Source organism: Papilio machaon, chromosome 8 (genome assembly GCF_912999745.1).
Source record: "Papilio machaon chromosome 8, ilPapMach1.1, whole genome shotgun sequence".
Classification (NCBI taxonomy): domain Eukaryota; kingdom Metazoa; phylum Arthropoda; class Insecta; order Lepidoptera; family Papilionidae; genus Papilio; species Papilio machaon.
The window spans coordinates 3402066-3474154 of record NC_059993.1 but is presented as its reverse complement, the minus strand read 5'-3'; the positions used below and the strand labels follow the sequence as shown (position 1 = coordinate 3474154).

At 32.7% G+C, this 72089-nt stretch overlaps 7 protein-coding genes across 7 annotated transcripts; 5 read left to right on the top strand and 2 right to left on the bottom strand.

Moving 5' to 3' along the window:
* The first annotated feature begins 11384 nt into the window (after positions 1 to 11384).
* LOC123721194 lies at positions 11385 to 16583 on the top strand. The gene has a single exon (XM_045679063.1). It carries the CDS (start codon positions 11385 to 11387, stop codon positions 16581 to 16583), a length of 5199 nt encoding a protein of 1732 aa, XP_045535019.1.
* A 1848-nt stretch (positions 16584 to 18431) lies between these two features.
* Positions 18432 to 19625, top strand: LOC106720706 (ommochrome-binding protein). The gene is made up of 2 exons (XM_045679019.1): positions 18432 to 18468; positions 18807 to 19625. The coding sequence occupies exon 2, from the start codon at positions 18807 to 18809 to the stop codon at positions 19623 to 19625; it is 819 nt and encodes a 272-aa protein (XP_045534975.1). The 5' UTR covers positions 18432 to 18468.
* A 1061-nt stretch (positions 19626 to 20686) lies between these two features.
* On the bottom strand, positions 20687 to 22921 carry LOC106720661 (cytochrome b5-related protein). The gene is made up of 5 exons (XM_014515389.2): positions 22601 to 22921; positions 22024 to 22427; positions 21761 to 21946; positions 21358 to 21588; positions 20687 to 21094 (listed from the first exon to the last, which is right to left on the bottom strand). Exons 1-5 carry the CDS (start codon positions 22850 to 22852, stop codon positions 20809 to 20811), a joined length of 1359 nt encoding a protein of 452 aa, XP_014370875.1. The 5' UTR covers positions 22853 to 22921; the 3' UTR covers positions 20687 to 20808.
* A 498-nt stretch (positions 22922 to 23419) lies between these two features.
* Positions 23420 to 25816, top strand: LOC106720700 (cytochrome b5-related protein). The gene is made up of 5 exons (XM_014515448.2): positions 23420 to 23789; positions 23978 to 24381; positions 24546 to 24734; positions 24911 to 25141; positions 25523 to 25816. Exons 1-5 carry the CDS (start codon positions 23535 to 23537, stop codon positions 25797 to 25799), a joined length of 1356 nt encoding a protein of 451 aa, XP_014370934.2. The 5' UTR covers positions 23420 to 23534; the 3' UTR covers positions 25800 to 25816.
* A 12458-nt stretch (positions 25817 to 38274) lies between these two features.
* LOC106707408 (aldehyde dehydrogenase 1A1) lies at positions 38275 to 42450 on the top strand. Its single transcript, XM_045678839.1, has 11 exons — positions 38275 to 38407; positions 38569 to 38673; positions 39080 to 39347; positions 39532 to 39648; positions 39887 to 40074; positions 40796 to 40898; positions 41102 to 41286; positions 41454 to 41618; positions 41815 to 41972; positions 42045 to 42119; positions 42320 to 42450. Exons 1-11 carry the CDS (start codon positions 38381 to 38383, stop codon positions 42387 to 42389), a joined length of 1461 nt encoding a protein of 486 aa, XP_045534795.1. The 5' UTR covers positions 38275 to 38380; the 3' UTR covers positions 42390 to 42450.
* A 5166-nt stretch (positions 42451 to 47616) lies between these two features.
* On the top strand, positions 47617 to 51863 carry LOC106720750 (aldehyde dehydrogenase 1A1). Its single transcript, XM_014515512.2, has 11 exons — positions 47617 to 47728; positions 47876 to 47980; positions 48407 to 48674; positions 48832 to 48948; positions 49190 to 49377; positions 50214 to 50316; positions 50525 to 50709; positions 50881 to 51045; positions 51250 to 51407; positions 51480 to 51554; positions 51743 to 51863. Exons 1-11 carry the CDS (start codon positions 47702 to 47704, stop codon positions 51810 to 51812), a joined length of 1461 nt encoding a protein of 486 aa, XP_014370998.2. The 5' UTR covers positions 47617 to 47701; the 3' UTR covers positions 51813 to 51863.
* A 6366-nt stretch (positions 51864 to 58229) lies between these two features.
* Positions 58230 to 68421, bottom strand: LOC106720667 (myrosinase 1). Its single transcript, XM_045678923.1, has 10 exons — positions 68327 to 68421; positions 67901 to 68037; positions 66298 to 66466; positions 64855 to 65125; positions 63961 to 64096; positions 63492 to 63589; positions 63093 to 63224; positions 62660 to 62833; positions 60947 to 61191; positions 58230 to 58491 (listed from the first exon to the last, which is right to left on the bottom strand). The coding sequence occupies exons 1-10, from the start codon at positions 68368 to 68370 to the stop codon at positions 58335 to 58337; spliced, it is 1563 nt and encodes a 520-aa protein (XP_045534879.1). The 5' UTR covers positions 68371 to 68421; the 3' UTR covers positions 58230 to 58334.
* Between the last annotated feature and the right edge of the window lie 3668 nt (positions 68422 to 72089).

The window sequence follows — 72089 nt, the reverse complement described above, 5'->3', positions numbered from 1 at the left end:
GACTTTTCGGTAAGCATTAGGACATGATTTAATTTTGTATTTTGTAATGGTATGCACATTTCTTTTCTATCGCAAATGGTCATCTTTATATATTTGATACTAGCTTTTACCCGCGACTCCGTCAGCGCGGAATAAAAAAATAGAAAACGGGGTATAAATTATCCTATGTCCGTTTCCTGGTTCTAAGCTACCTGCCCACCAATTTTCAGCTAAATCAGTTCGACCGATCTTGAGTTATAAATAGAGTAACTAACACGAATTTATTTTATATATATAAATTTGATATTACCATTCTTTAGAATTGTAACAATTTCGTTGATAAAATTCGGTATGAGTTGGTTTTTGATGTTGTTTAAAAGAATTCATTCACTCTTTCATATCAAAACCATCGAACTGAAATAAACAAAAAAAACAATTAAAAAAAATGTTTTTCGCCTACGGCATAGCTATGTAATATCTGTACAAAGCAATATGCTTGTCCAGTGGAGTGCTATAAAATTTTGTTGTGAGTTTTACGGCCATTACCAATAGTAATTTTTATATTTCATTCTCCGCTCCACATGGCAAGTTAATTGAACGTCAATGGTCCAAGGAATGGGGTATTAGTAGCTTGTGTGTGAATCGGCCACGGTAAATTAAATTTCGGACGATAAACGAGTATTTTCGCTACGTTCCATAAAATCTTGCAAGAATTTATGTCCGAATCAATGTTTTTATTATTGACACGAAGAATATTATGACAGACTATTAGAGAGAAGGCATAAACACAGGTCATGACCTTTATTTCACATTGCTTTGATGATGATGATGTTCTGATTAAGCGCTTTTAATAGATACGTCACCGATGTTTGTTGGTTCATGTGAATATTAATAAAAATCTTTTATAAAAGATTTTTTTAAACGTTTTGAATCTTACATCCAATTTGTTTATGACAAAGGGACACTTATAATAAAATGAAGTTTTCATACGTAGCCTATCTCGTGAAGCTGTTGCGGTATAGCATCAATTGACTTTTAAAAGCTTTTTATGAAAACTTCAGAGAATACTTTATGCCCGGAATAATGAAATTATAAAGTTGATAGTAGATAGTAAGTAAATATCGTAGAGAAAAGAGTAAATAATGTTTCTGACATATAGTTCTTTGAAATAAAAAATATGTGTAGAAACTGTAAATACACGAATACATGAGTAAAATATGCTATAAAGGCGTCAAGTACGCCTGTTCGAGTCTTATGGAAATTTTAAATTATCTTTATATAGGTACCTTATTTTCTAAATGTTAAAACACGATCATAGAAAAGCACATAAAGATGTGAAATAAAGTCAAGACAGACGTTATAGACAATAAAATGCTTCAATATCGATAGTTAACTACGTGAGAGTATTTTTTATTTGTTTTTTTTTTACAATCGCTCTTTGCCTGCTACAATCGATGTCTAGGGTGTTTCTATACAAATAAAAAGTATAACAGTCAGTTAATTTAAAGATTCACTTACAAAAATAAAACTATTGCATGGCCAAGAGAAACAGTAGTTGTAAATATGCCACAGATAAACAAAAAAAAAAACAAATTTCACTCAAAAATACAAAAATTTCTTCAACATAGTTCATAAATAATTTTTAACAAAAGTTTAAAAATGAATGCATTTTTTTTAAATCTCTAATATGACGTATAAAACTGTGACTGATGACAGATGACAGCACGATGTTGGCACTAGCGCCACCTACTTAGAGCTTTCAGTATTTCTCCTCATTGTTATAGGCATTGAATTCCGCGTATATTAAAGCTGTCTTCAAATCTCATTTCTTCCTAAAAATGTCCAGTGGTTTAAAACTCAATCAAAAGTTGTGTTGGAATTCTTTATTTATAGCTTATTTAGTTAATGAACAGGGATTCATTGTTTTCGTCGGTGCCATAAAAACTTGTCGGAGTTTTAAATTAAGTAAGGAAATCGCTGTGATTTAACTTTGGTTTGATTGTTTTACGTTGAAAATTAAAAAGAAGAACCGCTAACAAAGCGTAGGGCCTCAATTTCTTGATATTTACTATTATTTTATTTCCTAGTCTATTATTGTTTTTTTTTTTATTACCAATACAATTTGACAGTAAAAATAATACACATAATTAGCGCTATATGTTGTAGTGGTTTGTCATATTCCTAGTGGTATTATATTCCTAGTCTATTTAAATGTCACATTAGGGGTTCCAATAAACAAAAGATCACAACATAGTATATAACATATTATTAAAAAAAACAATACAGTCTATTAATGTATAAAGAAACATAAATATCTATTTCATAAAATCGTTTACGGTTTCATGAGAGACGTTTTTTGCTTTAAAAAGCGGAAATGAATTCTCCCTTGCAAAATTTCTTATGTAAAATAACAGTCAATTTCTAAAACGACCGAAATTGCCGTAATGCCGGCATAAATTAGGGACCTCGCACATTTTTATTGCAGCAATTTCAACTTAACGCATAAGCAAATGTTTAGAATTATTACCCGAATTGAATTTTCTTATGCGACGATGGTTTCTTAAAACCTCTGTAGTAAAAAATGTAAAAATAACTTGCAGAGTATATAAGATTTTAATTAAGTTAACAAGTGAAGTTTTATGACTTTTGTGAATTTATTTTATTTATTTTAATAAAAATTTAAGTTACGTTTTAATCTTACTGTCTTACTTCTTACTAATATTATAAATGCGAATGTTTAGATGGATGGATGGATGCATGTTTGTTAGAAGGTAGCTCCAAAACGGCTGCATGGATCTGCCTGAAATTTGGCATAGATGTAGAATATATTCTGGAAGAACACATAGGCTACTAATTAAGGTTTTTTTCATTCCGTACGAATGAAGTCGCGGGCGACAGCTAGTTTATTAAACAACTTCCATATAATTAAAAATTTCTGTATCATTTTGGCGAGAATAAAAGACAGAGGTCATCTATTTTTAAAATTGACACAGAATTATTGAGCAAACTAAAATTAAATACAAACAATAATTCAATACTGCAACATATTGCTATTATAAAACGATAGGGGCTTGAAATGAAAACAATGAATATTTATTACTTCAAATTCAAATGTAAATCGCGTTATTTTCGAAAAGTACATGTTCCTAATAAATTACGTTAATTAATAGTTTGTGTTTAAATACGTACGTAAATAACGTCAGCAAAAGCTTTACACGCTTAGAAATCCAAATAGTACTGAATTATTCAAAGGATTGAATATTTTAAACCATCTTTATTATATTTTTGTATTTTAAACCATATTTAGTTCTTTCTCAAATCTAAAAGTAGTCAAATAGTGTAAATCAATGTTTCTGAGCAAGCCTAAGTCATGGAAAAAGCGTGATTTAATTTTATAAAACTACCATTTTGAACGGACAAGCATAGTACAAATAAAGAAAAGGCTTTTCCTCTTAACGTCCACCCTGGATACACATGGATACTAATGTATAACTATACTAGGATACTAATATACAAATGATAATACAAATAGACGTTAGGCTCAACAATACATGGTCGTATCTAATCAACAATAGAGCGGCATATTAGTCACAAACAGAAGTCATCAATATCAATCAGTAATTCATCAATCATTGGCAAAAACATCGGTTGCGTTGTTATGTTAAGCGCTCGTGTTCTATTTAGGCCTTGTTTACAAGATGTTCATTTTATTTAACACTAGCTGTCGCCCGCGACTCCATCGGCGCGCATTTAAATAAAAACTTAACAAGTATTCTGTGTGTTCTTCTAAACTATTTTCTACATCTATGTCAAATTTCATCGAAATTAGTTTAGCCGTTCTGGAGATACCTTCAAACAAACATCCATCCATCCATCTAAATATTCGCATTTATAATATCACTATGAAGTATGATTGTTTGTATCCATATGTATTTAATGTATACAAGCAATTGCTCGCGACTTAGACCGCGCGGAATTTAAAAAAAAAACAATTAATATCGTATGTGTTCTTCCAGACTTTGTTGTACACCTGTGTCAAATTTCATCCAGATCAGTTGAGCTGTTCCGGTGATACCTTCAAACAAACATCCATCTAACCTTTCGCATTTATAATATTAGTAATATTTGTGTGCTTTTCTATTTTAAATTTATAAAAACGTATATTAGGCAAATATTTAAATCAATTTGAATTGTTTAATATATAAATGATTTATAATGTTTTTGTATTTAATAATACCTTATTAGCATCATCGATAATCAATTATAATTAAAATGATAGACGAATAAGTGTAATTAACCAATGAAACCGTTAGTTGCGAACCGTACACTGATTGATTTGATCGGAACATTAAAATTAATGAAAACAACTAAATATGTTTACTGCATTATTTAATTGTCGTTATTTTTATCATTCTTATTACGATTCATATCAAAGACATATTCCCTAAATAAAGAAAACTAAATCGTAATTAACCATAATAATACGATACGAAGTACGAAAGTCTTTTGGACTTCAAATGTATTCAATATTATTTAAATCATAAATATTATAGCTGAGTTATCAGAAGTTTGTGATTATTTTATTATACAGCTTCACCACCTTTTTATTGTATTCTAGTTTGGCCTACTTTCTAACTTTGTATTAGTTCCTTAACTAGAGGGCTATTTAAGAACAACTTTACGTTTTAGAATCCGCGTGGGTTATTTAATCAAGATATATTGTGTTTTAATCTAGTTTAACGAAATGTTATATGTAAAATGTCCTAAATTCATTTAAATTAAAATATGTTTCAATTTTCATGAGAAGCTCATAATTTTACAATCGTGCTAATATGATTAAAGAGATTGGATCAAACAGGGAAAAGGTAGGGACAGGTGGAAAAGGTTGGAGGAGGCCGAAAGGGATTCAAATATTGGAGTAAAAAACAAGAAAGAAGAAAGGGAAGTTGTAAAAAGGTAAACGTATGAAATAATTTTGCTTGAACTGTTTGGTCGCCCGATTTAAAAGAAGCGAAGAAGTCGTTCTACACTTCTTCGTCTCTTTGACATCACGTTTGCAAAAATCGTAAACACGCCGGTCAATTTTCAAATACCAATTTCGCATTGAGATACGAAAATCTTAAGAGAATTGCACTTAAATGTACTTCACTTAAGCAGTTCGCTTCGATACGCTTCGATTAATCAACAATTCAATTCTCAGCTTGGGTCACAATTTCCGACCAGTTCCAAACCAGACGCCTGATCAATCAATGGAGTGCAGATGAAGGAAGCTTAATGTCTTTCCGAGCGTACAATTTTCAGCTTTCCACTCTCAAAGTAATACGTAGTCGGGCGTTCTTTGAGGGCGATATTTTATAACGATACGATCTTTATAAGTTGAGATTTAATGTTAGAAAAGTACTAGATTTGTCACAAATAATTTAGTTTACATTTTTTATTTTATTTTGAATAAATATTAATAAAGTCCATTAAGGATACATGCACTTTTAGATATTAAAGGTCGTGGTATTATAAAAGCAATATTGAAAAACCATATTTTTAAAAATAACAAAAAATTATTAGCTATGGATGTGGAAATAAATGAGGACACTAACTACATTTTCTCTGATATACCATTTTTCTAGAGTAAAAAAAAATGAGTTTTGCTGTCGGATTTCTCTGAAATAATGGTATTATAATAGCTGAGCTGAATATTTAATCAGATACAATTTGCAATCTTTTAGTTAACAGTAGCTTAATTAGATGTTTAATTTTATATCCATTTTAATTGGCCAAACATTATATTCCGGCTGCCAGCTATCATTTAACTTTTGAGTATTAATTTGTTCACTTGTTCCTTTTTTAAAAATGAGCAAACCAGCGCTTAAACCAATGAGTCAGGTGGGTCTTTAACTAAGGGGATGCGGCCGAAAGATAGTACGCTCTAACTTAGTAGAGTTCTATTCACTCTACTCTTGAAGGCTCCCACATCATATTTGGACAGAAAAACTGACACTAGCAACTTGTTCAAATAGCTTCTATCGAACGCGTAGTATATCAACAACAAAGTTTGCTTTATTCAAACATACTCAGAAATATGATTCTACTAGCCCTCAGTGTAGAGTATTTGATTTGCAAGGACCACGTGGCTTCTTTTATTTATTAAAAATAAATTTTAATTCAAAAGATAAATTATTATCGTGTAGATTTGAGAATTTGTTATTTATTATACTCGCTCGCGATTAAACAAAAAAAAAAACTTAATAAGTAGTCTATGTGTTCTTCCACATATACTCTGCCTCTAAGGCAAATTTCATCGAGATGCATTCAGCCGTTCTGGAGACACCTTCAAACAAACATCCATCCATCCATCCATCTTTTTAAACTTTCGCATTTATAATATAAGTATGATTAACCTGAATTCTGTCTGCAAACTTTACTAAAAGAAACAAGTGTAATAATTTTTACGATGTTAACTGATGTCATTTTACTTATCGTTTACTACAAAAATATTTGTTACATTTAATAAAATCTGTTACATTTTTGTTTCTTTACCGAAACAAAAATGTAACAGATGTTTGTATATTATTAAAATATTTTTGTAATTCGAAAAAAATGTTTAAATCTATGTAATAAATGATAATAGAGCAATAAACAAACAAACATGTTGTTTTTTTCTCTTAAATATAAAACACAACACGCTAATGCTACTAACTCCCATAGTAATTATTATATTTTTGAATGCTCGAAAACACCATGTTCGCACTCGATTTCGACATGGCTGCCATAGTATGAATTAAATAACACCCCATAATCTTTCAAATGGCATGGGTTTCATCACTGTTGAGCATTTAGCCCAGACTCCATACAAATTTGCCCATTGTCCTTTCTACGAAAACTTTTGCTTGTAACTGTCGTGTAACTTTTAAGACAATTAATAACCTTATTAATATACTAGCGGTCGCCCGCGACTTCGTCAGCGCGGGATTAAAAAATGCCCACTATATCCCCACATGTTATACATTAGTTACTTTCCCGTTGAAGTCGCATCAAAATCGGCCCAGCAGTCTCAGACAGATATTAATTTTAAAAATTGACTTTTCACTATAAGCAAGGCCCGGACAGAGTCGCCGGCGATAGCTAGTAATTCATAAAGTTATTGTAGGTAGTGTTGTGTTTTGTGTATTTTTAAATAATTCCATTCAAATTGATGAAAACAAGAAAATTAAAGTCATTAGGTATTATTCCGTTTAAAGTATATTAAACGAAAGGTCAAGTTATATCAAATGCAAGTGATAATATTGACCCGTGGGAGTAATAATGAGACCCAACTTACAGGATTTATTTGTGTCGGTGTACATCAGTGTACATTTTATTGCCTACATTAAGCTATTAACTTGAAAAGGGATCATTGCATACACCTATAGTACCTAATTTGTTCTGATTCTAATGTTCTTTTTTTAAATCTTTAAAGGTAAATAAGACGTGATTTTTTACTGAAATATATACCTCGAAGTTAGGATATCTAACTAACGATTGAAGTAATTAAACAAGTATAGCAAACAAAGTAGTAAAACAAATAAAGAGACATAAACTGTCTTATTATTTAAAACACACACATTTATAAACTGAACATTGGCAAACAATTTTTTCAAATCAAATTTTGGAACAGAATTAGGTGTGAAAGCTGTAAATCAAGTAACTTTACTAATAAACAGAAATGAGTGCGGCAACTTACTTTGAACGCCGTGAAACCTATTTTAAATTCAAAATCACTCTTTTGCAGCCAACGTGCTATTGAAAGTCGTGCAACGAAAGTGGTAACTTTTAGTTGCTGTAAATAGCTACGTACTATAATTTGCTTATGTTTATCTTTACTTATTTTTTGTTCTGATATTAACAGAAGGTTTAACGTATTTATATAAGTTTGTAATTTGTATGTATGACCATTCCAATCTTATATCTTAAGGTTTTAACAGCTGAATTGATTTAGATTTGTATATTTTCTTCAAGTGTTTTAGGTTATATGATGTGGGTTTTAGTTTTATTAAGAAGTTTCTGTGGATTTCTATAAGATGTCATCGTAGAAGTCACAGCTTTGTTTTTACGTCACCTTTGCAGTCTATTTTTTTTAGGTCTACTCTTTATTAACAATTTGATTTTGAACGCAATAAAATACATAAGTCTACGTGACGTCAGAATTTTTTGTGTCGTTTGTAAAATTTTTACATATAATGAAATATTTGACCAACGTTTCTGTCCGAGGATGTTTGTTGAATATAAAATGAATATATATTTATAAATATGCAAATTTTTATATGAACATTTTATTTTTATGCTTTCATATTATTTTAAACCAGCATAATGAGTAAGAAATGTTGTTAATGTTGTTAAGAAATGAACAATAATTGTTGCCGACATTAAAGTCAATAAAAAATTTACGTTACGCATATAAATGATTAACAGCGGAATTTAATGTCTGACTGTTACTACTGCCACCACTCCCTGTACTAATTCATATTGATCCGCATTCTTTTAACATTCAGATAGTGTTTCGGCAGTATTTGACTGCTTTCTCACCGTACATACAATACAACACAAGAAAATTTATGAACACTGTTAAAAATAAATATGAAAATTTAAATTGTTCGTGTCGAAAACTAATTTTAATTACTGGGTCCATCAACTTTTACAAAGTCCTTCAGGATGAAATCGCTAATCATAATTATAAAGTAACACCATCTGGCGCATAAAATTAAGTTCTTTGGAGAAATTTTGAAGGGTTCTAACGCAGCTGCTTCTATATCCGTTCATTGGCAGTTATTATTTAATAAACTGATGATTTTAATTTAAGTATAATCACTAACTGTTGTACTCAGAAATGTTATTGTTCAATTAGGGATAGTATTACTGTAGATTTAGCATGCAAATACTACACTGACAGATTAAGTCACCACTATCTACCTGTTCTTATCACACTCATGCAGCGTCGGCGACAGATGAAGTAATCTGAAATCAGATATCTGAAAACATTATATTTGAATCTCTTTGAATAAAATATTGTAAAGTGACCTAACAATAAATTGTCATATTTAATAGTACTGTGTAACCTAAAGACTTGACACGTCTTCGTTCTCTAAAAGTCAAAATATTTTTTCAAATATGTTTTCCCAACTAGAGTTCAGTGAAATGTCGAAAACTGAATGAGTAAACAACATCTATCACGCAGCAGGTTACCCGCCGTACACTTTTATAACTATTTATATCTCCCCTGAGTGTTTTCTATGTCACCCCGTAAGCATCTTATCAAGGAACATATTTTAAAGTTTAACGTATTGTATACTGAGGTATACAACCTGTGAACAATGTGGAAGTTCTTCAGTATTTTTTCCTGAATTTTTAAAGAACATGAATTTTTGTTGGTCAATCATGTGGAAACTGATGACATAGAGTAATATTTTTAATTCCTTTGATATAGCATCAGAACACTTTAAAAAGTGCGTTAAAAGCAGAGCAACATCTAGTATTATTTTAGATTATAACAACATAATTCAAGCGCGCAACCCAGAGGGGAAGGCAGAAATTTGTGGTGTTGATAAATTTAAAACATGATAGTAGACTAGAAATAAATAGATAAATATTAAAAATTAAGTTAATATGAGCTGTAGACCTTAGGAGCTATAGAGTCAATAACTATTTCGTTTGTTTTTAGATTATGTATATTATAACAATAGATTCCTCTACGAGTTTTATGTAACATTTTTCTAATTTCATTACTTCGAAGTCTTGCTACATTAGTTGTGTTGAAGGTTATATAATAGGATCTAATGAACTTGTCTCTTTTACCGTGGATTTCTGAGACCAAAACCTCCGTTTAAAACATGTTGTTATATAGGTATGACGATATGTTTTATACAGAGATTTTGGTCTCAGAACCCTACGGTTAATCTCATTTAAAAAATAAGACTACAGTATGTTTTGGCATGGGAAACAGATTTTTAGACAGTTGTGCATTTATTTGGCAATAAGCTAAAAGAAACAAGTTAGAATGTAACGAAGCATTATAAATTAATTTTAACATGCGACAGCTTCTTGAATTGTTTAACGAACCAAAAATAATTTAAAGAACTCAAGATTTCCTTTGCCGTGATAATAATATATTAAGCGTACTTATTATAGTTGATGAAATATAAAACATTTTTTATTAGAATTTAGTGACTAAGTATCAAACTTGTTAATTAAAAATAAATAAACAAAGAAATATTATCAAATATTTATTGAATTCCAATTGCAGGCCTCCTAGGTATCCTTCAACTACATCGTTTGCTTATTTTTTAATATAATTTAAATACTGTACGCATTTTTGTCACAACATTCAACAATAATATTTGTAAGCTTTTGTTTGCAGTGTTTTAATAGAAATAAAAAAAAGAAATGATTCGTAACAACAAACAAAGTGGGAGTGCACGTGAAGCCTTGGTGTGGCCGAACAATGGGCGGTGTTCGGAACATCACTATTCCGTGACGTCATCGGTGCGAGTGCACGCGTCGGTAACGCGACCGTTTTGACAAGTCATTACTGCCACGAGTGTAACAAGAAGATGTTCAAATGTTTAAATGTTATATATTACAATAAATCGGCGTAATCAATTGGTGACCCCGACGTGATCTACAATAATATTTCGTATCGACGGGATTCAACGCATATCTCATCTCGACGTGATCAAAATATTCCATCCAAACCGTCTCCGTACTAATAACGCAACCATCTTGAAGGAAGTTGCCGGCCAAAGGCTGCAGACATATTTCCCAGGGAAGTGCCAGTTTTTTTCCTTTATTAGTATAACATTCCTTTCTACCTCGGTCTGCGTGAATATCGTCGATAATCCGCGAGGAAAAGGTAAATTACTTATATACGTAAAAATTTAAAGTTGTATTTTTCACTAGTTTCTCGTCAAATTTATTATAAAACTAATTCAAATCGTTTTGCCGAGTGCATTTCATTATAAGCAACCTAATTCATCCAATAATTGCCACCATATAGATAAATTAATTGCATTCAAAACACTGTCATACAGTTGTAAATACATCTACCTACTTTGTTTAGCTAAATTATATTTCTTGTTAATCGTGATTTCAGAGTTTTCACTGATTAGAATATATTCTAAAACACATTCGCCACATGCCAATTCCAGGTGCAATCCGAGTTTAAGCCGTGAAGCCAGTAATCACTCAGTGAATTCGACGGCGTACTGCATCAAGCGCCGCGGGCCGACACCGGTAGTGGAACCAGAGTGCTGTCACCGCGCACCATTCATTCATTGTAAAGTACTTGCCCATTATTATTTAGTCGACCGTTTCAACGAATAGGGATATTTACAAGTATTATTCTCACTAGGCTGTGATACATTTTTTGAGCTCACACGATGAGTGAATTATCGCAACTTATTAAGCAAAGAGGTAACATCAAGGCTAGGTTAACGTTATTTCAAAAGTATTTAGCGCCTTTGATGGATTCAAAAGAAACTAGTACACTAAGGACAAATGAACTTAGTCTTAGATTAAATAAAATGCGAGATCTGTCATCGAACTTCGAAGAGGTTCAATTACAGATCGAGATGTTGGATGAAGACAGTGACAAACAATTAAAAGAACGCGAAGTGACAGAAAATTTATTCTTCTCTTTAATCGCTCAAGCTCAGTCGCTGCTGGAATTTTTGGAAAAGTCTAACAACACTGAAACTTCATCCAACATTAGCAAGGGTGGTCGTCATTTAAAGCTGCCCCCATTAAAAATCACGCCCTTCAACGGCGATCCAAACAAGTGGCTTACCTTTAGGGATTCGTATTTATCACTCATTCATAACAATGAAGACATCGACGATATTAGTAAATTTCATTACCTTAAATCTTATCTAGAGGGCGCCGCGACTTCAGTTATACAGTCGGTATCCGTATCCTCGAATAATTATTGTATCGCTTGGAACTTACTATGCGAGCGGTATAATAACAAACGACTGTTAGTCAACGAACATCTTAAATGTTTATTTTCAATCGAACCACTGCAGAAAGAAACTGACAGTGGCATTCGGAATTTAATTGACACTCTGTCTAAAAATCTTAGTGCACTTAATTCGTTAGATGAACCCACCGACAAGTGGGACACCATTATTATTTACATGGCGTCCATGAAGTTAGATAGTGTCACGGCTGGCAAGTGGGAGGAGTTTCGGAGCAATAAGGATTCGCCTACATTAGACGAGTTTTATTCTTTCTTACGTCGACAAGCAACAGTTTTGGAAACTACAAATGCTAGGAAGCCATCCATATTTGAGAAACGTCACAGTGTTCCAAAAGTTAAATCATTTACTGTTTCATGCGTAGACTCCCCCCCCAGCAAGCGATGCGGCATCTGCAAACAAGAACATAGATTATACGAATGTAACAAATTCAAATGCTTGCCTGTAGATGAACGCATTGCTAAGACTTCATTACTAAAGTTGTGTACCAATTGTCTGCGCAGTGGTCATCAGTCCTACCAGTGTAGGCTAGGTGGCTGTAGGATCTGCCGGCGAAAACATAACACATTGTTACACAAACCACAAGTACAACAAACGCCACAAAGCAACACACAATCCGTTCATACTACGCCATCTACAGCCCACAGTAAAACAAACAGCACCGAAAACTCACCCAATTCTGATCACGACTCCACAGCATCCAGGCCCTCCACCGTCGTGTCCATGACTGCTGCCTCCAACAATCAAGCTCTTCTGTCTACGGCGTTGGTCAAGGTGACGCACAAGGGCAAAACTGTCAAGATGAGGGCGTTGCTAGACTGCGGCAGCCAATCGTCGTTTATCAGCGACAGGGCCCAGCGGAAAATAGGTTCCCACAGAACAAGGGATCATCATCGAAATGTCTCCGGCCTGGGTAACACCATTTTAAATATAACGGAACACTGCACCGTACAGCTACATTCTCTGAATACCACATTTAGCGCGGCTATCAAGTGCTTCGTCATACCCCAAATCACAGACAACTTACCTCATGCAACTGTACATACAAAAGACCTGGGCATTCCTGACAACATCCATTTGGCCGACCCAATGTTTTATCAGCCAGCCGAGATCGATATTCTACTAGGCGCTGACATATTCTGGGATTTAATCGGTACAGGTAGGATCAGTTTAGGGCCGCAACGACCGGTTCTGCAGGAAACGCACCTAGGCTGGATAGTAGCTGGCCCCATGGGGGGGAAATATTACAACAGTAATAATTCAAAAGTAAGTTGTCACTTTTCACGGGATATTAGCAAACAGTTAGCCAAGTTCTGGGAACTTGAAGAAATCCCATCAAACGGTAACCACACACAAGACAATCATTGTGAAAGATTATTCACCCAAACTACTCATCGAGAAGATGACGGTAGATTTTGTGTTCAAATTCCTCTTAAGGAATCCACAGAAGTCTTGGGCGAATCATACAACATAGCTGAAAAAAGATTCCTACAACTGGAGCGAAACCTAAAGAAAAAACCTGAAGTCCAAGAGCTTTATCGAAATTTCATTCATGAATACGAACGCTTAGGGCACATGACTGAAATTCCAAAACCACCATTCGGCTGCTACCTCCCGCACCATGCAGTCATTAGGGAGTCGAGTGACACCACTAAACTTCGTGTAGTCTTTGACGCCTCTGCCAAAACTACCTCTGGAATATCGTTCAACGACATACAACATGTTGGGCCAGTGGTACAAGATGACTTATTTTCTATTTTATTGCGTTACAGACAGCACAAGTATGTAGTGTCAGCAGATGTGGAGAAAATGTACCGCCAAATTCTGGTGCATCCCAGCCAGCGTGTGCTGCAGCTCATCCTGTGGCGCGACGATCCTTCGCAGCCGCTTAAAATATTCCAGTTGAATACAGTAACCTATGGTACGGCGTCGGCACCATTTCTAAGTACAAGGTGTTTGTTGCAGCTGTCGAAGGAATGCAACGATAAGGTCATATCTCAGTCAATCAAGGAAGACTATTATGTCGACGATTATTTGTCAGGGGCTTCATCGGAGGCTGAGCTGCGCCACAAAATCCAATCAGTAACGTCCACTCTCAGTACAGCACGCCTGCCTCTGCGTAAGTTCCGAACCAATGTGCCCTCCATCTTCGATAACGATTCGAATACGTCAATGCCCAAAAATCTAGACCTTTCTTCACAATCAAGCGTGTTGGGCTTGAAGTGGGATCCACCTAAGGACATCCTATGGTTTCCAGTCAACATTCAATTGGATGAAAGGGTAACCAAGCGCACTATCTTGTCCAATTCAGCTAAGTTATTCGACCCACTGGGCCTGTTGGGGCCATGCACAATTATTCCAAAAATATTACTACAGAAATTGTGGCTCACAAAACTCGATTGGGATGATCCAGTAAGTCATGTTGTAAGAAAAGAATGGCTGGCCTTTGTAAACAATTTGAACGCCGTATCGAAAATTGAAATTCCGAGATGCGTCATCATTAGCGAACCAGAAGTCATCGAATTGCACTCATTTTCAGATGCGTCCCAGACAGCCTACGCTTCTGCAATTTACTTACGATCCATTGATGGCGCAGGTCAGGTCCTTGTCAGGTTACTTTGTGCCAAGACTAAAGTTGCTCCAGTGAAGAGCACCACAATACCTCGTCTCGAGCTTTGTGGTGCCTTGCTTTCAGCACGACTAAGCACCAAGGTGTTGACTGCACTTCGCTGTAAAGTACACAACGTTTTTCACTGGACCGACTCAACAGTGGTTTTGTGCTGGCTATCTTCTCAAGCCAATGACTTAAAGCCGTTTGTGGCAAACCGCGTTGGTGAAGTGCAAGAGTTGACTGCGTCAGCCTCCTGGAGGCACGTTCCTGGAACTCAAAATCCAGCAGACTTGGCATCCCGCGGATTGAACCCAAGGTTAATTAAATCATCTACATTGTGGTGGGAAGGGCCACCGTTTTTAAGGAAAAACCCATGTGAATGGCCTCAAATGGGAAACTTCAAGAGCATGCCCAACGAAGAAGTACCTGAAAGAAAATCATATTCCAAATTACACACTACAAATTCATTACTCACTACTAATCATACACACGTACAACCTACACCTGACATGTCCAGGTTGGTGAACTTTGAAAGACATTCAAAGTTCACTACCCTGCACAGATCCATAGCTTATGTTCTACGTTTCATAAATAATTTGCGTAAGAATCACCCCAAAACTACAGGGCATCTAACTCAGAATGAATTAAAGTCATCCCTACATACATTAATCAAATTACATCAGAAAGAATGTTTCTCAAAAGAAATTAAAATATTAAATTCTAAACAAAACTTACCGTCTAACTCCCACGTGCTATCCCTCAGTCCATTTATTGATGAGAATGGCATATTGTGCGTAGGTGGCCGTATCCAAAATTCCAATGAAACATATGAGAGAAAACATCCTATTCTATTAGACACAAACCATAACTTTACTAAATTGCTATTTACTCACAGGCATAACCAATTGTTACATGGCGGACCTCAACTGTTGCTCAGCGACCTAAGAAACAACTACTGGCCTTTAAGAGGCAGGGTACTAGCCCGGAGCACGGTAAATAATTGTAGATTGTGTAAACTCATGAAAGCTAAAGGTTTTAATCCCATAATGGGAAACCTACCTGCTTCGAGAGTCAGCCCAAGCCTTCCATTCCAGACCAGCGGAGTCGACTTCGCTGGCCCTTTTCTCATAACCGATCGCAAGGGTCGCGGTTGTAAAATAACTAAATGTTATTTATGTTTGTTCATCTGTTTTGCAACCAAGGCGCTGCACCTTGAAGTGGCGAGTGATCTTAGCACAGATGTCTTCATTTTATGTCTAAGACGGTTTATATCGCGTAGAGGTAAGCCACTGGAACTTTATTGCGATAACGGCACGAATTTTGTGGGTGCGAACAATGAAATCACAGCCTTTTTACGGTCAAGTAATGAAAGCATCTCTGGTTTTGCTGCCGATGAAGGAATTAAATTCTGGTTCTCACCGGCTTATTCTCCCCACTTCGGTGGGCTTTGGGAGGCAGGCGTTAAGTCTGCTAAATTTCACGTCACTCGCATATTGGGTGACAAACATTTAACATTTGAGGAGTTATCGACTATATTCACGCAGATTGAGGCAATCCTCAACTCCAGGCCATTAACTCCTCTCTCCTCTGATCCCAATGACCTGAATCCCCTCACTCCTGCGCACTTCCTGATCGGTAGACCACTCACATCGCTGCCTTCAGAAAACCTACTAGATGCAAATCCAAGAAGACTCGACCGATACAGATGGCTCGAAACCATGCGGCAACACTTCTGGGAACGCTGGAGGAACGAGTACCTGAGCGAGTTGCAGCAAAAAACTAAATGGCGAGTCAAGCAGCGAGGACTGCAGGAAGGCGAGTTGGTAGTCATCAAGGAAGCTAACGTCCCACCATTGAAATGGCGAATGGCCCGTGTCCACAAATTATATCCTGGATCAGACGGAATAGCAAGAGTCGCCGATGTCTACACGGCGAAGGGAATAATCCGCAGAGGTGTCCATAACCTCTGCTCCTTGCCCGATTCATCCTCATAAGAAACATCTCGAAGATCCGGAGACTTCGAGGGGGGGGAAGATGTTCGGAACATCACTATTCCGTGACGTCATCGGTGCGAGTGCACGCGTCGGTAACGCGACCGTTTTGACAAGTCATTACTGCCACGAGTGTAACAAGAAGATGTTCAAATGTTTAAATGTTATATATTACAATAAATCGGCGTAATCAGGCGGTGTGGCGTCTGTTTTTTATTACACACTGTCGGTGATAAAAATCCTTGTGTACGTAAATAAGCAAGACCGAAAATGTAAGCGAAATTATTTTCACTTAACTAAGTTATTTTATAACAAATAGGGGGATCAACTTTGTTGTTTTGTATTTTTCAAGTGTAAATTACAACATCAAAATAGTCTAATAATCATTTTTCATTTTTAGTCTTTATAATACTGTTTATATTCCATTTTCATAATTTTCTTAGTTATACTTACATCTTAAAGGAATTTTAGGTACAGGTATAGTTTTCAGATATCTTGACAGATCTTAACTTCGAGCGAGTCGTTGTGCAGGACATAATTTTAGGTGTAGAGGGACGTAGCGGGATGCGGCGAGAGGAAGGTACTGTGCTGAGCGTCGATGACCTTGGGCCGCCAAGATATTTGAAAAGAACTATTAAGAGGCAAGGAATGAAATTAATACAGAAAAATTTTCATTATTAAAACAAAGATACAAGGAATAAGTCAGGTAGCATGAATTATAATTATGGCATGTAAAAATAATTTAGGAGTTATTACTTTAGTACTCCACTTCTAACGTTAACGCTTACAAATAATATAGAAAATAACTTTATGATCCTAATATTTAATTAGGATCCTCTTCTCAATAACATTATGATATAATGTTGTAAAGTTCCATCCTAAGTAGCACTTACCCTCATTACGGACTCTCATAATTCTTGAGCGCGAACTCCTATTATAAAGCCGAGTAATTACTTTCTAAGGGTAGCAAAAACATTACCTTTTACATGTTATTTGTGTTTGTCCATCTTTGTCACTTTAATAGCATTTGTTGGGTTAATAATTCTGGATTATTTCATATGATAAAATGAAGTTACTTAAGCTTTATTCATGTTAAAAATTCTATGAATTTTGTTTTTAGTTTCCTCTCTCTTGCCGCTTCTTGCTTTTTCGAGTTAAAAGATCATATCTACTACATTGTTCTTACATGTATTGTTGGTAATTTTTATATAAAAGAATGAAAAGCATATTTATTTTATTAATATAGCTACTTGTTATTAAATATCTTGTTGACGTAATGGTCGTTTGCTTACAAACTGTAGACGCGATAACATTTATAACGCCTGGCCAATTAAGATTACGAAGTCATCTCGTGTCTCAAGAATAACAACATTTATTAGTTCAAAGATTACTGTATAAAATATTCCCCTACTTTAAAATTTTGAGGGTATAACCATGACCTCACAGAACGTCATGAGCGAACTGTGGTCTATTATAACTGATGATGCGAACTTTATAAAAAAATACATCATTTACCATAGAAGATGGAAAGTGCATATTATTTTTCAATTTCATTTGAAATGCTTTAGGCATCGTAAAATAAAAGGCGTTAGTATTAAATTCAAATGCAGATAGTTCAAATAAGAGATTTTTTTACTTTCATCAGAATAATGAGAAAGTAAAAAACAACCTAAAGTAAGTAACATTAAAAGGGAACTAATGCAAGATTACTATAGATATTTTTATTTATTCGAAGAAAAAAAACAACAAATATTTTCCTTAATATGCAAGTTTATAAGATAACAGGTTAATACCCGTGAGTCAGGTCATTATTAATAAGTTATTTTAAATGCTACTAAGTGCTTACTTTATAGTTCTTCTTCACGCGTTCAAGTATTCAGTTCGTGCAGTAAGTATCTACATTTATTACTAATTTATAATTTATGGAATATAATTCTGGAGTGTTTTTAAAATTCAACAATCGACATTTATGTGTATTGTACGTGCATTTGTTTAAATTTAGTGATTTATTAATATAAAATAACTAGTGAAACAACCAAATTCGGTAATAACAAAACGACAATGTCTACGGGTGGTGACTCACGAGACGTAGATTCGAAAATAATTAACAGATGAACAAGAAGTGCACTGGCAATAACTTTATTTTTCTCGAATTTTAAATTCTTTGATATATCTAACCGTGTTTTTAGTCGGCAATAATAATAATTACTCAATTTTTGTTCGCAGATGATGTTAGTTTATTTTGCAGTAATCGCACTGGCTACAGTGCATGCAGTTGAGGAGAAATGTGACGGCGTTACTATTAATGGATTGATGCACACCAAAGAAGTGTTAAAAACAAATCTAGATAGTCCATATCAATTTAGTATTGACTACACTACGAATACATTATTCTTCAGCTATTCAACACATATAAAAGATCAAAGATTTCAGTTGGCGTATCTAAATCTTGAAAGTAAAGAGTTTAACATTGTGTCTGGCATTAAAGATGGATTCGCATCCGCTGTTGACCAAGATAACGGTAAAGTTTACTTAGGAGCAAAAGGCGGTGTATACAGTTTTAATTTAAAAACAAAAGAAGCTAATCTATTAGGATCGACTAGTCAAAATATATGGCAAATGTTCTACAAAGACGGACTATATTACAGTACTTACCCAAAGGAAGAAGTGTATTTCTTTAAAGATGGTGTTTATAACAGAGTTGAAGAATTAAAAGATACACGAGCTATGCTGATCGCTCTAGATGATAATAAAAACATCTACTTTTCTAATTCATCAGGTTTATATAAATACAACAAATCGAATAAGGAAATATTGACTTTGGGTGTAGATGTAGTTAATGGTATGAACTCAGATGCGAATGGTAAATTATATTTCACTTCGCCTAATGGTATTTTCAGAATAAATGATAAATTAAATACTATTGAGCGCTTAGTTACATTAGAAAACGTATATGGTGCTGCTATAGAAAAAGATGGCAGTGTATTATGTGGCACCGATGAAGGAATTATAAGATTTAAGAAAAGTGATAAATGCAATTTGTAAATATATCATTTTATAAAAAAACAACACGCAGTGCTGAGATAAAATTTTGTTAGTAAAATATTTATGTTTCTTTTTTTTTGTTGAGTATATGCCTCAACAAAATAAATATATACTAATTATGTAAGTGAAATGAATTTGATGAATTCAACCATTCTACATTGTATCTTGTTTTATATTAAAAAAAAAAACAGCAAGTGGTTTTATTTATCGTTCAGCACATAAACAAAATTATATCAAGTATGGCTTACAGTCAAACAGTGGATAACCCTATGACATGTCTTTGTTCTATAATGATTATAACATGTTGTTATAATTAATGGCGTTTTTGTATCAAGCAAATTTAAACAAAAATTGGTAAACATGTTATATCGTGTTTCTTCAGAACTATATGAAATTAGATTTTACCCGCGACTCCGTCCGCGCGGAATAAAAAATAGAAAACGGTGTAAAAATTATCCTATGTCCTTTTCCTGGTTCTAAGCTACCTGCCCAACAATTTTCAGTCAAATCGATTCAGCCGTTCTTGAGTTATAAATAGTGTAACTAACACGACTTTCTTTTATATATATAGATAGGTTGTAACCAGTATGGATTACGTGACAAAGTTAAAAGTTAAAAGTGAAAACATACTTTAGAACAATTCCTACCAATAGATTTCTCTATCATCGATCCTGATGGAACTTTAAATTTTATTCACAAAATTAAATTGTTAGGAATACCTTACAAAATTTTATCGCATATATGTTTGCCCCTCCTAATTGCTTTGAGAAATCAAATGTAGATTTTACACATTTTATAAGAATTTAACTACATACAAGGGTTACATAGGTTATCAAAAGTAAATCACGCATCTATCACTATTTAACAAAAAGCAATAGACTATTACAGGGTTAATAATTATTAAAAGAAAAAAAAAGCAAATATTCCATAGTAAAATCATGTATTTGAAACAATTTCGTCAATGTTAGTTTTATTATCATTAAAAACAAATTCACAACAAAATCTCTGTACTAAAGAACTATTTTAAATAATAAAATTATATTTTGAATTTTATTCTTGGAACAAAACGTGTGTTCGTGATTTACAAACCAAATACATTTGGTTTAAGTTTATTAAAAAAATGTTAACATTATAAACTAGGCTCTTGATTTAATCGATAGTAATCTTTTTATAAAAATAGTATTCAATTACTCTTTTCTAGAAGATTCGGTGTTTTCTTTGCTGTTAATTTAATTTGTTGTACAACCATATCAAATTGCGTGGTAACACGAAATTTGGCACGATATTTTTCACAATGTTGGAGAAATACGGGATACATGTATTCTAAGACAGCGTGATCCAAAGTAGGAAATAAATGGTGCAGTGTGTGATGTCCGAAGAACGTCATCACTCTGAAGAAACTGGTGTTAATGTCACGACGGTCCATGACCGCCTCCACTTCGTGAAGACCCCAGTCCCGAGTCACTTCACTAAAAATGAGAAAATATGAAGAAGAATATTACGGATCAGTTTATCGAAGATAGAAATAAAAAAAAAAACGAGGTTCCGTGCTACCCCTGAATGTTAAAGATGTATTAATAGACCTTATTCTTTTGACAGAACGCAAAAAAACCCTTTTTTAAGGGCCTGGTTCAGATTGTACCGGCCGGTTTGTGTTACTTGTAGTGGGGAATGAGTTCTAATTTCGATATGCTTGTTTCCAAGGAAAGAATCTAGAATTTTAAATACTTACTCGACTTCATCGCCGTCTCTAAAGCAAATAGGATGGTGATGGGCAGCGTTAGATCCGATGTTAAAGAATATAAAACTAGCAGTGCAGATAATCCACAGCCACATTATGAATGCATCGTAAAAGCTGCAACCGCTTATAACCCACATCCAAACGGGTGTGAGGAAACCAAGAACATCGTGCCAGCGGTAGTGATTCAGGAAGAAATCTTTACGCAAAAAGTTCAAAATTAACCTGAAATGTTTTAAATGATTTATACTAATAGAAATAACAAATTACCTTTAAGTACTAGTATAGCATCATAGTGGTAAATTTAGTATTGTAGGTATCTTACAATGAATTGAGAAATATTTATCAAGCGACAAACATTTGGAAGAAGTATGGAAATAGATTTTTTAAAAATTACCGTTTGAAGAAATTGACTGGGAAAATTAGTCCGAATGTTGCTAGTTCGATGAAAATGGCAAATTTTCCGTAGAATCGATTTTTCAATGGCAGCCAAAAAACGAATGGCTCAAATCCACTTATTTCCAAATCCATAAGAGTATTCGGGTAAAGGTGATGAGAAAGGGCGTGGGAAACTCTGAAATCTCTGAAAAATAAAAAACAAATAAGAGAGTCGTCCACAAATTAATAAATAATGACAGAAATGTAACAAATATGAAATACCTGTAGGACCATAAGCTGAAGTTAAAAAGATACATCCTCCAATTCGTCTTTTTATGAATATAATTATGAGCTGCAACAGTTAGCCAAGCTAAGCACAGAGATGCTGATAAGTATGATGTCATTACTACCCAATAACTCTTAGATATACATGATATGGCGCAAGAAACCAAGAAAGCAACAAACAATCCATCTATAATCGTATCAGCTCTTTTGTGGATGTGTCTAGGCGTCTTTTGTAGTTCCGCCCAAACCGCTCGTTTCAATGAACGGAAAAATCCGTCATCTTTGAAAGTAAAAGGAGAGTTTCTTGGCGTTTTTGCTTTTCTAATATAGTATTTTTCCAGCACTTTGTTGACAGCCGGATTCAGATGGTGAGATTCAAAGGCTTCTGTTATGTCTGTTCCCTGTAAGTACATCAAAGGTATATTTAATTAATTCATTTCACTACCAAGTTTACTCACGACAATTAAGTCAAAAAAAGACAAATCAGTTCCTTAACTGCATTTAAAACTTTTATTTTCCTGCAATTATAGAAAAAATAACAAATTTTACCCTTTTAATTTTATTCCTTTTTTACCTTAGTTAATTCTAGCCATTCTGCACCTCCTGGATGTATTTGAAGAAAAGGTTCAAAATCATACAATCCATCATGTACCCTCCATACACCCTCTGCACCATCATCCATAGCTTTCCCCATTAACCATTGCACTGGATCTCTTAGGCCATCATCTCTGAGCGAAGGATACACTAACTGAGGGAAACTGACATGCGTCTTCTTTTCCTCTGCTCGTTTTGCAGCAATGGCCAAATATTCACTATTAGGTGGCATTGCTAGAAATTATGTTAGTTTGCGAATCCAATTGTAATTTTTTTACGAACTGTTGTTTACGTATTGAAACGTTGGCTTTTATACTTGTGAACTTAACCTCCCTAATATCGCTTAAAATATGTAAACAAACACTTAAGATATCAAAGTTATATCATTGAAATTGTTTAATTAAATTTGAAACTTTAGACTTGCCTTATGGTATGTTCACAATAATTTAATTTTGTTTTTAACCGTCGTTTCTATTACTTGTTAATTTCTTGTTAATTCTAGTGTTTTGAATACTAGCCTTAATAAGCAAAAATGATGAAAATTTTCAGATGCCAGATGACTGATCTCAACCTTTACACTTTTAACTTTATTAATACAGTCTAAAACTAATATTTTGAAAATGTGTGGTTGAATTTTAATTTAATATTAGTTCTATATGCATTCAATTTTGATCAATCATAAAGCGAGGGACGTTATCATATCATAATATGTTGATACTAATTGCGTTTCTTAGTCTATGAAGAGTGAGATAGCTTTAATTAATGACCTGCACAGTTAACTATCATCAACACATCCAATTTGTACTATTTCCGGATCGAACGGTTGTTTTACTAATATTACTGCAACATTTTTTTAATATCTAAATTTTAAATACTGCGCATATTGTTGAGATATCATTTTTTGATTATATGCAATGGCGTCTTTGAAATCTAAGTGGGAAGAAATCGCAAATGCTCGAGCTAGAGAAAAGAAAACTCATGTCAGCTTTCCGCAATTGAAATATCCATCTCTCAGGGATTCTGGCATGAGAGATCCCGTCCAATGGCTAACGGGTAAGGCATTAGACGACGGAGCTGAAGGTCTATGGCGAATTCACGGCAAATTGTACGATGTTACAAAGTTCCTAAATAAACATCCTGGAGGAGAAGAATGGCTGGAATTAACAAAGGTAAGGTTTTTTTGCATGCAGTCGTTGCCTAGGATGACCAAATATTAGGTTTATGAAATTTAACTTTGTTTTTTTTTTTAAACTATAAAATTTACAACAGTTTTTTCACCCATTACTGTTTTAATTATTAAAAGAATGTGAAAAATTAATTGGAAACAGAAACGTGTGATACCTTTACCCTATTTCAGGGTACTGATATAACAGAAGCTTTTGAATCCCATCATTTAAATCCGGCAACCGAAAAGATTCTTGAGAAATATTATGTTAGAGATGCGAAAACACCACGTAATTCTCCGTTCACCTTTAAAGATGATGGATTTTACAGAACATTAAAAAGAGAAGTTTATAAAGAACTATCAAAAGTCCCGAAACATGTTTCAAGGACAGCCGATTTAATAACTGATGGATTATTTTTATCTCTTCTATGTAGTTCTGCATTGGCATGTTGGGTTGTGAATTCTTGGCTAGCTCAGTTGTGGTATATTATCGCATCTATATGTTTGGCATTATTGACTGTAGCTTGTCATAACTTCATCCACCGCAAAACTAACTGGAGAATGTTTCTATTCAATCTCAGTATGTGGTCATACAGGTAAGCGATTTCATTTATTTTGGGCACCTGATTTATTCAGTCAGAATACAGTTAACAATTTTCTATGACTTCCGAATTAGTTTCTGTTACATTTTTAAACTGTACCTATATATCTACTGTACCTATATTTTAATTCTATTTCTAATTTTTTTTTTAACTTTCAGAGATTTCAGAGTGTCGCACGTGTTATCGCACCATTTATTCACAAACACCCTCATGGATCTTGAAATCAGTTCTTTAGAACCAATCCTGCAATATAATCCCAGAAAAAATAAGCCTGTATATGCTAGACTCGGTTTTATTACTGAATTTTTCTTTTTTCCGCTTATTTTCTTTGCACTTTTTCTTAAAAGGTATTTGTTTTGTATTTTTTGTTTCGTTTTGTTCATTCTTTATTTCCTTGCCAAAAAGAACCGATAAAGTACCTCAATTCAGAATTTTGTAAAAGTGAATCTTATATACATATTGGGGTTTAAGAAACACTAAATTAAAAAACAGTGTTTAAATTGAAATAATTTTATTTTTGCAGGTTTGTCTCTATATTTGTTAGAGAAGAATTTTTAAAAAAACACTATGGTTGGCATGATTGCCTTGGTTTTCTTTTACCATTGTGGATGTGGCTTATTACCGGCAGTCCCATAACAAAAGTTTTATATGTTTGGTTTTGGATCATATGCACGGGAAGTCTGCTGTTTCATTTAATTGGAGTAAATGCAGCTCATCATCATCCAGATGCTATAAAGGACGGTGATCAACCAAGGTTAGATAAAATATAACTTATCTATCACAGTGTGTCATTAACTTTCTTTTAATTAATCTTTATCAAGTGATTAATCTTAATTATTTAATAAGGCGCCCAATCTGCACTGCGCCTGCATGATTGACTATGGCCTCGTCATCTTTAACTAAGTGTAAACTCGAGACCCTCAGTGGGGATGTATATGAGCTTTCAGATCGACACTTTATAAAATTCTTATATTTATTTCTATAAATGCTGATACTCATATTAGGACTATTGTTTTTTTGGCGACTGGATATTTAAATCGAATTATAGTGGCTACAATATCTATTAATGGTACTTCGTCGGTACAAAATTTATTTACAACAACTTCCGACATTTAAAAGTTTTATCCCTTTTCAGAAACGAAACCCCTGACTGGGGTGAGCATCAAGTGGAGGCACTTCTTGATAGAAAGGACATAAACAGCAATACGTTTGCAGTAGTGACGCTTTTCGGCGAGCATGCTCTCCACCACATGTTCCCGACTCTCGACCACCTAGTACTTAAATACTTACATCCTCTTTTCTTACAGACATGTGATAAATATAAAGCCAAATACAGAGTGTCGACACAATTTGAAATGGTACTCGGTCAGATTAAGGAAACTATGAGGACCGACTATAAAAGCATTGATTGATTGAAGTACTTCTTTTCTATATTTTTAAATAATTTTATTATGATGAGCTTTGTAATTTTTCTCAATGAATATGGAAATAAAATATCATTATATTAGCCTCCTTTTTAAATATTAAATAATGTAGAAGGTAAGCTTAAAAAGGGATACATTTTGGAATAAATATAACTAATCTATAATTCTTTAAAATCCTACTTTTATATATACACCTTAGCATAATACAAGTGGTAAGATAAAAAATTATCTATTTAACTTAGTTATAAACATAAAAAGGTACGGAAACACTAACATATGCGGCAAGCATGGGGGGTACATGGAAAAAGTTTACGTTATTCACAATGCCAGATGGTCGCCGGATGCTACATTCATTTGTTGAGAGCTTGATGAATAATACATTTCAGCGTCTCTGCTTCGTTTCAGTTTTATGAGGATAGAAAAAAAAACCTTTTTATTTCAGGTTAGAAAATTTGATTTATTACAATAACGACAAGAAGAGTTTTAAAAACACTTATATTATTTTTGTTTTGTTACACAAAGTATCTACTGAGAATCTACTTAGAACATCTTAAGGTGGGTACAGACTGGTGAAACGTAACATGCAATGTTTTAAGCAATGAAAGAATTCACCGTACACATTGATGCAATGTATCATGAAAGGTAACACACTTTGTAACAATGTCTCATAGTTTGGACGTCTTGTGCGCGCGAAATGTGCATTTCACGCGCACGCTACGAGCATTACAAGCCGCGCGCGGAATGATCCGTGTTTTGTCGGTTTTTCGAACGAACACAAAGGGGCGCGGAGCAGCCAACGTGGACGGTTCTTTTGAAATCAACACGTGCACGCAACGAACATGGAGGACGACACTGCGTGGAGTGAGGAAAAGGCATTTAATAATGCATGGCATTTAAAATAAAATTTATTATTAATAATGAAGTACTGATATCATAGCAAGAACGTGGTCTTCGGACTCCATGCTTCGTGTGATCAACCGGTTTAAAAACGTGTATCGAAGGGCCGTGTTCGCGGCAGAATGGCGGAAACAGACGAACGCGGGAGGTTCGTAGTGAATGCGCGTTAAGAGCTCGCTATGCGTCCACGCTTGCAGCGAACATGCAATGAAAGGCAGAATTATACATTTCATGTTACGTTTCACCAGTCTGTACCCACCTCTAGAACCCTTAGTGTACCTAGATTTACTGCTACGCTCTGAACTAAGGACCTCCCGAAGAATAGATTTATCACTAAACAAAAAATATTATATAATAAGTAAAACTTTCAAAATGTTTATGAAATAATACAAATGTACACACACGCACATCAGAATTTGAAGCATCGATCTCAGGTAGGTAGTACACGGTAAAAGCGATAGAATGTCAATTTTTAAAAACAAACGACTGTCGAAAAACATTACGTATTGAAAATTGGTGCAATTTGTTGAATTTATGTTCCCCGGGTGCGCCATAAAGATATATGAATTTATGTTTATTTGTTGGGCTTCATTTTTCTATACAATCTTATTTTAGATTTAATACAAAAAAAAACATAAAAATTTCCCATTAATCTAATTTAATCAGTGGTAACATACTCGGTCCACTTGAAGATAATTTGGTCTGAAATGAATTGACTAAAATTAACTTTATTTCTTACTAGCTTTTACCCGCGACTCCGTCCGCGCAGAATAAAAAAAAAGCACACAAGATAAAAAAAGATCCTATGTCCGTCTCCTAGTTCTAAGCTACCTCCCCATCAATTTTCAGCTAGATCAGTTCGACCGATCTTGATTTATAAATAGTGTAACTAACACGACTTTCTTTTATATACATAGATGAATTTATGACAATTATAATACATTTTTCAATGGTGTATATATATTTTACTGATATCATAGGAAACGATAATAGACATTTTCCATAAATTACCAAACGGCTGAACCTGCATCAGTCGACCGTACGCAAATTGGACACACCAGTAGATTTACGATGCAACCAAAATGTAAACAAAAGACAGGTAATTCAAACATTATTCATGGCGATGTGTCAGAATTACGTCATGTAAAAATTCAGCAAAATACATGTCCCGAGTTTGGCATTAAAAGAAAAACGTTTTACATTTTTACGCAGAGCTTCTGCTCCAATTTTCTAAAAGCTTTTGCGGATATACATTAATTATCGAGAAGTGCACATACTTGATAAAAATATAGGTAGTATCTTTTAAAAAAAAATCTTGTTATAACTCGTACATGTGACTTTTTAGATGCTATGAAAAATTGTGATATACAAAACAAGATTGAATGTCGTCAAAACGTGTTCCAAAATAAGTTTAAAACTATTTAAAAGTTGGTTGAAACTCTATTCATTTAAGTGCTATTCAAAAGGTATTGAAAATTCATGACTAAACAACTACGTGACCGAACAAAGAGAAAGTTAGTAGTAAGTATTAGTTTCATTCAGAAAAGTGTGCAAAGTGAAGACACTTAATCCAACTATATTCTTAATTTTTCTTAAAAAGCAAACTTTAAGGAGATTAACCACAGATAAGATATTTTCTCCTATTTTGGTTCGGTATTTGCATTTTTTAAGATGGCAGACTACAGTTAATTTTTAATCTGAAACATACCTCTTTTTTAAATGTTTGCGTGCTGAAGGCCATATTTTAGCCCACGTTCTCATCCTACCCTCTTCTTTTAAGGAAATAGTGGAATAGGGAAGTGGATTTGGCGGCGGGGGGACGCATAGGAAGGGGAAGTATATTTCCGTGCGTGATTAAAGGTAGGTAACGCTTCTGCAATTGCAGGATGATATCCATGGGTCACTTCGTTATTTCGGCGAATTCAAGTGACCGCTTGCTCGATTGCAAACTTATAACATTAAAAAAACAGATTTCCAAGGGATGCCATATGGCTACATGCATAGCCTTCAGTATTTGTTCGAAAAGGGTAATTGTTTATGCTATTAGTAAAGTTTCATTTATAAAGGAAAGTTATATTTTAACGCGATTTTATTTGTAGAAAACATGAATGTTGATTCAATATTTCTTTTAACAAATGTCTTACTGTTGGATTGGAAGGTCGCCAACTCTTATAATAATATATTCAGTGCAACTAGGACAATGAAAAGATCGCTTGCAGAAAACGATGAAATTGTTTTTCTTTGCAACGTTTGATTTAAACTTAAATTGCCAAGCAAATGCTGATAGTAATATAAAAATAAAAATCAATTTCAGCGTATTCGTGCTTCTTCCCTAAGGAGGAATACTCTCCCATACAACTCTATCATCTGTCATATCTGAATTTACTCTCTTCTTACGCGTATTTTCTTTTGGTCATCATATGAGAGATTTCCTACCTTTGTAATCATCCACGAAAAAACCACTATAAATACATAATTTACTGTAATAACTATGTTTGCAAGAAAGCTACTTAAATCTGGTGATCTGCTTTGCCTCGAAATCATGTAGGAAGATATCGCGTCTCTGTGCAAAACAATTATTCTTTTAGAACGTTCGTAAGACAATGAAAGACATCATTAATTATCTGCGAATGCGGTTCTCTAGTTTTTTTCTTTTTTACTTGTAATAAGTTATGCGTAGATAATAATCACTATTATTTCAATATTAGGGGCAGAAATCTTGTTTTGTTTATTGTATAATTAACAACATTTGATGTACGAAGCTTTAATAGTAGCATAGTCAGTTTTATTCAGCAGTATACTAGTAGAGGCTAATGGATGGACTATGTGAGTATAAAATCCTGCACTATATTAACAGTATGAACGACGCTGAACCCCAGGCACGTTCTTGTTATATCAGCATCTCCATACTCTCAGAACGTAGTTAAAATTATGGACCAGTGCCAATTGCCTAATTCAATGTATGGAACAGTAAGGAAGATTGCAATAATTTAAAGATAACAATAATTAAATCCGATATGCGTCGTTATGTCAAGATCAAAATAATGTCAAAAGTAAATAATCAGAATAACGACACATAGCAATCAAATATGTTGCGAATTCCATTAAATCAAAGATATCAGAAAGCTGATAATTTTTTTCTGAATCAAGGTGGATATAGATTTTGGATATTCTGATTGTAAAATACATTAAAATATGGCAAATAGTGAATGGTTTAGTTGTTCATAAAGTTTATGCGCTCATAAATGTAAATATATCGTATACTGTTTACAGCCGTAGAATAATTCAACAGAACCAACTTTGGTCCACGCAGGGTCAAACTTGTACTAGAAATAAATTCAAAGGCTGGATAACATAGCTGGTAAAGTGATCGAATTCAGAAAGGAAAATTGAAAACTGTAAATCGTGTACGTGAGATGAAATAAAAGTTGATGCTTCAAACCTTTTTCGTGAAACTTTGGCATTCCAAAAAAGCGTTACGATATGAGTGCATTATTGTTGTGCGGAATCAGTACTTTTTCAATCTTATTATTTGTTGTGTTCACTAGTTATTATGAAAACTATAATTTGATATAGTTTATTTAGTAATTATTTTAAGCAGGTTTAATAAATTGCCTTTTGTAATAACTAGATATTATTTATCTTAAAAAAAAAAATGGCCTATCTATTTATTTATTATTTAGAATGTAAAAGTTGGGATGTACATAATATATAGGTATATATGAAAATTACCAATATACACTTGACATTCCCAACAGACTAGTTTTATTTTGCTTTTAGAGGCTATGTAAATATTTTTTTAGAGTATAAAGTTATAACATTGCTCTGAATGTTGTAAAGTACGTTCCGTAGAATGTGAAAGCGGTTTTAAAATATTCACATTATGAAAGTGCCAGTGTCTCCGCCATTGCTACAAAAATTTGGGAAGAAATATTTTTCTACCTACATTCACTCGTAAAATATTTTGGCGTATACTAAAAGAAACTAACTAGAATCAAGTACTTTTTTATAATACGGAATGCGAACTGTTTCTTAAATTCAGCAATTTTATAGCTAAGATTGATTCAAAATAATAATTAACATTCTTACTGTTCCAATAAATGTTTTTCTATTGCGTAGTGACAAAAATCTGTTTTTTTTTCTTTCTAAATATTATGTAGGAATGTTATGTTTTTGTAGATGTTTTCTTAGCCGTGGAAACTAACGGTAATAATATATTTATATGTAGTAAGTACAATAACTTGAAATGTAATGAAACCTTCTAACTTTTTAATTTGTTCGTGAGTTTGGAATATTTTATTCTCCTGGCGCCGGTATTTCAAGTCATCGCAACCCAATAAAAAGTTTTATTAGTAAAGTTTAAATTATAGAAAATTTTGAAATTGTGTTACTCAGCATTTTATATTTATATAAATTATGTTTAATCAAGTATAATATTCCTTAATAAATTTTATTTATTTGCAGTACAAAAAACATATTATGGTTATCGAAAATAAAAGATACAGCTATATCATAATTATTAGTATTATGAATTTAATGAAAACTTACATTAATAAGCAGCAACAGAAAACCTAAAACTTTCCTCAGTCGCTTTAATTTAGGGATTTAAATCAGGAATTTTCAGTAATTCAAATACTTTTGAAATATAGTTCTGTATGCAATGGACTGAAAATCGATATCGGAATTGTAATCCCTGATCCCATTAACTGTACAGATTAAACCGTTTGTCTGAATTTTAACTAATAGTTGTTATGTAGTTGTTTTAACTAACAGTCGAGGACGTTTATTTCCTAAATATTCCTAAAAGTATTGAATAATCTGTAAAACTTAGCATTCCATTAAAAGAAATATGAAGCACAATTGTTTGACATTGTTTATCTAATATATAAAATTCTCGTGTCACAGTTTTCGTTCCCGTACTCCTCCGAAACGGCTTGACCGATTCTCATGAAATTTTGTGAGCATATTCAGTAGGTCTGAGAATCGGCCAACATCTATTTTTCATACCCCCCCCCCATTTTTTAACTGCGCGCGGACGGATCGCGGGCGGCAGCTAGTATTAAGAAAATTGTCTTACGTACATAATTCCAATTACTTTTCCATTGTTGTTTTGGTTTTTTAGCGATGACATCGAGTTACATAATTGTTATGTTTAACTAATTGTTATCACAAAATTGGTGAGTTCAAGTTATACAACAATTGTAATCTATCATTGACTTTTAACTTGTATAAAATAATAACTACGTAAACATATTTAATCACCCAAAGTGGGGTCCATATCTAAATATATATAACAATACTATTATAAATGTAAGCAAAACACTAACATTACTAACAAAGTACTGCTCTTGTAAATAGTCTCTTTTAGATGTGGAAAAAAAAGGCTTTATTATTATTATTATAAACATATTTAATTACTGAATGTGAAAAAGTAACATTCAAATGAATTTGCAAAAAAATCTAAGAGATTGTTTGCTATTTATTTTATATTTGTTAATTAAAAATTTAAAAATAACTGAAGGAGAATAGCTTTGAAATCTTAATTAATATTTGTAAAATCATCTAACTACCATAATTGTCGGCACAACAGATATTAATCCTCCAAGTCACTCTATCATCTGTCATTGAATTCTTCACTTCCTTCTTGATGTCATCATTTACATATGTACGAGTCCATATCTAATAAACCCCCTTCTCACATGCTGCTCTTCCCCCTTCATAACATAACCTATAAAATACTAACCTTTTTCTCCTAAATCATTATTTACACTAATCACCGGTACTTTCATTTTCCCTTTGTATACTCCTTTTTGTATCCTTTAAATGTTTTAATTTCTTCTTTAGGTGCCATCTCCTATCGAATAATGGCTACAATCATGGAAACTTGACCTTTTGTCATTGCAGCACTAAACGTGTGCTCTTTTTATCACTAGCGTAGATAGTTATTAAAGTATTTCAAAACTAAAAAATAAAAATGCTATAAATCACTCACAGTATAATCTAGTCTAAGTACCACAGAGCTTTGTTATTAAGTTAACCATAAAAAGTCGCAGTAATATATCTCAGTTAAATATAAAAGCATTATAACGACCAACCCACTTAATTATTAAGCACTACGTTAGGTTGACTTTTAGTTGCGTCGTCACTTTAATGCGTACCTTTTAAGATAAAAATTTAAAATTAAATTAATTTTACATGTAGCTACTTAAGCCAGTTACCAAGATTCATTATAAAATACTAGCTGACGTCCGCGACTCCGTCGTTGCGGAATTAACAAAAAACTTAATAAATAGCCTATGTGTTCTTCTAGACTATGTTCTACAGCTGTGCTAAATTTCATCAAAAGCCATTCAGCCGTTCCAAACATTCGCATTTATATTAGTAAGATTATTGTAATTGTAAGTCGTTTTAATAATTTTAACAATATTTATGATAAGGTATATAAATATGCTTCTTGAATCTGGCTGTGATTTATTATTGCGATCCAGGGATCTTTTCATTAGAAATATAAATGTACGTTTTGGTAAAGTAATGCTCAAATAGTAACGTATCGAAACATTGTACATTATTTTGTAATACAGGCAAAAACTGGATAAAGCGTTAGTGTCCTAAGGTTAAATCAAGAGATTTAAAGTTTTTATCCACATTTCTTGGAAAAATTTAAGAAAACTGCACTTGAAAACACTTTGCATATAGTACTTTGACTTCAAAATGCACTTCGACTTTTCACCACAAACTAAAAGCTTTACGGAATCTTTTGCTTTGCGAAGAATCTTGTATAATAGTTTTTTCTACAGAAGCATGTGTCAAATAAGCAAGTGATTCGCCAGATATTTAGATACCTTATAAATAGTCCAAGGAAAAAACGTAACCTTTTTTTTTATTCTTTATACATCTCGAAGTTAAGGGCATCAATGCTACGGAACTATTATGTAAAATAAATAACAGGATAACTACAAGCTTGTTACGAATTAATAACTATTGTTACTTATTGCTCTATAGAATGCCCAGTCTATCATGTGCACATGCAGCTGATAGTTCAAATGGACGAGTACAAAAGCCCTGCAGGTAAAATGTATGCGCCTTTCATACCATTGTAATGCATACGGCTTGCACACACTATTAACCCATTTTCTCTCTAACGTTTAATATACCAGCGCTTAAACCGCCGGATGATTGTTGATATGCAACTATACACAAAGGTTATTTTGATATAAATTTTGTACAGGCGTTGTAAATTTGATATTTAAAAAATGGTGCAAAAAGCACAATTATTACTGTAACTACAGAAAATAATTTTACAATTATAATCACAAAAGTAATCAAAAATAACCTTATTGATATTTGATCCGAAAAGAACCACAAATTCTTTTAAAACATACAATATTAACAGTTTAGTTTAATATTTAATTAAATATTCTAAATTCAACTAGAATGGTCTTGTTAAAATTCATCGATTGAATTAATTTTCTCGATGAAAAGCTTTAAAACTGTTCAATTTGCCTTTGAAAATCAATTTAGAATTCAAAGCGGCTTATTGATAAGTCCTTTAATTGATAAAATCAATGAATTGTCGAACAAAGTAACATTATTAATGATTTTCATGAATAAGTTTAAATATGATATAAAGATATTAATATAGAGGGTAAATATAAAAATCATTATTGAATTAAAATATGGAAATTTTAATATAACATATACACTACTAATGTGGATATAGAAATCGCTACCATAATATGACCTCTCTGTATTAGAGGACAAGTCGTAGTACTTTGATTCTAGCCATTTTACCTCTGACAGTAGTAATCAGTGGCGGTGTTGGAAATTCTAATAATTAATAGAGATAGAACTACCAAACAGTAACTTCACCTGACAATTCGAAGACGGTACGATGCACAAGCTGTCATTTACAAGCAACGACCAGTCCATCGGATATCAATAGAGGTAAGTACACGTATGTGCAAGGAACATGCTGAGTTGCTGAGTTATTAAGTTATCATTGTCATATTTGAATTTTTATAAGTACTTACTTATCGCGGTTACTTCTGACAGAAAATATATAAAACCTACTTAGGTAAAGACATGTACATACATGACAAGACATCTATATTCCGAAAAGGATTTTGTGACACCTTCTGTCATTTGCAGTTGGACGCTACTGAAATTTTGCAATTAAGATTGCAATGATGCTCACCGTTTAATTTATTAAATGATTTGTCGGACTATATCTATATCGATTTTCTCATATGGGAAACTGAATTTCCTCTATGTTACCGCCTAGCTATTGGCAGGAAAATGGCACAAAAGCCTTTGGGAAATCAGTACTTGCAGGCGGAATTCTTTGAACAACTAAATTAAGACAAAGATATGACTTACATGTTTGAAATAACAAAAAAAAATCTGATATATTTTTTTATTCTAGTTATCTTTAGCAAGCACTGGAATGTCAATAAAAATGTGCAACAAACAGCTATTCCGTCTATAAATAGGTTCTCATACTTTTCAAGTCTTATCAAAATCCTAAAGATGATAAAGTATTAAATAATTCATCATGCTACTAGTAGAGTTGTACACAATTGGATATTGAACCGTTATCTATCAACAAAAGTTACGCAATGTTGCACAACAGAATGTCAAGGTGTTCGCAGGAGTGAGGTAGGTGTTTTGGTTCTAAGCTGTTATAGTGCCTTTCAAACTTTATGGGGGCTCGTAATTACGTACTAAACGCTGCGACAGTAGTAGGTATTGGCGGGACGAAATAAAAAAGTGAACGAAGCACACTACCATTATCTATGTCGCTTACCTCCACGAGCCATCATAAGATTGAATATTGTAATACATGCTTATTTCGTAATGTTTTGTCATAACGTGACTTTACGAAAAAAGTTTTACATGTATAAAAATTGACGTATATTTTATTGTTATATCTTGATTAGCTAAATTCGATAAGAAAGTCGCAGAAAAACAAAAGAAAATATTCATCACCTTTTGTATAAATCGAAAATAAACACATCCAATATACATTAAATTGGCACTTATTTAATACTTTCTACATCTAAATGTAATTTTGGCTATTAAAATATCTATCGAGTACCTACAACTTATAATATGAATTCGTTGCAACAACAGTTCTGTACGATAACCTGACCTCACTGATAGTCTTATCAGGTGAAAACCAGATAGCCCCCGATGATTCTATAACTTTTTCAACCAATGATTACAAATTGAGTAAGAAACATTTTTGGAATTTATAATACCAGTAAATTAACTAACAAGTTAACGTTTTCCTTATGTTTGATATGATCTACGTCAAGGTTACAGCTAATGTTAAAATAAATACAAGTTCTCGATAAAAAAACTAACATTTATCATCACTTTTTTTAAGTACAGTCATCTGTTGAAATAACTAAAATGAAACACTTATGGTCCGGGAGCCAGCGACAGATTTTCATGACCAATCCCCTCCCAATCGAAAATTCGTAAAATGCATAAAGAACTTATACTATGAATACTCGCGACCTGTCAGCTGCGACTCCGTGGGTGGGGTGGGCAGTGGCAACCTCCCAAACATGGAGAAAAACAATTTTTTTTCAGTCATTTCCTCTCATTTGAATATTTATCAGAGTGTAGTTTATGTAGTATTTTGAAAGAAAAACATAGTCAGCTGGCCATAACACGGTGGATTATACGTCAGCTGGCTCCTTAACATGAAAAAAAAAATTTTTTTTCAGTGATTTCCTCTCAACTAAAAATTTACCTGGTGATCGTTTATATGCTACTATTAATGAAAATTAATGTCAGCTTGCTGTATCTCGGTGGAAAGTTTGTCAGCTGGCACCCTGAAAGGTGTAACGCAACAGCATCTATGACCTACTAAAACTTATCAGTTGACGACTTTTCCCTTGACTTATAGCCAGCTGATTTTTTTTATTATTTAGTTGCATTATATTTTAAAGGCAATAGTGCTTTTGTGTGCCGCCAAATTTCAAAAGTGTGCCGCCAAATTTTGCAAATGTTTTAATTATAAAATATTTTTCTTATTAATTTTTATTTTAATTATAAATTATAAAACATTAGTTAATATTATCAAATTATATCATTTAAAAAGAAAAATATTTTTGACGTGATTATATATTCAAATCTACAAAAAAAAAATATTTTATTATTTGCTTTGCAACGCGGTTTTTCCTAGTGCCAAATTATGATGAAGCGGCGTGCATAGCAATAGGAATATGTCTCAAGTCGGCGCACACTTGCCACTTCTGCGTACAAAACGTGTTGTTTTAGTGACAGTTGGGATTCACAAGGTGTTGCATAGTAGTTAATGCACCTTTCCTTTCGTAAAATTGGCAAATGTATGTGATTAGGTTCAATATTCATTTAATTGCTTGTAGTGTCAATTTATAAATTTGCAAACTTATTAACTTTGCAATACACATATCCAATGATTTGCACGGTACTTGTTTTACATGTTTTCGCTTTTACACGGTTTTCCAAATAAGTTTTTTTTTTGTTTTTATCATCATCATCAGCTCACTATACGTCCCCACCGAGGGGCTCGGAGCCTACCCCAATTTAGGGGGTGACTAGGCCATAGTCAACCACGCTGGCCAAGTGCGGGTTGGTTGACTTCACACATATCATTGAATTTCTTCTCAGATATGTGCAGGTTGCATCACGATGTTGTTGTTTTTATCGCACTCTACTAAATGCGACTGTGATTGAACACGTGTGCTGTGTACACATCTCACGGGGAATCCCGAGCTTATGTGCTGACTTGCTGCACACGCACACTATGTCTGTATTTCTTCGCATAAAAGAACAATGGCAGAAAAATAGTTGAAAAACACTTTAGCGTCTAGAAATATCATATAGATACAATTAATTTTATACAGTTGATAAACTATTTATGCAGTGTGTAGTAAGTAAATAATTTTTATCTTTTCCTTTGTGTGCCGCCAAATTTTAAAATCGTTAAATATGTGCCGCAACAAAAAAAAAGGTTGAGAATCACTGAGCTAGTCTATCAAACACGCCGAATGCTCATGATGGCATTCGTCGATGAGTTTTGTGAAACATTTGCATGGTAGGATTTGAAACAAGGACTTGTATCAAGTAGAGGTAGTGCAGCAAATTTGGTTACCGTTTTTTATGCATCTACGATAGGATCAAAGAAGTTGACTACTTATTATTAGAATAAGTAGTTCAATGATCCATATGTGACGTTGCATGATATGATATGTCCATGTACCATGTGGATGAGACATTGGTTTGTAATCTGTACAAATTTAACCGTGATTTGCGTACAGACACAGAAAAATTTAATAAAGAAACCATTTAGCGATTGATAATAAATAAAAATATTGAAACAAACTTATCGAACTAAGAATTGCTTATAGTAGATATTTTTTATCTCTGATTGTCTTATCTGGTTAGCTAGGTTGTTGTTTTAGAGATTGTGTTGCATGATTGTGCAAAATACCTTTAAAATATTGTTCAAAACAAAACAGTCTGTTTGAAGACTCCAACATACATATTACCTATATATCTCGTAATAATTTTTGCTAGTCATGTTGCTTTTGCGTTTTATTCGTATAAAAGATGACCGAAGTATTTGATAACGAGTTTTTAGCTTAGTCTATTAAAGCGAAGCTCTGACGGACGGACGTATCATGGCACCTGAAATTAAATACACAAAGGTATTTTAAAACTTACATTAAAGTTTTTTACTACACTGACTAAATTTTTACTTTACATTTTCAATAAAAAAATTGTATCAAAATTGTTATTAATTTTGGTGTAAAAGTCATAAAGTATATATATTTTTTTTGTAAAATAAACGTCCTATCTGTTTGTCTAGCTCTTCATTGATAACAAATGGGTTGATTCTGTGAGTGGGAAAACTTTCGACACCTACAACCCACATGATGGCTCCGTCATTGCAAGCGTTGCAGAGGGAGATAAGGTAAGAATATAATCCACTGACCAAACACTAGTCTTCATTCTCCCGTGTCCCGCGTCTTCAGTGTAGAAACTGCCATAGAAATACGATTTTATAAGGGGTATGAAATATTCACGTTCTATATGACAGTTTCTATTGTGGCTTTCACTTTTCCGTACCATTTCATTTAAAATAAATTCTTATAACTATATTATGTTAATTTTCACTTTTGAAACACCTTTACGACATACATACATATCGCTCATTTTTTTTACTTTAACTTAAAAAAAAGAGGAATTTAAGAGAATCCAACTAACGTATGAATGTTGATAATATTAAATTTAAAAAGTTATTCGTCTTGTAATGTCCAATCTACGTATTTAGTTAAGCAAATGCGTTTCTCATGTTAGTTTTTTCGGTGTGGTTCCAGGCGGATATAGACTTGGCAGTAGCAGCAGCACGTCGTGCTTTTCAGCGTAACTCAGAATGGAGACTACTAGATGCATCTCAGAGAGGACAGTTGCTGTTCAAGTTCGCAGAACTGGTAGAAAGAGATGCCGACTACATTTCACAGCTGGAGACTCATAATAATGGCATGTTACTTGCAAACTGCAAGCTATTCATAGGTCAAAGTGGTACCTATATCCGCTACTTGGCCAGTTTGGCTGATAAAGTGCAAGGGAGCACTATTCCATTAAGTAAGTTTTACATTATTTATTTGATTTAAGAAAATTTAGCTTACGGAAGGTGTGTAAGCAAAATTTGCGAAGAAGCAAAATATCAAATACACTAGATTTCTTCAGTGTAAATGAACTAATATATTTTTTACTGTCTCGGCCATCTTGTAAAAGGCGCTAACAATTTTTTTTTTTATCTCTTCAGATGGAGAAGTCTTCTCATACACGCTCAAACAGCCGGTGGGTGTGTGTGGGCTCATTTTGCCATGGAACGGTCCTGTCCTAATGTTTATTTGGAAAGTCGTCACAGCATTAGCTGCAGGTAATTTAATTTTCGTGATTTTTCTCGTAGTCATTTTAAAGGCCGTGAAATTTGGCTGTACTCCCATGATGTTCCAGAGCAGAACACAAATCGATTTACTTCCTTTTAAAAATGCAAATTAAACTAATTTGTGATTTAATAAAACTGGAGAATTTACGGACGGCGGTAAGTCCCTGAGTGCGGAAGGCAGAGAAGATGATGATAAAGACAAGTCAACCAAAAATTTAACATTAACCAGGATGCACGGTGGTTGTGAAGCCCGCCGAGCAAACTCCGCTGACTGCATTGGTATTAGCCTCCCTATTGGCCGAGGCGGGTGTTCCACCAGGTGTTGTCAACGTCGTCAACGGGTACGGCGAAACTGCGGGCGTCGCTCTTACACATCACCCTGATGTTGCCAAAATTTCATTCACTGGTTCACTCGAAGTATGTATACAATTGGCTTGATCAAAGTTATGACATCTTTATTTGCCATAGATCGCGATCTTAAAAGGCTATACGCTAGATCAGAAATTCTCAAACTTTTTTCGGGTAGACCCTTTCAAAGGGTTCTACTGGTGTCGTTGAACCTGCGACATTTCTTCTTCAACTGAACCACTTTGGGTATCACGCGCCTAGAGCATAGCCAAATAAATAACGAGTATCAATCATCTTAGTGCACCGATCAGTAATAATAGATATTTCTAATAATGTTACAGAAATATTTGCATATCAACGTATTGAAATATCTAAAGTATTAACACAGATAATTCAATACTGTACTAGTACTATTACACTTAGTATTATCATAATTATAGCTCATCATATATTAGCTTTGTGAAGTGTAAGACTTCATAACAAAAAATTTAATTGATTATAATTTAAATTGCTTGATTGTTTTTCATATGAAAATTCTTAGTATGTACACACAAAGCGTGCATCATCAAAAAAACGCATTTAAATTGATATTTTTATCGTAATTCTAAGACACTAAATCTACATCTAATTCTACAATATATATACAGCACTGGCAATGAGGCAGATTTGACAACAAAATCCTTAAAAATTCTCATACAGTCAAAAATTGTACCAAAAACAACATAGTGTAAGTGACTATATTTTTCAGCTAATTAGTTTTATTAAAAAATATCATAAATTTAATGTTTAGGTGGGCAAGCTCATTCAACAGGCAGCTGGAGCAAATAACCTTAAGAGAGTGACATTGGAGCTTGGAGGCAAGAGTCCTCTGGTTATAATGAACGACGCTGACTGTAAGTACAATAACACTTATCTAATTGCTTTGGTTACTTTAGTTACTTGGCAACTAAATATGTCTCTTGGATTACTAGATTAAGTACACCATATTTAAATAAAAGGAAAGATTATATAACCACGATTCTGAGTGCTGTTAGGGCAGGAAAGAATGTATAAGTTTCTGTTTATCTCTGTACTAACATTGTCCTGTCAATTTTAGTAAATCTGGCTGTTCCGTATGCCGCGAATTCTGTGTTCTGTCATCAAGGACAAGTATGTGTAGCTGCTTCGCGATTGTTCGTTCAGTCTGGTATTTACGACGAGTTCGTTAAAAGAGCCGCGGAATATGCGAAGAGCATTAAAATTGGTGCACCAACAGACCTTACCACACAGCATGGACCACAGGTAATAAGAAATTGTGGTTTTGAAAAAGGCATAAGAAATTCTAAATCGCTTTTTATCATTCATCAGCTGCATGAAGAGTGAATTAGAATTCCGAAAGTTATTTCTTGATAACGATTCGTACGAATTACAGGTGCTATTTAACGATTTTGATTTCAAAATATTTTCAGATCGATCAAATGATGCTGACGAAAATTTTAGGCTATATCGAAAAAGGTAAACAGCAAGGAGCAAAACTTCTTGCTGGTGGAAAGCGTGTAGGCAACAAAGGTTTCTACATCGAGCCTACAGTGTTTGCAGATGTAACCGATGATATGATCATTGCCCAGGAAGAGGTAAGTGGTGTTAAAACAATAAAATCATGTAAACTTGTATCTTCAGATGTTATAATAATATTTTAGCACACACCCACTCTGTGGGGTCGGCACAACAAGTTTTCGTCCTCGATTTTTAGTTTTTGCAGTCGTCACTCCCGCCTTAATGTCATGTTGTTTTAATAACATCATTAAAATGAAACTAATATCTTTACAGATCTTTGGACCAGTGCAGAGTATTTTGAAGTTTGATACCCTAGAAGAAGTGATCGATCGTGCTAATGATACAGAATACGGTCTAGCGGCCGGCATATTTACGACCAATTTGAATACCGCATTACAGTTCAGCAAACACTCTGAGGCTGGAACTGTTTGGTATTTATTTAATTTTGATCCTTATCTATTTTAGTACATTGACCTCGTATTCATTAATTGCTTTTCTTTCAGGGTTAACAACTATTTAACTATGGGACCTCAAGCACCGTTTGGCGGCTTTAAGAATTCAGGCGTGCACAGAGAAAAGTAAGTTCTTTAGAAATGTAAAATACAAACAACCGACATATAACGACATCAAAACACATTTCACCGATAGTGATGTTCACACTGTTTATATAAACGATATTGTATATGCAGTTCCTACTAAGTTACTCATTTTAAGTTACTCTCGTTTTAAGCTCTCGTTTAAAGTTACTCATTTTAATGCAAACGTTTTATTTTTGCAGTGGATCAGATTGCTTGGAAGCATATATGGAAGTGAAGACTGTTACCATTGCATTACCAAAGAAGATTTAAAACAATAGTTTGTTAAAGTTACATGAAGAAGCATTTGTTATTATAAAAATTAACCTTGTAATTTGATGTTTTAATTTTGTTTGGATTTAGTTCTACTTTCAAAAGTTTAAGTTTTCTTTTTCTTACTTTTAAAAGTAATGAGATTGAATGTGGATGGCTATAAAGGTAGAGGAAGACCAAAGAAAGTATGAATGGATTGTGTGAAAGAGGATATGCGTAAAAAGGGGGTAAATTCAGATATGACGGCTGATAGAGATGTATGAAGGAGTAGTACATACTGTGCCGACCCTCCATAGGGATAAGGGCAGGTTGATGATGATGATGATGTTTTAGTTCTACTTTTAGCCTGATCCGTGTGGCCTTTATTTTATAGTGAAGTTGACTTTACTAAATTTCTCCTTCAAGTCCAAAAGGCTCTGTAATCGAAATTTTGTTTTACCTTACGAAGATTCAACGAACTTATAATTTTTTTATATGACATGTAAAAATAACATTGCGCCTTTCTCATATAAAACAGCAAATATTCAGTGCGTCATCAGAACGTTCTTTCGCAGTCGGTGTCGGCCGAAGTAAATAGATGACATTTTATATTTGAGATGTATTAGACATACTTACGTTTATGTCCCTACTTAGGCCGAAACCGACTCCAAAATAACAATAATTATACAATATAGACATGTTACAAGAAAGAAGAGAACTTTCTTTAGAGTTTAGAGACACGCAAAATACGCGCTTGTCGTGGAGTTGCGGAAAACTGAGCCCCTCCTACTAACTACTAGAGTTCAGAGAGTTTTCATGACATTATTTTGTTTCTTTTTAGTGCATTTTGTTTGAAATTGTTTTTTGATGTTACTTTTGAGTGCATTTTGTTTGAAATTGTTTTTTACGTTACTTTTGAGTGCATTTTGTTTGACATTGTTTTTTTATGTTACTTTTGTGTGCATTTTGTTTTAAATTGTTTTTTTTAAGTTACTTTTGAGTGCATTTTGTTTGAGATTGTTTTTTTTTTGAAGTCGGCTATTTTTTTTTTCTTAAATTTTTTATTTTATTTCACAATTTTTAGTGAATTTGAAGTTCAATTACAAATTTCCTTAATACGTATAAGGACATAAATAAGACAAATAAAGAAAAGGACTTTCCTATTAAATATGTGTGTGTTGAATTCAAAAACTTAGAATTCAAAAAATTTAGAATGCAGCAGATAACCACTTATCCTCTAAACAATCAAATAATTATCAAAATCCGTATACAAATTGAAAATTAACCAACTAATACATCGTAGCGTGCCTTTAATTTTGTCCAGCCGCGCGCCGCAGTAGCATTTTTCGAATGCGCGTAGTTTTTAATAGTTTAATATCTTCCAAACTATTGATCAAAATTACATAGTTTAAAGGCTAATGTAATCTGCATTTAATACTCTAGCCATCAAATATATTTATTTGGATAAGGATTCATATCGAATATAATATAATAGCGCCGTAAGCTTACAACGCTGTTTTTCGGGTGCATTTTAATCGAAATTTGTACACAATAGCATGGTTTTTGTGAGACATCCATAGATGATAGATATATGCCACCAAAGACTTTTATTTAGCAAATTTTTAAGGATCTATATATTTATTATATATTTTTATGTAGGTTATTTAGTTTGACCTACGTAAACCCAGAAAGCAAAATTGAGCTTTCCATGTAGCATTTTTCGTTTCCGCGTAATTTTTTCTTACGATATCTCCTAAACTATTAGACAGAATGATATAGTTTCACGGGCAAATATAATCTATATTAAATTCTCTTGATAATGAACATATTTATTTACATAAGGGTTAATACTGAACTCGAATAATAGCGTCGGAAATAGGGCATGAATTTAATTGATGTTTCTGAAGAAAAAAATGGTTATTGTGAGAAAACTATAATATATAGATATATGCTATCCCTGACTTTTATTTAGGACATTTAAAGAGCTACAATTCGTCCATACATCATTTTATTTAGGTCCTATAGTTTAGCCTACGTAAGCGCTGAAAGCAATATTGTCCCTAATTTTCGCAACAAATTTTGAAGCTAAATTCAAAATCTACTAGTCTTCTAGTTATTTAAAAAAAAACAAAAAAATGGGACCCATCTGCAAGCACTTCCTTTCGATTAAAATATTTTTTATCAAAATCGGACCACCAGGGGCGGATTTTCGCGGTAACACACATAAAAAACAGTCGAATTGATAACCTCCTTCTTTTTGAAGTCGGCTAAAAACAGCTATTCCTTCTATATATAGGTACTAATATTTTTCAAGTCTTATCAAAATCCTAAAGATGATAAAGTATTAAATAATTCATCATGCTGCTAGTAGAGTTTTACACAATTGGATATTGAACCGTTATCTATTAATAGAAGTTACGAAATGTTGCACAAAAGAATTTCAAGGTGTTCGCAGGAGTGAGGTAGGTGTATCGCAGAGGTGGGCACAGTTAATCGAAAAGTTAACTTCGTTAATTGTTAATTCGTTAATTAAAAAATTAACTTCGTTTATCGTTAAAACGTTACTTTCTCTTAAATTTAACGTAAGTTAAAGTTAATCGTTAAAAGTTAACCATAACAAAATTATACTGCTTATGTGGTAGAGAGAATTAGGTAAAACAAGTGGAAAGAAGATCTTTTGATGACTTTTGATAATATGCACGAATTGCACACACTTTTGTATATTGAATTTACCATTTCCCACTTATTAATTTCACTATACATTCTCTAACACATTAATTCGATCTTTTCCTACTTGATTAATTTGATTGCAATTGGACTTCTCGTCAGTTGGTGGCGTTTGCACCTCAAGTATTAGTCAAAGTGGAAAAGTATGAATGCAGTAAAGTGTTTTCGAACATTCTTTTGATTTTGTCCTGTTGTCCACGTCTTTTCCAGCCGCTCTGATGCCTCACACTTGCACGCGAACTTCACATATATCCATTATCAACTCGTTTGTTCATCTTTCAACTCGCTGACAGTCGTTGCACATTACGAGCATGACGTGGCGCATTATTTAAACAAAATGACAGCACGACTAATTTAACGGAAGTTGAGTTTAACGAAAGTTAGCAAAGCGTTATCACTTTTGAAAGTTAACTTAAAAGTTAATCCGTTAAGCAAAATGTTAACTTCGTTAATTAACGTTTAACGGATTAATGAGTTAATGGCCACCTTTGGTGTTTTGGTTCCCTGTCTGCATCTTGATTCTAAGCTCTTATAATGCCATTCAAACTTTATGGGGCTCGTAATTACGCACGAAACGCTGCGACAGTAGTAAGTATTGGCTGGACGAAATAAAAAAGTGAACGAAGCGCACTACCATTATCTACGTCGCTTTCCTCCACGAGCCATCATAAGATTGAATATTGTAATACATGCTTATTACGTATTGTTTTGTCATAACGTGACTTTACGGAAAAAGATTTACATGTATAAAAATTGACGTATATTTTATTGTTATATCTTGATTAGCTAAATTTGATAAGAAAGTCGCATTAAAACAAAATAAAATATTCATCACTTTTTGTATAAATCGAAAATAAACACATCCAATAAATTGCCAACTTTCTACACGCAAAATACGCGCTAGCCATGGAGTTGCGGAAAACGAGTCCTTACATCTACTTTCTACATCTAAATATGTATTCTTGTAATTTTGCTGCTATCAAAACATCTATCGAGTACCTACAACTTATAATATGAATTCGTAGCAACAACAGTTCTATACAATAACCTGACCTCACTATTAGTCTTATCAGGTGAAAACCACATAGCCCCCAATGATTCTATAACTTATAATCCAACCAATGTTTACACTTTGAGTAAGAAACATTTTTTGAATTTATAATACCAGTAAATTAACTCTAACAAGTTAACGTTTTCCTTATGTTTGATATGATCTACGTCAAGGTTACAGCTAATGTTAAAATAAATACACGTTCTCGATAAAAAAACAAACATCGATTATCACACTCGTTCGTTATTTCTATTAAGATTTCCTATGCTATTAAGTACAAACACCTAAAATTGAATATTAGTAGATCTATTGTTTTGAGACTACCGAGTTACCGTTTAGCTTGTTATGTTGCCCACAAAGTAGATATATGATATTATCTAGCTAGCTGTGTCCGTGAGCAATGACTTGCTATTTATATGGAAATCCTGGCTTCGAGTATTGGCAAACAAATAGTTAAAATGTCATGATTATTGCTGTATTTCGTTATGTTATCGTTAGTTAATGTGGAAGAAAAATATGATCCTGATAACAAGCCTTATTTTTAATACATCGACAGTTTGATGGGCCTCTTAAAAATGAATTTAAAGTTTACTTATAACGTGGCAAATTAATGTGTTTATACATTCTCGACCACTTAATCGACATTTTGCATTTATGCAGAGTTCTCTGTTCGTTTTGGTATTCGCTTTTCATTTCCGTCCGTTTGACGCATGGAAATAGCTAGTCTATCAAATACGCCGAATGCTCATGATGGCATTCGTCGATGAGTTTTGTGAAACATTTGCATGATAGTACCGTCCTTGTATTAAATGAATATCATAAAAGTATTTTGGCCTTTTATTTTTGGTGTATTTTTACAAGTAATTATGAATTATTTAGCTATTATATTTAATTTTAAAATATTACTCTCAAGTAGGGTTGGCGACAGGCAGGCAGCGGACCGTAAAAACTTAAGCCAAAACTTTAATGTTTATAAAACCTTGTGTACCAACCCACACGTGAGTGGGATAAGGCCGGGGAGATGATAAAAATTACAAGGGCTTGTGTAAATTAAAAGTTGATTCATGATTCCCGAAATTATTATAAAAGGAGGACTTTCATTCTTATGAAAAAAAAAAAAAACATATTTAATATCATGAAATACTAAAAAGATTTAGCGTACACTAGAACGATAAAAATAATACTTAACATCAGATTTATTTTGGTATAAATCTAGTAAAAATATGAAATCTTTAAAATACAAGAACTGGCTGATGAGACATAGGTTTGTAATCTGTACAAATTTAACCGTTATTTGCGTACAGACACAGAAAAAAATAATAAAGAAACTATTTAGCGTTTGAAAATAAATAAAAATATTGAAACAAACTTATAGAACAAAAAATGCTTTTAGTAGATATTTATTATCTATGAGTGTCTCTGATTATATATCGTAATAATTTTTGCTAGTCATGTTCCTGTGGCGTTTTATTCGTATAAATGATGCCCGAAGTATTAGATAAAGAGTTTTTAGCATAGTCTATTTTAAAGCGTAGCTCTGACGGACGGACGTATCATGGCACCTGAAATTAAATATACAAAGGTATTTTAAAACTTAGTATTACTGAATAAATTCTTACTTTACATTTTCAATAAAAAAATTGCATATTAAATGTTATTAATTTTGGTGTAAAAGTCATAAAGTTTATTTTTTTATTTTGTAAAATAAACGTTCTGTCTGTTTGTCTAGCTCTTCATTGACAACAAATGGGTTGATTCTGTGAGTGGGAAAACTTTCGACACCTACAACCCACATGATGGCTCCGTCATTACAAGCGTTGCAGAGGGAGATAAGGTAAGAACTATAATTATATAGTGGATTACCACTGACCAAACACTAGTCTTCATTCTCCCGTGTCCCGCGTCTTCAGTGTAAAAACTGCCATAGAAATACGATTTTATGATGGAATGAAACAATCACGTTCTATATTAGAGTTTCTAAAATTTTATCGTTTTCACTTTTTAGTAAAATTTCATTTAAAAATAAATTCTAATAACTATGTTTTGTTTATTTTCACTTTTGAAACACTTTTACGAGATACATACATATCGCTCATTTTTTCTAACTTTAACTTAAAAAAAGAGGAATTTCAAAGAATCCAACTAATGTCTGAATGTTGACAACATTAAATTCAATGAGTTACTAATCTTGTAATGTCTAATCTACGTATTAAGTTATGCAACTGCGTTTCTCATATTAGTTTTTTCGGCGTGTTTCCAGGCGGATATAGACTTGGCAGTAGCAGCAGCGCGTCGTGCTTTTCAACGTAACTCAGAATGGAGACTACTAGATGCATCTCAGAGAGGACAGTTGCTGTTCAAGTTCGCAGAACTGGTAGAAAGAGATGCCGACTACATTTCACAGCTGGAGACTCATAATAATGGCACGTTACTTGCAAACTGCAAGCTATTCATAGGTCAAAGTGGTGCCTATATCCGCTACCTGGCCAGTTTGGCTGATAAAGTGCAAGGGAGCACTATTCCATTAAGTAAGTTTTACATTAACATTATTTAATTTATTTAAGAAAATTTAGCTTTCGGAAGGTGTGTAAGCTAAATTTGTTTAGGATCAAAATATCAAATACTCTTGTATTTTTACTGTTTCGGCCATCATGTAAAAGGCGCTAACGATTTTTTTTTCTGCAGATGGAGAAGTCTTCTCATACACGCTCAAACAGCCGGTGGGTGTGTGTGGGCTCATTTTGCCATGGAACGTTCCTGTCCTAATGTTTATTTGGAAAGTCGTCACAGCATTAGCTGCAGGTAATTTAATTACGTTATTTTTCTTGTAGTCATTTTAAAGGCCAAGAAATTTGTCTGTAGGTACTCCGATGATGTTTCAGAGCAGAACACAAATCAATTTACTTCCTTTTTAAAATGCAAATTAAACTAATTTGTGATTTAATAAGTCTGAAGACTTTACGTTCGGCGGTAAGTCCCTGAGTGTGGAAGGCGGAGAAGATGATGATAAAGACAATTCAACCAAAATTTTAACATTAACCAGGATGCACAGTGGTTGTGAAGCCTGCCGAGCAAACTCCGCTGACTGCATTGGTATTAGCCGCCCTATTGGCCGAGGCCGGCGTTCCACCAGGTGTTGTCAACGTCGTCAACGGGTACGGCGAAACTGCGGGCGTCACTCTCACACATCACCCTGATGTTGCCAAAATTTCATTCACTGGTTCACTCGAAGTATGTATATAATTGGCTTGATCAAAGTTATGACATCTTTATTTGCCATAGATCGCGATCTTAAAATCTTATACGCCAGATCAGAATTTCTCAAACTTTTTTCCGGTAGACCCTTTCAAAAGTTTACTGGTGTCGTTGAACCTGCTACATTTCTTCTTCAACTGAACCACTTTGGGTATCACGAGCCTAGAGCATAGCCAAACAAATAACGAGTATCCATCATCTTAGTGTTGCCAGCACCGATCAATAATAATAGATATATCTAATAATGTTACAGAAATATTTGTATATCAACGTATTGGAATATCCAAATTACTAACACAGATAATTCAACACTGTACTAGTACTATTATACTTAGTATTATCATAATTAATTAGCTCTGTGAAGTCTAAGACTTCATAATAAGAAATTAAATGATTATAATTTTAATTGGTTGATTGTTATTCATATGAAAATTCTTACTATGCGTATCAAAGCGTGAATCATCAAAAAATGCTAAATTTCAATTTATATTTTTATCGTAATACTAACACACTAAATCTACATCTAATCCTACTAAGCACATTGAAAATTTTAATGTCTGACGTTCAATGTTATAATAAATAGCCTCAAACCATATTTGTAGTTAGCTGAAGCAGAAAAGTAACAATAGTATAAGTGTATGTATCCCTGGCAATGAGGAATATTCGACAACAAAATCCTTAAAAATTCTCATACCGTCAAAAATTGTATCAAAAACAATATAGTGCAAGTGCCCTGATTGTGACTGAGTGACTGTGACTGATTTCTCAGCTAGGTAGATTTATTAGAAATTAATCATAAATTTGATGTATAGGTGGGAAAGCTCATTCAACAGGCAGCTGGAGCAAATAACCTTAAGAGAGTGACATTGGAGCTTGGAGGCAAGAATCCTCTGGTTATAATGAATGACGCTGACTGTAAGTACAATAAAACTTATCTAATTGCTTTGGTTCCTATAGTTACTTGGCAACTAAAGGGGTACAAGAGGTACTTAGACTAGACACAGTACAAGATATTTAAATCAAAGTAAAGATTATGTAACCACGATTCTGACTGCTGTTAGGGCAGAAAGGAATGTATAAGTTTCTGTTTTTCTCTGTACTTAAATTGTCCTGTCAATTTTAGTAAATCTAGCTGTTCCGTATGCCGCGAATGCTGTATTCTGTCATCAAGGACAAGTATGTGTAGCTGCTTCGCGATTGTTCGTTCAGTCTGGTATTTACGACGAGTTCGTTAAAAGAGCCGCGGAATATGCGAAGAGCATTAAAATTGGTGCACCAACAGACCTTACTTCACAGCATGGACCACAGGTAATAAGAAATTGTGGTTTTGTAAAAGGCATAAGAAATTCTACTTTACTTTTTATCATTCATCAGCTGCATGAAGAGTGAATTAGAATTCCGAAAGTTATTTCTTGATATCGATTCGTAGGTTCTAAATTACAGGTTCTGTCAACGATTTTGATTTCAAAATATTTTCAGATCGATCAAATGATGCTGACGAAAATTTTAGGCTATATCGAAAAAGGTAAACAGCAAGGAGCAAAACTTCTTGCTGGTGGAAAGCGTGTAGGCAACAAAGGTTTCTACATCGAGCCTACAGTGTTTGCAGATGTAACCGATGATATGATCATTGCCCGGGAAGAGGTAAGTGGTGTAAAAAGAATAAAATCATGTAAACATGTACCTACAGACGTTTAAGTTGGAGCAATAATTTTTTAGCACACACCCACTCTGTGTGGTCAGCACAACAAGTGTTTGTCTTCGATTTTTAATTTTTGCAGTCGTCACACCCGCCTTAATGTCATGTTGTTTTAATGACATCATTAAAATGAAATGATAACTTTACAGATCTTTGGACCAGTGCAGAGTATTTTGAAGTTTGATACCCTAGAAGAAGTGATCGATCGTGCTAATGATACAGAATACGGTCTAGCGGCCGGCATATTTACGACCAATTTGAATACCGCATTACAGTTCAGCAAACACTCTGAGGCTGGAACCGTTTGGTATTTATTTAATTTTGATCCTTATCTATTTTAGTACATTGACCTCGTATTCATTAATTGCTTTTATTTCAGGGTTAACAACTATTTAACCATGGGACCTCAAGCACCGTTTGGCGGCTTTAAGAATTCAGGAGTGCACAGAGAAAAGTAAGTTCTTTAGAAATGTAATATACAAACAACCGACATATAACGACATCGAATGGACCAACAGTAATACGCATATTGCCGATAGTATTGTTCACACTGATAATATAACCGATATTGTATATGCAGTTTCTCCTAAGTTACTCTCGTTTTAAGTTACTTAATTTAATGCAAACGTTTTATTTTTGCAGTGGATCAGATTGCTTGGAAGCATATATGGAAGTGAAGACTGTTACCATTGCATTACCAAAGAAGATTTAAATCAATAGTTTGTTAAAATTACACGAAGAAGCATTTGTCATTAAAAAATTAACCTTGTAATTTGATGTTTTTTTTTTATTGGTTTTAGTTCTACTTTTAGCCTGATCCGTGTTATTGTGAAGTGTACTTAATTTACCCTTCAAGTCCATAAGGCACTGTAATCGAAATTTTGTTTTACCTTACGAAGATTAAACGAACTTATTTTTTTTTATAAGACAATTAAAAATAACATTGCGCCTTTCTCATTTCAAACAGCAAATATTTAGTGCGTCATCACAACGTAATATAGTGATGCAATAAGTTTAAAATAAATGAAAGTCAAGGACGTTTATTTCCTACCGCCTATTTGCCGCTCATAGTACAAGTTGGTCGAAAATTTATCATTTACACAGTTAGAAATAGTGGTAATAAAATTGAAGTGTCTGCAGTTAAAATAAAAAAAATCGTATTTCGTATACGTGATTTAAAAAAAAACTATTTTTAAATTTGTTGTCTCTGTCTGTCCGCAAGCCGGGTTTGTTCCGGGTAATTGCGGTAAGCCGTCAGTAAAGCACTCTTATTTTAGTACTTGTTATAATAAAATCTTATTTTGCTGTACGATGTGAAATCCCAAGTGATTATGTAACTCTTTGACTGTAAATTTTTCACAATAGATACCAGAAAAGAATCATCGAAATGAATAGAGTTTACATTATAATAAAACAAAAAGACATTCAGGGTCTTGACGTAGTTTTGTGAATTTCCATCTCGGATTGAATTGAGCTGACATTTTGTATACATTTTGTTGACGATTCAAAAGCACAAGGTTTTACCGGAAATCATTAACATATTATTAAATTTTGCAAAACGCATGTATACCATGACAAATAAATCCTTTTTTTTTACTACGTAATAATGCATTACTAGAGCGTTAATCACTTATAATCTGCAGGTCCTGGTTTAGAATCATGCCACGTACCAATTTAGTTTTTCATTTACATGTGTACATCTATCCGTCGATCTTACGGTGAAGGAAAACATCGTGATACAAACTACACATATCTGAGAAGAAATTCAAAGATATGTGTGAAGTTAACTGGGCCAGCGTGATTGACTACGGCCTAGTCACCACTAACTTAGGGTAGACTCCGAGCCCTTCAGTGGGGACGTATAGTTAGCTGATAATGAAAGAACGTATTAAGGAGTTATACGATTTCTTAATATTGCTTATCATTATATCATGTAATTTATTAATGTGCAGAAATTGAGAAGCAAAAGGTAAGCATGGTATGGATATATTATGCGGAGATGTGATGATCACAAAACTAAGAAAGTAACGACATTGAATGTGGATTGCAACATAGGTAGAAGACTGAAAAAAGTGTGGATGGTTTGTGTGAAAGAGGACATGCGTAATAAGGACGTGAATTTAGATATGAGGGCTGATAGAGATGCATGAAATAATAGTTCACACCGACCCCCCGTAGGGACAAGGGCAGGTTGATGATGATGCGAAGCGTATTAACTTAGGCTTACGTAAAACTTTGTATCCCCTTTTAAGAAAATTACGCGAACGGATGAATGAGCAATTATACAGTTAAAGTGTGAAGTAAACACAATGTGAAGAACTACACAAAGCTATATTTATAAAAAAAATCATTGATTAAGAATGATGGTTAAATTTCGACCAATGAATGACCTCTCGGTAATCTTAACTATCTCATAATTATTAGTAGTAATACGACCTTGAAAGTTTGACATTACATATAGGAACCATGAACTAATGTTGATGTCATCACGTAAAACAAATTTTAAGGTCGTTACTAAAATCAAACGGGAACGACGTTTTTAAATTACGTGCGTCAAATGTTAATTTTACGGTATATATTAACAAAAGCACTTTTAATTGTATAGACGATGGCCGCAACTGGAAATAACAATATTTTAAGCACAATACTTTAAACCTTGTACAAGATAATTTTGTGGTATTCAGATACTATGAAAATACTATAGGTAGCACACAGATAGCGTAGTTATTGACACGTGGTCTTTTGTGACAACATTAACATCTGCACTTATCTGCAACACTGGTATCCCTTCCCTTAACTTACCTCTATATGTAACCTATAGACTGTGTTTCATATAAGTTGGACGTTTAATCGATTCGATTTCCGAAGTGTAATCTTCCTAATCTTACTAATATTATAAATGCAAATGTTTAGATGCCTGGATGGATGGATGGATTTTTGTTTGAAGGTGTCTCCAAAACTGTGACATTTGGCATAGACATAGAGTATAGTCTGGAAGACCACATAGGCTACTAATTAGGTTAATAATTTTTTTAATCCGCGCTACCAGTGTCGCGTGTTATTTGTTGACCTGCTGTTGAACATGCAATTGTTGTAGCAAAATAATACTGAGGAAATTTACCCCGAAAAATGGCTATAGGGGCCTTTTTATTCCCTCACTTTTGTTCTCGGTACTAAGTATTTACGGAATATTATATCTTTGCTTAGTATACATTTATTATACTAAATCCATATTGAGGGTTTTCCAAAGTGGCCATTAAAAGACTCCGAGATCGTCAGTTACTAATGTTATGTATTCGTTTATATCAAAGTTAAAGTACCTTGAATCAGAGAAAGGAATTTAGTTACATGTATTTCGCGTGAATAACCTAATTCTTGTCAACTAGCCGTTGACACAACTGGTTATAAAACAATTATCAGAAATTTTGTCATCCGAAAACAAAGAGATATAAATAATACTAGTTATAGAACAGATAATACAAGCACTTTTCTTTAAATATTTTAATCGTCATCGCACAAAATCCTCAGTACCGCTATCTGTCACAAGATTCAAACTATATTAAAACATTGATACGGGATCAACAACAATATTTGTTGGGTGCACGAATTGACCGGGTCGACCGGTGCAATACCACGACCTCACAGAAGACAGGCGTGAAGTGGAAGTAATTCCGCGTTTCGTCTTATGGGTGTGGTCTCGGAGGCCTAATTTTAGTCCTCTTTCCCTTTCTACCCTTTTCCTATTAGGATGGGAAGGGGAAGTGGATTCGGCGGAAGAGGGGACGCATAGGAAGGGGAGATATCCTCTTTCTGGGCGTCCCCTTCTCCGTTGATCAAAGGTAGGCAACGCATCTGCATTTGCGGATGTCTATGGGCAACGGTCGCCTAGCTATTTCAGCGAATTCAGATGGCTCGTTTGCCACCTTATGATATAAAAAAAAATGCAATTGAAACTGTAGCTTTGTTATATCTCTTTCAGAGTACGTTATGATTCTTAATGACCGGGCTAATAATAATAATACGTATGTACTTACATGATACTGTCTTGTCAGAAAACTATCAATAGAAACGTAAACGTTGATAGATTCAACGATTGCGATGTTATTTTATTTTATAACGTAATGTTCTTATATTTCAATTTCTATTTTTCAACTGAATTTATTTATACTAATTAAAATTCTGATAACTGGCATTCATCTAAGAGAATTACCTAAAAAGAATATTTAACATAATTTGCTGGTCTATTTTATTCATTATTTTTTATACTAATAAACACAAGGTTAAATTTTTAATTTATAAACTTAAAGGTTCCTTAGTAGTCCGCGAAATAAATTAAAAATCTTCAAAACCAAAAGTCGTCTTTTTGAATAAATTATTGAGACGGAATTCTTTTTTTTTGTAATCGTTATTTTCGATAAAAATTATTAACAAATGTAGTTATCCCGTAAGAAAAAATACAATATCGTTTTGATTAGTCTTTGTGATAATTATTTAATATAGTTAAATAAAGCTTCAATAACATAATTTAAAAAAATACTTAGGGCACTTGGTATTTTTTTAGTAAACGTATTATAAGAAACAAAAGAAAAAATTTGAATAATACACATACAATAATACATAAGGTTCACACTTGGACGAAAAATATTTATTAAATTCGTTTCGATTTTGTTTGTTTTTTATAATTTGTTTAGTTATTGCCGATAATTAATTTTGTCGAATATTAAAAAAAATATTACGTAAGCCCTAGTTGTACTAAAATATTTAACATTCTTCTTAGACTTAGATCTTTGGGTTTTTTAAAGCGTACACCACAAACCATTAATTAGACTAATATTACTAAAAAATACATTTTTTTACTAAAAGAAATTATTACGAAGTCTAATCTAAAACAATTTAATTTGATAACACTGTTATTGTCAATGTATAAAACACAGGTGTCCTTTACATTTTAATTTTCAAATAACCTTCATATTAAATAATCGAAAGTACATTTTTAACTTGAGCTTAGATTCCACAACTGCTTAATTTTCTTTACTTAATATCAACATTTATTGCATCATATTTTTTACTTACATTTTTCAATAAATAACCTACACATTCCGTGTACGACCTGAAGCTAAGAAAAATAAACACTCCTTGAAGTTCAATAAGTCTTACCAATATTATAAATGCGAAAATTTAGACGATGTATGGATAGATGTTTGTTTGTTTATCTCCGGAAAGGCAGAAAGGATCTTACACATGTAAAACATAGTCTAGAAGAACACAGGCTACTTACTACGTTTTTTTTAACTCCGCGAATGGGGTCTCGAGTGTCATCTAGTTATAAATATTAACAAATGAAACAATAAAAATACAATGGATTGACAATAAATGAGTACAAAATACATTGAAAACTTGAGACATACTCGTACAATAAGATCTGATCGCACAACATAACTAAAATCTATTCTAAAGCTTTTAATTAAAATGAACAATATATTTTTTGTAATAAATTGAACAACATTATTATTTAAATAAAATTAACAAATTTTAAATAAAAAACACTTTTTTTTTCTGAAACGACAAAAGAGCATTAGAACAACGATAGTAGAGCATATTGTTTCAACAATGATTCATAATTAAAGATTTTTTTTTTAATTCTTAATGATTTTACCTTTTTGTTTTTTTTTGTCTTTTTTACATTTGTTCTCTCCAGTTACTTTTGTTAATTTTTGTTTAAAAATTCAACAATTATCGATATACAAATGAAATTTCTTTCTCTGGGCACTGTTTTGAAATAAAAATATCAAGATAATGTTTTCTCTTACCGCAGCGTTTGGTAGCAGACAGATAGATCGCAACGTAGACAAATTTACAAATGCAAGCAATGTACAACGCCCATCTTTCAGCGTCGAGTCTTCGAAAACAAATTAGTTTGCAGTAGATCCGTGAAAAATACTGACAATTTCATTTCGTTTATATTTAGTCTACATTATTTGAAAAAAAAAATGATGGAAAATTTAACTTATTGAATAATTTTTATTCACTCATAAAGATGTGCATTATAAATAGCATTGACTAGCTTACCAATGATTTATTAAAATCCGGACTTATAACTACTAATTAATTTTAGTAAATTAAATTACTTTCGCGCTTCAAAGTTGTTATTTTCATGTCAAAAACCATAATTTAGAAGTGATTTATAAATGTTAAGTAAATAAAACCATTTGTGATTCATCAATTATTCTAACAAAATACTATGAAAATAAACAACTAAAGTAAAACTGATTTGAAGTGTTTATACGCTTATATAAATACTGTCGTCCCTTTCATTATATTTGAGACAGACAGATGTATTTCAATACAAGTATGACGCAGTGGAATATCAGTAAGACGACAATCCTCGACAGACAACAGATGTTTGTCATTACGTATCTCCAGAAAAGCTAAACGGATGTTGCCGAACGTCATAGATGTGGAACATAGTTAAGAACATATGACACATTGGCTACTTATTTTTTTTTTATTCCGCACGAACGAAGTCACCGGCAAAAGCTAGTATTGATATAGTTTAAATCAGGTCTGGTTTAACAACGTAACATTGTTAAAATATTTCAAAGTTCCTGTTGCTTGCTTGTTTCCGAGGTCAACTAGTCACGACTATACGTTTTGTATTTACACAACTCTAGGTGTCTTTACGCGTTCTACTAAAGCGCTTTGTTATTAAATTTAATCGATAAATTGGTGTTAACGTAAAAGGCGCCAATTAATCAAGTATGTTTAATGGTAGCTATACAGTCGACTGCAGCGTTATCAATCAAAATAAACCTTAACATTTGCAAGGGTATTAAGTCTGTGTTTTAAAAATAACGCCATCAAATGTATTTCAAATTACTATCGCTTTTTATAACAAATGAGTTCAAACGAACGGTGGGAAAACCGAGGTGATGATCGACGCCCATAACCATGCGCAACACTAAAAGTACTGCAGATGTGTTGCCGGCATTTGAAAAAGGATACGCTCTTCTTGAAGACCTTTTGTTCTTTATAAATACTATTGTGCGTTAGTTTCGTCAGAAATAAATTAAAGTAAAAGTTCATAACAATAATTTATTTTATTACTTTACAACAACTTATAATAATCAACGAGGTGTTATAATACAACTAGTCTTAACATTATTTACACAGAAATCTGTGCATATCACATTAAATACACGTAGTAAAGGATTCGTGGGATTAACTTATTCAAAGATTATAAAATATTTATATGTGCTTTTGGTATCTGTTCAATGTATTTGAAGTTGATTTTTCTTCTTCTAACAATTTCAGCATAATTGAACGCTGACAATTTAGGTATTCTCGTTTTTTCTGTACTATTGAAGTCCACGTGAAAGAGACCGAATTTGACTCTGAAACAAAAAAGTTTAATGAAGTCTCGCCCCAGTAAGAAACTTTATTGGAGTTTAATTAAATATTTTTAAGACTGGTATGATCTCATTTGATAAACTAAGTCCTTGTAGTGAAATAAAAATGAAAGTTTGACCGGAGACCTAATTTTAGTCCTCTTTCCCTTCCCATCCTTTTCTTATAATGAGAGGATGGGTAGATGTGGGATTTGAAGGACGAAGACACGCATAGAAAGGGCAAACATTCTGCTTCTATGCGTCCCCTCCTTCGTTGATTAAAGATAGGCAACGCATCTTCAATTGCGGATGTTTATGTACAGCGGTTACTTAGCTATTTCGACGAATTGCCACCTTATAATATAAAAAAAAAAACTATGATGTTTCGGAGAAGATAACGCAACGAATGATTCCAATTTAAAATCGCTTTAAAAGCGCTGCAGGAAGTCATAATAGCATATTTGTTTCCGTTCAACTCATCTTACATAATCGTTCTTTGATTCTGTTTTAGTTTTGTATTATATTATAATCAATATATTTAAAATTCATTATTAAATGCTTTATGCTATGTTTTTTGATAACCTTGTTATTTGTGTAATGTCAGTGTTGTTTTACATTTACATAAGCTTTTAAATATTGTTTCGACTATTTAAATATTAAATAAGCAAAATTGATTTATAAGCTACAAAGTATTTAGGCCATTGTGAATTGAATCTAATTGATATTCATTTTAATTGTAATTATACGTCTAAAGGTGGGTATAGACTAGAGCTTACTTGTAACAAAACAACGAGCTGCTCTATTATATGTTGTTATGTATCACCCTTTCACTAACCAGATGTGCTTTGGAAACAATGCTTTTACCTGTACCATACCATTCGTAAGAACGTTACATTACATAGATATGCTCGAGAAAATGCTCTAGTGTATATTCACCTTAAAGCAGAAAACTGCGCGAAATTAGAATTAATTATAGATTTAACGTCTAACTGTGGATTTCCACTGTTGAGATACTTGTATAAAACATACAGTCAAAATCTGTTATAACGACATCGAAGGGACTACTCATATTGAGTCGTAAAAACCGATAGTTGTAACAACCGGTGACAGGTATTAATAGGAAAGATATGTAATAACATTCAGCCAGGACCTTTGATTTTGGTCAATTTAACCGGTATGTTGTTCTAAACGATGTCGCTATAAACGGTTTTGACTGTATTACCATTCTTTGAATTATCTACGAAAGAACTGAGACGGAGATATATATATATATATATATATATATATATATATATATATATATATGTGTGTGTGTTATGTTGTAATACTGGATACGGCGTGTAATTTCACAGTAAAACTATCGTGTTGGTTCTTTAACATAGTAAATACAATCCAGAAATATGTTGTTTTTTTTTAAATAATGTATGATACGTGACATACTGAATAAATGCGCACAAATTATATCTAGTTATTATAAATGCAATATGAAAATAATACATTTATGTTTTATGTAATTTTTAATGTTGCTTGTAAAATTAAAATTATACAGTAAGTAAACTTATGAGTATTACAAATAAAATTAAACTAAAGACATTAAAAATGATGTCTAAAAATGTAAAAATAAAGATTCGTATGTTTAAGTATTTTCAAATATGATTTGGAACTAAACTTCACTTAGAATTTAAAAAAAAAAGAAATAAAAATAAAGCAAATAATAAAAAACATTTAGCTACTCTAATCTACAATTGCAGTAATTACCACAAATCTACGTGCAATTTAAGTACCTTCACGGACAAAGATATTTGCAGATTATATTGAAAGGATTAACACGAATCATATTATCTACGCGTGTGTACAGACAAATGATTACCTTATTTGTGCAGCAATTATATTCCAGTTAGCACAAAATATTTACATTGTTATCATGTTTTTATTGTTGTGATGATGTAACTATAGTCGAATTCAATTGAAATGGAAAAGTATAACAAATCTATGTCAACAAATTTACCTTTTTAAGGATCTAAAAATCTAAATTTTTAACATGATTGTATCATCAATTTAGATACCAAAACTTTCCAAAATAAATCCACATGTTATATAATATATTAATAAAAAAACAGTAACAACTAGTGAAATGTGTACATAATTATCCATTTATATTGAATTCGATTAACGTGTAAAATATATATTTTAACACAAACAAAAGTGTTGTCATTATTTGTCTTTATTTTTTGCTTAATTCTTTAAATCTAACATTAGTAGTTCAAGGTTCAATGAACTCTGTAACTGGTGACAGTTGTTTTGGGTGACTCAGAAATGTCAACATAGTAATGTGCTTTTGGCTGTCTTAGTGCCTATTTAAATTTAATTTAGTAATCTTTTCAGGCTTCATTGATATATACTATATAATGACTTGGTTACCATGACATATAAAAGCAGTAAATATTAACTATTAACTTACGTATATCCGTCCTTCCATTCAAAGTCATCCATTAAAGTCCACGCAAAGTATCCTTGTATATTACAGCCATCTTCATACATCGCTAGTAGCATTTGATATAAGTAATTATTGTAATATGAAACTCGAGCGTAATCGTTGAGACCTCCAAAATCGGATACGCCGTTCTCAGTTACAATAATAGGTATTCTTGTACCATAATTCCTTGTTATCCAGTTCAGAACTTTACGGAAACCGACTGGATACACCTGCAAAAAATATATTTTTAAACGGTTTTCTTTTTAAAAAAAACCACATAAAACATAAAATACATACAAGGCACAAACTTATCTAATAACTTGGTTTATTTGGAACAAATCTTAATTTAAATTCTACATACTTTCTTTTGATAGATTGATATTTGGTACTTTGATGAATTTGGTACACATCCTTAGTGATGAAGCCAATACAGTAATAGTATATTTTTAAAACAAATTTATTCCATTTTCTGTAAGACACTAACAGAATCACTCTATAATAATTTACAAGGGGTTTCCCTTTGTGACCAATTATTAATTTAACTGCGACATGCAGAGAAGTGTAGTAGTTAAACAAGCAGATAAAAAACTAATAGTATAAGCTAGCAAACCTGGGGAATGCCCAGGCGCAGGGAATTACAGGAGATTAAATTACATACGGATCTTAAGCTAACTTATTATCTTATATCGGTGATCGTGTTGACGGAAGTTATGTATGACGATAAAATATGCGTGATTTATGGTTCATGAATTTAAATTACTGTAAATTTTTATTTCATTTAACTATATTATAATTATTTTTTTCGTAAAACATTATAACTGAATTACTTTTTGCCATATTTAGCGTATTTTAAAAATATTTTTTTCCGTATATTACCTTCTTGCGAAGTTTTTCGTCCCTGTCGTCAATCGGGAAAAACAATTCAGATTTAAAAAAAAATATAATAAATACTCAAGTTTCTTAACTTACTTCCTTTTACCGATTATGTTCCAATATTTTTAAAATATTGTTCTTCAATAACTAGATTTTTCATTAGAATTGTAAATTAAGTTCGAGGCGACATCATTGAGTTTTTTTTATTGATTATTAACCTCAAAGTTTTATAAATAAAAAAATCATTAAGGAAATTAGTTAGTTGTATTTTACCAATATTATCATTAATTTTTTTTGTAAAAAAATTTGCTTATAAATTCGAAACATGTTTAAAAATAAAAATGCCAACTATAAAGTCAAGAGAATACGAGACCGTCTCTCCTATTCGATATTTTTTCTGTCTAAATAATAAGTTTGTTTTATTTGCATTGTGTGAACATAGCATTGCTTATTTTGTAGTGCAATATTATTGCAACTTGCTTATGTTCAGATCGGTGCGGTACTATTTAAATTATTATAAACATAAAATGTATTGTATAAATTTCCCAGAAAACATTTACGAAAACAATTAAAGATCTAAAAGATTCAAATGTATATATGTTAAAAAAAAACTCTTAAAGATTGATTTGTTAAGAACAGAAATGTTAATAATAAAGACATCATCTCCCTGGCCTTATCCCAATTACGAGAGGTCGACGCCACAAGGTTTTAAAACCTATGTTTTGTCTAATTTCTTATAACTGGTCGCCTGCTTGTACCAACTCTGCATAGTAGGCATTTACATATAATAAAGTGTACTTTATTAAAATTGTTTTAGTTACTAACCCCCAGCCAATCCGCCCCTGGTTTAGGCCACATGGGATTCTGCTCCAATAGAACGCCGGTGTCATGATCCCATGACGGAACACGCCAACCTTTCAACATCGGCATGTCGGACATGAGATATGTTGTGTAGTGATTTAAGCCAAAGAAGTCTGAACTGCCTCGTAGTAACTCAATCTAGAACGTAGAAAATTAAGTAAGTCATTTAAAAAACGATTTATTAAATAAATAATTAAATTTAAATCTTTATCATCTCCTTCAATTTGGCTTTGTGAATCGTACCTCGCATTCGCTATCTTAAAGCAAAGCAAAAAGAAAATACTATCACCGTTAATTCTTCATCGAGGCAAGCGCAATGAAGTGTGATATTATTTAATTTCTACAAGCAACAATTTTCCTTACTAGTAAATACAAAATGAACAGTAAAAATGCGTACCTCACTGCTGGTAAAATACGGTAAGCGAGATCTTGTGAAGCCCTGAGAGAGGCTTATATTGTTTATACGTTCCCGTACCAGGGGTGGATAATCTCCCTCCGAAGAATATATCGGATGAGCAAAAATTCCCAACTAAAACCCAAACATGAATATATTACATCATAAATATTAAAGATAAACAAAAATATATTTTATTGGAGATAACAAGTCCTTATTGAAAAGAAATCTTATGAAACAGAGTACTTTTTGGGTCACGTTCATTCGCAGCAAAGAAGGTTATTCACCGACTATCTTAATACACGTCTATGCCAACGAACAAGAAATCTTTACACATTTTAATCAAAAATTATCATTTATAAAACTTGTTAGTAAATAAAATGTTTAAATATTTTTACTTACGTGCATTTGAAGATATCTTTCTGCAGCATCTTTATCTGATTGTTTTGTAGGGTCTTTTGGTTCCGCGTAAAAAGCATCAAGGGTAATACCGATTTTACCTACAACAACAAACATAATTTACAACAATATTCAAGAAAAGATTTTTTCAAGATACATTTTTTTTGTTTCTTTTGCACATGTTGTAATGCAAAGCATTTTAATCGTACTTCTTACTAATATTATAAATGAGTTATACATTTTACATTATTGCTTTTATAAAATATTTGTAAAATATAAAATAAATATGTGTAAATAAGTAAAATAAATAAACTAGGATTATAAATGCGAAAGTTTACATAGATTAATGTAACGGATATTTGTTACAACGTTACTAACTTCCGAATAATACTCGTAGAACGAATTTGAATGAAGTTTGATTTTTTTTAATTGTAAGCAAACGAAGTCGCAGGTTACAGCCAGTAATACATACCTTTTTGATGTGGTCTGAATGATTTATCATAGAGATGGTAAGCTCTAGCATGAGCCAGCAACATGTAGTGAGCACACAGATACTCTCCGAGGCCGCCAGACATCATCGCTGGGACAAAATTATCCCCACCATATCCCTAAAACAGAAGATACAGTAACTGCCGCACACATAGTTGTTCTTTAAACTCTAATGGACACTTAATATGTGAAATCAACCCTAAGAAGTTGTTTAGTAATAAATCAGACAGCAGTCAGTGCGGAAGTATTTTGTTGTATGTCATTTATAGGTTAAAACATAATAATTATGTCATGGTATGAGCAAAGGAGGTGTACCAGGATCGCATGAATTGGAAATCGGTATCCATCCGGATTACGGCCTTGATTACATATTTATTTTATTCATTGATTAATACAGTTTAAAATGTGCTTTATGACTTTTAATTCACGATCATGTCGGTTATTACTTATCTAGAATATAGATATTTGTATATTCATAAGGAAAAAATGACAATGTATTGATCACGTTCTGTGATTACATAAACGGATAACAAAAGAAATAATTAAAGTAAATAATAGAGGAAAAATACTAAACAACATAACAATTGTCAACAGAAACTACATACTCTTTTAGATGAAAACTTATCTTTTTTCAAATTTAATTAAGTACGCTATTATTTAACAGCACAATTTTAATAGGACCAGATCCATTATAAGGCCTCTCGTTAATTTAAAATATTATAAAATACGAACATTCAAACAGATAAGTTAGCTGTAAGAGAACATTTTTAGAGTTAAGCTCTCCAGCACATCACTGCATTTCTAATGTAATGTCACAAAAATTATGTGTGTTCAAAGTTTAAATAAAAAAAGATAAATGTTATGAATGTTAACATACGTTAGAACAATGTTGATGTGGTTCGTTCATAGTTGACCAGTGTTTAATAACATCACCAAACAAGGTAAATGCAACTTTTGCGTAATCCTCAAAATAATCTATAATCTTTGGATTACTCCAGCCGCCTAAGTCCATAAGTGGTGTAGGTAGATCCCAATGGAATAGTGTGACTACAGGAGTGATGTTCTCTTTTAAAAGCTCCTTGAACATAGTACGGTAGTATCTCACTCCATCCTTATTTATAACATTATCAGTTCCTTGAGGCAGTATTCTGGAAAAGGAAGTTTATTATGATATATATTTTGTGCATTATTTAAATTTTATTTGGTAAAATATAAGCAGATTATGGGAAATAATTTACGAATATTACTTGCTATCATTTCAACTTGACGCTTATGCTATTATTATTCATGGCTAAAACCTAAAAAAATATACGTTTAGAAAATATAAATTAAAAAATATAAAGATTTAATGTATAAATCTTAAAGAACAAGTTAAGCGGTCATTTTTTTATATTTTTATAATGAGAACGAAACTCAAATATTAATAAACTTGTGGGGGCCATTGTAGTAATAATTACTGGACCTTTTGTAAAGGAAAACCGGCAACTTGTTAAAATTTACGTATCATATTTTTAATACTGATTTAAATTATGCAAATATTGAGATAAAGTACGTCATAGTCATTATTTTCCGTAAAGAAAAAGTCGCACACAACTGGTTAAATATTAAAGTAAGCGTACTATTACTAAAAAAATATACTGAAACTTGTTTCCGAGCTCTCGAGTAAAATGTAAGATTTATACAATCGAAGGGGAGGATGGTATCCATCTTGTGCCGAAAACCGATAAATTTTGTGTCGTAAAAATAGACACATAGATATAGAAGGTTGTTACCGACAACGCCATGGCCCTGTCTTATTTTACATCTAAGTAGATAGTGTAACCAGTAAAGGTTTTATTTTAAACTACTGTTACTCGCGACTCCGTCCGCGTGGAATTAAAAGAAAAACCTATGCGTTCTTCCAGACTATGTTCTACATTTATACCAAATTTCATCGAGATCCGTTCAGCCGTTCTAGAGATACCTTCAAACATCCATCCATTCAAACATTCGCATTTATAATATTAGTAAAAAGTAAGATTATAAGGAAAAACCAATGGAGGGAATTAGTATTTACCAGATAAATACGGATCGAGAAATTGATAACGCCTGCGTGCTAGGTTTAACCAATTATGTTATTTATACTCGTATATGTAAAAAAAACACCATTAGCCCAATAGTTAGCTATATAGACTACCGATTTTGCGATCGTGGGTTAGAATCCTTTTCGACTATTGTTGTGAATTATATCATAGTACAAAATTCGAATTTATAGTTAAAAGAAATATTTGTAAATGACTTTTTAATTTTATGGTTTTAAAATATATAAAATTAAAGTTACCTAGGCCATGATATAGACATTCTGTAATACTTCAAACCTAGAGACTTGACACAGTTAATATCCGTTTTATATTTATGATAAGAATCTGTGGCGACGTCTCCATTCGACCCGTCCACTGTGAAGTTTGGATGTTTGTGTAGATACGTATCCCACATGCTCTCTCCTTTATCTGCAAATTGATTATAATATTATACACATTTTAATTGACTATCGACTTATATTTGGTTTTTAAAGAAATTATATTGTGTTGTAAAATTTCATCTGGTTCAACCCGTACAAGCGAGAAAATCGTTTGCTAACAAATTTATCTCTGTATCCCGCTAAATCGGCGACAATAGGCAATGGCGGCGAGTGAACGCGCCGCAACAATCATGAGGCGGGGCGATGCCGAGTGGACAAATGCGCGCTAACCTTTAGACTCTTTTTCATCATCAACTACAGAACTGTGAGACACTTTTATCCAGACCGTGTGTTTCAACTGCCAAAACACATAGACAATTTTGTTATCCTTTTTCACTTTTTTGAAAAAAGAAGACATAGAAGTTTTTTATACAGGTTTCAGCAGGGAAAACCAACAGAGATTCCAGAATTGATTTTACATTAAAATAATAAATCATGAATATTAAAGAGTTGTTTTATCCTATTTAATGCAAATGATGCCACATTAAAGCCCTTATCTTATAATATTCTAAAATATGTTAATTACGCCTACCTTTGATATAAACATCAAAATTTATGTAACGCTTAAGGAAATTTAATGCCATAAATTGCCCCGTCTTTGAGATTCGAACGTTTTTTGTACCAAATAATATAATTTTTTCGTACGGTGAAGTACATTGAGTACACTCAGAATATTGTGGGAACATAAAAACGTTGTGGGGACAAAATTTTTAAAGGAGTTTGCAATACAATTTCGAAATTTTGACGAATTTAATTGATTAATAATTCAATAGTATTCAAATACGTAACAAAATTATAGTTTTTTCCGAACTCATGATACGATTATTGATCACTTCGCCCTGAAAACTGAAAATTAATTAGGACAGGCTGAAAAAGAATTGATAATGAGACTGAATTCGTTTCGTTAATGTTGAGTAAAATTGGTAATTCGGCTTCTATGTCAATGACCTCTTTAGTTCTACTTAGTTAAAACCAAGCTAATAACAAGATAAATTATCTTACATTGTTTTAGTTTTGTTACAATTTGTTATTTAATGAAAGGCATTACATTGTAATGATGTTATCAGAATACAGGTAAGTTTATTAAAATTTCTACTTACTATTGGCAAATTAGATGAAAAAAACGTGCATATTAAATTTTATAAAGATGTGGACTTAATTTTGATTACTTGTGTCATTTATTTTGGCCAGAATTAATTTTTTTTCCCAATATAACCATCTTCATTAACTATTCATGTGTTAACATTGCATAAATATTATTTTCAATAACCAGCTGAAATTGGAACCAATTACCCTTATTATAAGAAGTGAGAGAACTGTGATAGGTTTATGCGAGATGTTATCATGTATTTGTTTGATTTTTTATATATAAAAATATATCTATATTCTTGAATAATAAACTAAAATAAAATATAATACTTACTTCCTATATTCCATGCTCCTTCTATTTGAAACGCGGCCGTCGCAACGCCGAATATAAAGTCATCGGGAAAGGAATAGTTGCTCAAGCCAGATCCGTCGACATATCCGCTCACTCCCTGTGCCAACAGGCACCACAGGCTGTTTTAAAAATTCAACACAAATTGTTTAAAATAATTCTAATTATAATAAATAAAAAATATTATTTCGCGACACTGAAAAGTAGTTTATATGTGTTTCTTTATTTCTATATAAAAAGTTTTTATGACAAAGCATTTAAGAAATGAAAAAATAAAAATAAATCACACACTTATTATTTGATTTTATTACCAAGAAAAAGCGAAGTAAAAAAATAAATTAATCCAACTATCAAATAGTTAATAGACACAATGCGTTAATAGTAACACGTAAATGTTATAAAATAATTAACCTGAGGTCGGTTGCCAAACGGGCGACTCCGCGCGAGCTCCGCATTGTTCAAACTAAAGTTTACTTCACATGCTGTCATTAATACAATCTTTAACTACGGAACAACCTTCTGGGATTTCCTTAGAGAAAGATATGATTATATGAATTCCATCACTGACCGCTGACTGACAACCTCATGTGTTACTCCGAGAAGGTTACGATATTACGATTGATAATTTTTTTAACATAAGTTGAGACATTTCAGCAAAAATATGCGAAATTTTTATGTCTTCTTTTATTCGTTTTATAACGTTTTGTTTTAAAATTAATTTTGCTAATAGCCTAATATTTACGTATACCGAAATCCGATCACGTGGTCAAGAGTTCGAATCCCTCCATTCGATTTGTCGTTAACCATATTCTACACTCTAAACTATATGGTACAAAAACAAAGTAAATTAACTAAATTTAGTGATATTTAAAAAAAACGAAAAATTGTTCGGTCCCTGTCATAAATGTTATGTCCCTAAGACATACTACTACTAATAGATTTTTTTTCAGCTTTTTTGTAACAAGCTCCGACAGTCGAAAGGTCAAATAGAGCAAAGAATGACAACAATAAGATATTATACGAGCTGGACTGAAATTGGGATTCCCTCGCATTAAAGCGCTTGCGTCAGTTAGTAAATTAATGACAACGAAGCAAATATCTTTATTCTGTATTTATTTTATTTTTTATTAGTATAGTATTTTATTTTTAATCATTTAAATGTAAAACGATATAAAAAAAACTTAAAACTTATTTTAAGATCGAATATAATTTTATAAGTACTCATTTTATCAGGACTTGTATGTAAACTACTTTTTAAATTTAATTAAAAACTCTCATACTTCCACTGCATCGACAATTGTTTTAAAACGAGTATGTACATTATATACTACTTGTTTTAATAGGTATATTATATAGGTATTTTCATCCTTTTCATTTTATTTGAGAAAACAGATACCACAATATGTATTAAAACAAGTATCACCGTGGAAATCTACGGTTAGAACTCAGATCCCACTTTTAGTTTATTCTATATTTTTCACTTTTCATTTTGTACACTTCGGTTTGATAAAAATGCAAAGCTGAATTTTATTTTATCGATAGCAGTGTTGTGGATAAAGGGTGCGAAATATAAAAGTACGACACCCCGGGGCGGATGTGTGTGTGACACGCCCTAGCGAATATATCAAATAAACGCGTCGAAGAAATGATTTATTTCCAAATCTTCCTAACCAATGAAAAGTGACAATGACTAATTCGATTGTAAATTCTCATTTAACAAGGATTATTTGATGGCAATTTAATGTCGTCGAATAGTTTTTTTTTAATAATATATTCAGTTTTTGGAAATTGTCTCCTTAACTCATCAGTTTTAACCTTGACCTTTGATTACTCGTGCATTAAATGTTGAGAATAAAATTAAAATTCAATTTTTTAAATAAATTTTCGTTAAAATCCAAAATTGTTATGTATACTAATTCGTCAAACATCTACACTTTAGAAATGTAATAGTCTAAATTATTTCTGCTAGAAGCTTACGATTTAAATTTGGTTGCAGACTAAACTACAAACCAAAAAACTGTGGGCCTAACACGAATATTTGCGACAGTCGCATTCGTATCAAAATCGAAAATTATGTCAAAATTAGTATGAGGTTATTAGTGTACTTTATACACAAATCTCAATTCATTGTCGATGACGATACGATAGTCATAATTCTGAATAGTGCTAGGCTCACTGTTCAGATTAAGTGACAGTTCAAAGATTGCCAACAAACGTATAATTTAACAGAACAGTTCGACTGTGCATTTAAAACTGAAGATGTATAGTGACTTAATTTCCGTGTGAGGAGATACATGGTACGGACTTCAAATTAAAAAATCTTCATTCTAATACTCCTAGAAAAAAGAGAAATTAGTTTTTTACAGAGTTTTTGGCATTGAAAACTAACAGTATTTTTATATTTTTTTTTATTTTCCCATTAAAATATGCATGATCAACATGCTGTATTTTATATTCAGCATTTTTTAACGATGGAATTTCAAAAACAAATTGAATTGTACGCCTAAAAATATGACGACCGTTTAATATTTATGGGCGAATAAATTTCGAAGACGGAAGCATTATAAATTCCGATCTAGCACTTTAGCACGGTAGACTTGCAGATAAGACGTAGATCTACAATTTGCATCATCTATCAATTTACTTTATGAAAATGTTATGATAATTTATATTTTATCCTAGTTTTCGAAATCTTCCGGAAAAACTTTCATGTTTTCAAATTTCAATTATATAATGTTTGGTCATCACTTCCAGACCGACTGCAAAATGCAATCCGTGTATGTCTGCTTTAAGTTGTCTTATAAATTCTTTTATACTGATAATATCGTCTGATTCCTAATGGTATATATCTAAACATAATCTGAATTCTTCAGTAATTGTCGTCATAGAATTTATCGTTCTGAAGATTATAGTAATATCAATCTGTTGCAAGGAAACTTCCGATTTATATCCGCTTTATAAAATAAATTGTATGAAACAGACGATGATTAGGTCCAAGGCAATGCACGCTGTCCGTTTCTCGGAAATAAGCTTAACCAGGAAGCAATACACATGGGCGCTAGTAACATATGATTTATTACAATCAAGAAACCTGCAATCTGTTGTAAAATATAGCACATATTTAAAATTACAGACGTAATACTACAATAAAGATAAATAAATTCTCGAATTAAAAACACCAAATGACCAAAATTAACGATTCTATACTTTTTCAGTTCCGAATTTCGTCGTTGTCATCTCCTATTATACGGCCCCATCCAGGGGCTCGGAGTCTACCCATGTTAAGGGTCACTTGGCCATAGGTCAACCACGCTGATGCCAGTGCGTGTTGGTTGACTTCACACATATCTTTGAATTTTTTGTCGATAAATGAAGATAAGATAATAACATTGAAAAAACTGGTAAATGCCGAGGATCGAATCTGAATGTTTAGATTTCGCTTCGGTCCGCTCAAGCGCTTAACAATTGCGCCACCGACGTTATCTTATTTCTGAATTCGCTACCACTAAATACGGTGAATTATTGTTACCTGAACTTTAAGATACAATAACAATTCAGGAAATATTAAACAATCAATCAAGAAACTGTTATTCAATGCCTCAAGAACTTTACAATGAGACGGAAATCCTCAATAAACTTTTAGTTATAAGTTATGAATCTATTCTGTTATTTATTACACACGTTTGAAACTTTCTTGTATGACGAATACTTTCAATAGTTATTTCTTTGCTCTATATATTCCATTGTATGCATCATAAATATTACACTTCTTTACTTAAAAATATATCAAAATATGTTTTTAATATGATTTCAGTGAAATAAAATTTTGACTTTATTTTTTTAACCATCATGTTGGTTTTATTAAATTATCTTAAAAAGCTTTTGGCATTTTTAATTATTAATAAAGGATGTGTGTACGCTTGTTCCGCAGCAAATTAACCAGACGAGCGCCCATCATCCGCGGCCCTCATTCTTCCGGACACAACATCCGAGCCTTTGATAAACACGACCTATATTCCAAGTCCTTCATATTCAAAAGATTAAAAACATTTTTCAATTACGCTAAATTAGATATTCCCGATTATTTGCCCCTTGTAAATGTTTTCCTTTTTAGGTTTTTATTATGAATGTGAGAGTGTCGAGCATTTAAAATAACTTAAACGAAAAGTGTTGA

Bases quoted from the DNA above. Each gene is read 5' to 3' on its own strand.
- LOC123721194 (XM_045679063.1), top strand. From the start codon at position 11,385: ATGAGTGAATTATCGCAACTTATTAAGCAAAGAGGTAACATCAAGGCT.
- LOC106720706 (XM_045679019.1), top strand. From the start codon at position 18,807: ATGATGTTAGTTTATTTTGCAGTAATCGCACTGGCTACAGTGCATGCA.
- LOC106720661 (XM_014515389.2), bottom strand. From the start codon at position 22,852: ATGCCACCTAATAGTGAATATTTGGCCATTGCTGCAAAACGAGCAGAG. The intron at 22,428-22,600 runs GTAAAAAAGGAA...ATGTACTTACAG, and splicing joins AATGGCTAGAATTAACTAAG to GGAACAGACATAACAGAAGC. The intron at 21,589-21,760 runs GTAATTTTTAAA...AAAACATTTCAG, and splicing joins CCAGTCAATTTCTTCAAACG to GTTAATTTTGAACTTTTTGC.
- LOC106720700 (XM_014515448.2), top strand. From the start codon at position 23,535: ATGGCGTCTTTGAAATCTAAGTGGGAAGAAATCGCAAATGCTCGAGCT. The intron at 23,790-23,977 runs GTAAGGTTTTTT...ACCCTATTTCAG, and splicing joins AATGGCTGGAATTAACAAAG to GGTACTGATATAACAGAAGC. The intron at 24,382-24,545 runs GTAAGCGATTTC...TTTAACTTTCAG, and splicing joins CTCAGTATGTGGTCATACAG to AGATTTCAGAGTGTCGCACG.
- LOC106707408 (XM_045678839.1), top strand. From the start codon at position 38,381: ATGGCACCTGAAATTAAATACACAAAG. The intron at 39,348-39,531 runs GTAAGTTTTACA...TTATCTCTTCAG, and splicing joins AGGGAGCACTATTCCATTAA to ATGGAGAAGTCTTCTCATAC. The intron at 40,899-41,101 runs GTAAGTACAATA...TGTCAATTTTAG, and splicing joins TATAATGAACGACGCTGACT to TAAATCTGGCTGTTCCGTAT.
- LOC106720750 (XM_014515512.2), top strand. From the start codon at position 47,702: ATGGCACCTGAAATTAAATATACAAAG. The intron at 47,729-47,875 runs GTATTTTAAAAC...CTGTTTGTCTAG, and splicing joins CTGAAATTAAATATACAAAG to CTCTTCATTGACAACAAATG. The intron at 50,317-50,524 runs GTAAGTACAATA...TGTCAATTTTAG, and splicing joins TATAATGAATGACGCTGACT to TAAATCTAGCTGTTCCGTAT.
- LOC106720667 (XM_045678923.1), bottom strand. From the start codon at position 68,370: ATGCGGAGCTCGCGCGGAGTCGCCCGTTTGGCAACCGACCTCAG. The intron at 68,038-68,326 runs GTTAATTATTTT...TTTTTAAAACAG, and splicing joins CGTTTGGCAACCGACCTCAG to CCTGTGGTGCCTGTTGGCAC. The intron at 58,492-60,946 runs GTAAGTTAATAG...TTTTTGTTTCAG, and splicing joins GAATGGAAGGACGGATATAC to AGTCAAATTCGGTCTCTTTC.